The sequence below is a fragment of the Physcomitrium patens genome, chromosome 25 (genome assembly GCF_059467195.1).
Source record: "Physcomitrium patens ecotype Gransden chromosome 25, ASM5946719v1, whole genome shotgun sequence".
Classification (NCBI taxonomy): domain Eukaryota; kingdom Viridiplantae; phylum Streptophyta; class Bryopsida; order Funariales; family Funariaceae; genus Physcomitrium; species Physcomitrium patens.
In genome coordinates, this window is record NC_143434.1 from 14,181,091 (window position 1) to 14,253,179 (window position 72,089).

General features: G+C 34.0%; 2 protein-coding genes and 1 long non-coding RNA gene across 7 annotated transcripts; 2 read left to right on the plus strand and 1 right to left on the minus strand.

Moving 5' to 3' along the window:
- Positions 1–11,458: 11,458 nt before the first annotated feature.
- Positions 11,459–14,079, plus strand: LOC112277348 (uncharacterized). Of its 2 annotated transcripts, none has more exons than XM_024509541.3 (2): positions 11,459–12,159; positions 12,913–14,079. In XM_024509541.3, exon 2 carries the CDS (start codon positions 13,161–13,163, stop codon positions 13,668–13,670), a length of 510 nt encoding a protein of 169 aa, XP_024365309.1. In that variant the 5' UTR covers positions 11,459–12,159; positions 12,913–13,160; the 3' UTR covers positions 13,671–14,079. The 2 variants fall into 2 exon arrangements, with proteins under 2 accessions (XP_024365309.1, XP_090103439.1); XM_090247313.1 differs by having other exon boundaries at positions 11,473–12,159; positions 12,781–14,079.
- Positions 14,080–15,352: 1,273 nt separating this feature from the next.
- On the minus strand, positions 15,353–18,044 carry LOC112277349 (auxin-responsive protein SAUR29). Its single transcript, XM_024509543.3, has 2 exons — positions 17,899–18,044; positions 15,353–17,672 (listed from the first exon to the last, which is right to left on the minus strand). The coding sequence occupies exon 2, from the start codon at positions 16,724–16,726 to the stop codon at positions 16,259–16,261; it is 468 nt and encodes a 155-aa protein (XP_024365311.1). The 5' UTR covers positions 16,727–17,672; positions 17,899–18,044; the 3' UTR covers positions 15,353–16,258.
- A 19,919-nt stretch (positions 18,045–37,963) lies between these two features.
- On the plus strand, positions 37,964–40,709 carry LOC112277288 (uncharacterized). Of its 4 annotated transcripts, none has more exons than XR_016500973.1 (5): positions 37,964–38,212; positions 38,663–38,763; positions 39,080–39,159; positions 39,559–39,983; positions 40,339–40,709. It is a non-coding gene; the product is annotated as an uncharacterized LOC112277288 (long non-coding RNA). The 4 variants fall into 4 exon arrangements; XR_016500972.1 differs by lacking the exon at positions 37,964–38,212 and having other exon boundaries at positions 38,219–38,763; positions 39,559–39,756; positions 39,894–39,983; XR_012216728.1 differs by lacking the exon at positions 37,964–38,212 and having other exon boundaries at positions 38,219–38,763; positions 39,559–39,756; positions 39,921–39,983.
- The last annotated feature ends 31,380 nt before the right edge of the window (positions 40,710–72,089 follow it).

A 72,089-nucleotide genomic window follows, 5' to 3' on the forward strand; every position in this document is an offset into this window, starting at 1 on the left:
GCAACTATAAAATGAGGGATACGACGGTCAAAGAAGACAACATGTCGGAAAACGGATTCGTCCAGCTACAATAGGGACCGTGCAGCTGGAACCTTGTACAATTCCTAATGAAGGTCCTATCCTCTCCTCAGAACCCTCTCCTTGTTTTATAATAGACTTATATTTAGGACCTAAGAATTACAAAGCCTCTACTTTATTAGATTCGGGAGCCTCAGCATGTTTTTTAGATGAACAATTTGTTAAAAGTCATAAAATACCCTTTGTACAGAAACCTAAACCAGTACATGTAGAAGTCATAGATGGTCGTCCCTTGTCTTCTGGAGATGTCACTCATGAAACTCATCCTATAAAAGTAACAATAGACGGTCATGATAGCTACATAGCTTTTAACATAATTAAATCCCCGTCTAATCCAGTTATTTTAGGTTTATCCTGGCTAGAAAAATATAACTCTCGAATAGATTGGAATTCGCGTAAACTTGACTTTTCCGAAAGCGTTATTAATAGTTCTACGAACCAAGTAAAAAATTATAAGTCTAGTACAGTAAAACCCGTACTGATTGGTGCAAAAGCATTTATACACGCAGCAAAAAAAGGATCAACTTTTGCTATTTATGCTGCACCTATTTCTGAAAACGTAAAGACTTCAAGTGGCATTCCAAGTCAATATCAGGAGTATCAAGACGTTTTTGAGAAAAAGAATGCAGATATTCTTCTTGAGCATCGCCCATATGATTGTTCAATCGACCTCAAGGAAGGAACTCAGCCACCATTTGGACCAATTTACAGTTTATCGCAAGATGAGATGGCTGAACTCAAGACATATATTGACGAGAATTTAGCGAAGAATTTCATACGCCATTCAAAATCTCCAGCAGGAGCTCCAATTCTATTTGTAAAGAAAAAAGATGGATCTTTACGAATGTGTGTTGATTATCGAGGACTCAACAAGATCACAATTAAGAACAGGTATCCATTACCTTTGATATCAGGACTCCTTGACCAGTTGAATCAAGCTAAGATCTATACAAAAATAGATCTAAGAGGAGCATATAATCTAGTACGGATCAAAGAAGGAGATGAATGGAAGACTGCGTTTCGAACCAGGTATGGACATTTCGAATATAATGTCATGCCCTTTGGACTCACGAATGCACCAGCTGCTTTTCAACATCTCATGAATGATGTATTTCGTGAATTCTTAGACAATTTTGTCGTCTGCTATCTAGACGATATCCTGATCTATTCCAAGAACGTCGAAGAACATGAAATACATGTTCGTCAAGTATTACAAAAACTTAGAGATGTAGGATTGTACGCCAAGATGGAAAAGTGTGTATTTCACACTACTCAAGTTGACTTTTTAGGATACATCATTTCAAATGATGGTCTCATGATGGATTCTAAGAAAGTCCAAACAATCGTGGATTGGAAGATTCCAAGGACGGTAAGAGATGTCCAATGTTTCTTGGGATTTGCTAATTACTATCGGATCTTCATCAAAGATTTCTCACAAGTTGCAGCTCCACTTACACGCTTGACTAGTAAAGATAAATTTCAATGGAATCAAGAAGCGGAAGCAGCATTTGAAGCCTTGAAGACATCGTTTGTCTCTGCACCAGTCTTATATCGTGTTGACTTTTCCAAGGCATTTTTTATGGAAACAGATGCATCAGATTTTGCCTTGGGTGCAATTTTATCACAAATGGGAACAGATGACAAACTCCATCCGATAGCTTTTCATTCAAGAAAATTCTCAGCAGCCGAGATCAATTATGAGATCCACGATAAAGAACTTCTTGCGATCGTGGATTCCTTTCAAGAATGGCGTCATTATCTAGAAGGCGCTTCTAGTCCAGTCACTGTGTATACAGATCACAAGAACCTCGAGTATTTCATGTCAGCACGCGTGTTGAATCGTCGTCAAGCTCGTTGGAGTATGTCTTTGTCAAGATTCGAGTTCATTATCACTTATCGGCCAGGAAAACAACAAGGTTTATCCGATGCCCTATCTAGACGTTCTTATTTTGCACCAAAAGAAGGAGATGCAGCTTTTGAGCAACAAAGAACGGTCCTCTTGAAACCGGAGCAATTTCATCTCCGAGCAATGAAATCAACATTGACTGTTGATTCAACTTTTCTCAAGCAAATCCAGTCCAGTATGTCCTCAGACCCTCTTGTTTATGATATCGAGAATAATTCTTCCAAGTCTCATGATCCTTCTAAGTTTGAGTTCAAGAATAATCTATTATATTTTGAAGGACGCCTATATGTTCCAGAAAGAGAAGCACGTTTACGTGTTCTTCAAGCACGTCATGACTTTCCAGCAGCAGGGCACTTTGGATATAATAAGACTTTGGAACTCATATCAAGAGATTTTTGGTGGCCACAAATGTGGAAGTCAGTCAAAGACTTTGTACAATCATGTGATATTTGTTCAAGATCAAAAATTCCTCGTCATCGACCTTACGGACTTCTTCAGCCATTACCTATACCAGAACAACCATGGTCTTCTGTTTCTATGGATTTCATCACAGATCTTCCAAGCTCAAGATCTTATGATTCTATATTTGTGATAGTAGATCGTTTCACCAAGATGGCACATTTTGTGCCATGTACAAAATCTATCACAGGTGAAGAAACAGCTAAGCTTTTCATTGATAATATCTATCGCTATCATGGATTACCTAAAGATATCATATCGGATAGGGGAACTCAATTTGTGTCAAGATTTTGGAGGACCCTTTTCAAGATTTTAAAAGTGGACATAAAACTATCTTCGGCTTTTCATCCTCAAACTGATGGACAAACAGAGCGCGTAAACCAAGTCTTGGAGCAATATTTAAGGTGTACTATCAACTACCAACAAGATGATTGGACAACCCTTCTGCCATTGGCAGAGTTTGCTTATAATAATACGGTACATTCTTCCACGCAACAAACACCTTTCTTTGCCAATTATGGCTATCATCCACGACTTGATACTTTTGATTTTTCAAAAGTTGATAATCCTGCAGCAGAGGATATGGCAAATCGGTTGTCAGAGTTACATGCAATAATGAAGACACAATTGAAGGAAGCTCAAGAACGACAAAAGATAAACGCAGATCTATATCGTAAGGAGCAACCACAAATCAACGTGGGTGATAAGGTATGGCTACTTCGTCGCAATATCAAGACTACTCGACCTTGTGACAAGTTGGACTATCGTAGGCTTGGCCCCTTTTCTGTTTCTGAACAGATCAACCCAGTTGCATATCGGTTACATCTACCAGAGTCAATGAAGATCCATCCTGTATTCCACGTATCTCTTCTTGAACCATATAAGACAGTGGATATACAAAGAAGAAGACAAATGCCACCGCCTCCTATAGAAGTAGATAATAATGAAGAATTTGAGGTGGAAGAGATATTAGACTCAAGGCGGCGCCGAAATAAGCTGGAATATCTTGTTCATTGGTGCGGATATGATATTAGTGAACGCACATGGGAGCCATCCAGGAATCTAGCAAATGCATCAACTAAAGTCAAAGTTTTTCATCAACGACATCCATCAAAACCAAGATGAAAATCTCTCTTATAAAAGAGATAAGATTGAGGCAAGATAACATTCAATTTCCTATCCTTGTTTGTAACTTCTTTGCATTTGTGACGCTAATTAGATGGAGAGCCAACAACCAGCAGATTCAACTCAAGAACCTTCGTTTGTTGACCTGCCGGACGAGACATTACGATTGTCACAACCTTCAAGACGACGCAATCGAGATGAAGATCTTCAAGAACGACATGTTCTTCCTTGAATAGATGGTGAGATACAACGCGTTTGGTATCACGATTTGGGAAGGGACTCCCGATGTTTGGTGATTTTGCTAGAGGTAGGAACAACTCCTGATGGTGTTCCGAATATTCTATTCGAAGGAAGTTATGAAGGCCTCAATAATGATCAAATAACTGGGTGGTCTTTCCGCCCTGGTATGGGACACTACCGATGGTTGAGAGGCCCTATCAATCATCTTCGAAGAGAACAGAGATCAGAGTATGTGGCAAATACAATTCGTCGCATCATAGATTTCCTCAACATATGATGACCGCTCCTCGTGGAACTCGTCTCTAGAAGGGGGGGTAATGTCACAGCCATAATCATGTAAGCTAATAATTACATATAGAAATAGGTAGAAGTAAGTAAAAGTAGATAAAAGTAAGTTAATTCTATAATATTTAATATAGAAGCTTCCTAGAAACTTCCTAGACGCTGCTTTGACTTCATAGGTGTCTTTAATTGACTTTTTGGATTAGAAACGTGGTCAACAAGTTGGCCATGTGCCACACATGTTGTTAGCTTGAAGATCAAGCTAACTATGTGGCCCGCACGTAGAAAAACTTGCCTTGTAAGTCAAGGCATGTGTCCTACAAAGTCAACACATATTAAAGGTCCTATAGAACGTCGCCACGTAGCCCCTAGTTAGATAGTATATATAGAGACAAGAGTGAAGGCTTCTTCACTCTTGTCAACTCCTTTCTTGCTTCTAGTCCAGGTTCAAGAGTCTTTAGTTTCTTGTCTTGTGGCAATAGCCATTCCAGTTTCCTTTTAATATACCTACTTGTTTATATTTTGACTTATTATATCGAGATAGCCTTTTGGTGTATATTTTTCCTCATCGAGTCTTTGTCCTTGACAAGGGCATGGTACCAATGCATTGATACATTCTTTGTGAGTGAAGGATTTGTAAGGAGTGAGGCTGATCATTCCTTATATGTGATGCAATCAAATGAATTCATATTGATTGTCATCCTCTATGTTGATGATTTGATCATCTTAACTAATACATTGAAGATGATGGATTGATTGAAGGCAAAGTTAGAAAAGGAGTATGAAATGAGTGATTTGGGAGAGCTTCACTATTGTTTAGGAATGGAGTTTGTAAGAGATCGTGGTAAGAAGACCATTACAATGAGCCAAAGGAAGTACATTGAAGAAATATTGAAACGATTCAACATAGAAGAGTGTAAGCCTATTGGAACACCATTGGAGGCAAACTTCAAGTTGATGAAGCTCACAGATGAAGAGTTTTCTGAAGTTGAAGATCAAATGCAAGGTGTTCCATACAAGGTAGCAGTGGGCTCACTTATATATGCAATGGTTGGCATAAGGATAGATCTTGCATATGCGATGAGTGTTGTGAGTCAACACATGTCAAGGGCTGGACCAATCCATTGGACAACCATAGAAAGGATCATGAGGCACTTAAAAAGGCACTTTGAACTTCAAATTATGCCTTGGAAGTGATAATATTAGTTTGCATGGTTATTGTGATGCGGATTGGGCTGGAAATGCAAATGATAGAAGGTCAGCAATGGGGTATGTATTCTTTGTTGGAATGGGAGCAATTTCATGGAATTACAAGAGACAACCAACAATTGCAAGGTCAACAATGGATGCGGAGTATATGGCAGTAAGCCATGGTACAATGGAGGCAATATGGTTAAGACAACTTTTGGAGGACATTGGAGATGTGCAAATGGAAGCAACTCCAATGGAGTGTGATAATCAAGGATGTCTTGCATTTGTAAAGAATCCAAAGCATCATTCAAGGACCAAGCACATTGACATTCAACATCACTTTATAAGAGAGAAGATTGAAATGGGAGTGATTAATATGAAGTATTGTGCAACGGAGGACATGCTTGCTGATTTGTTGACAAAGGCATTAGTAAAAGATAGACACCACATGTTGAAAAAGGCATTAGGCTTAAAAGACATTTGACCAATAGCAAAGTGGGAGTATTAAAATAAAAATAAAAAATGTTACTTTGTATAGGATATTACCTTAGATAAGTTCCTAATGGTCAAAGGTTTAAGTCTTGGTATATGGTAAGGACATCCAATGGATATATGACGAAATCATGGACCAAGAGTCAAAGTCAAAAGGATAAAGTATTAACAAGGGAATATCCAAAGACTAAATATGAGTCATTAGTATGTGTCATAGGATACCTTCGAAGTTCGTGAGATGCCAAAGGATCCTAAGAGCATGTGTGTAAGACGTAAGAGTAATTAGTATTAGACATTGGATACTCTTGAGACTTGTGAGATGCCAAAAGGATCCTAGGACCATGTGTGTAAAAGTCAAAGAGTGGACGTTGTCTTTTAGGGCAGCAACTACCACCTATAAGTAATGGGTGTTGTAAGTGAGAGATATCTTACTCCATATTCTCTTTGTATGCAACCTTGCTGATGTTAAGTGTTGTATCTTCTAAATACTTGTTTGTCTTAATAATACATGCATCAGCTGCAAGTACTTTGCCGAGACTACCTGCAATTGTAGATGTAACATAGATGAATTGCACAGGAAGTTTTTTCAGAGTTATCCAAGTAGATACTAGTATACCTTTGTGTATGGTGGGGTCGAAGGTGGCTATCCATTGCTAAAATATATAGAAGACACTACCTGATTAATACGGAGTCATTACAAGCAATTGGCGTGCGACGTCTAGGCTGGAAGCTTTTAAGCAAAAAAAATCCCTTGCTAGAATTATCGCTAGCCATGACTAAGCCTCCTCCCAAACTTATGTTTAGAGTAGAAAACCATTGTGCAAAGAGAGGCGGAGTGAACTTTCTACCTACGAAAGTGGCCACCACCATATGGTCATCAAGGTGTCGTGTTTCAGCAACGACAACTTCCTATAGTACATATACTCGTTTTTTTTGTCTATTTTAACAAAAACCCAGCATAATTTTACATAAATCCCTCAGGAAGACATTCTGCGGTTGTCGCTTTGGTAGAGTTCACTGACACCACTTTGCACTAATTACGAAGAGAGGCCACTAGATCCTTGCTCAATGTTGACCATGGGGGAGTTGTACCTAGGAGGCACAGAGTCATTCAAGTTGTTAGTACGAACAGCATTAATGGAAGAGAGAGCCATTTGCAAAAACCCTAATTACTAACCCTAAAAACCTGTCTAGAAAAAGTGCCCACAGACGTTAAATCTATGCAGTGGAAGAGGGGACTATACTCAAAAATTTCCTAGCACAGTTTGGAACAAGGAGGTGAGCTGCAGAATGCAAGTTAGAAGCAAAGCAAAACACTGCGAGCGAACAATTCCAGTGCTGAAATCAGTGTTAGTGCATCTCCAAAGCAAAACCCTAACCCCTGTAGTTTGCGGAGCGCCATCGTCGTGACCCATCCAACAAAAAACACGTGTTACATTTTATAAAACTATTTGGCGAAGTAAGTTCATGCAAGGTCACGACAGAAAACCGTGAAAGAACTTGAAGCTCAATGAGATAGATCTCAGAAAAAAGAAGTTTCTATAGAAACAACAACCCCTCACACGAATGTATTTGTACGCAGCCCAGAGAATCTCATATTATTCTCTCATCGGGGACTTCCACGTTAAATTCGAAGCCACATATAAGAACTATGCCTTTCCTGGGGGTTTTCCTCTGGTAATCTGCTGCATAATCTCTACGTGGATATTTTGTGCAGGAAATTGCGAAAATTCATGAGGCTTTAGATGGAGGAATCATCCACCAACTCCATCCTGGTGGCCCCGTCCAACGGTGCTGAAATCTATTTGAGTGACATTCCAAAGCAGCTACACAGTAACTGTCACTTTAAATGCGCCTGGGATGCGATCGAGAGGCTGCGTGGCTTTTGCAGCCCTACGATCAGTGGACTGCGGTAGAAGCTGTTTGAGTGGAACAGCTCGAGAATAGTGGGCGTTCACTCCGAGGAAGTTGACCTTTTGGCTAATCGATAAAAATAAAAGGATAAATTTATCGTATGTTTGAACAGCCACAAAGTCAGATTCCCTTTCTGCCCACATGGACAAGATCCACACAATTCTTCCGATTTTAGCCCCTGTCAATTTCGAGAATGACATGTGTCCGCATTGCTTTTCTCGTTTCATAATTGCGATATTTACAAATCACGATAGAGGACTCGGGCACAAAAGAGATTTTCAGCCATCGCTGACAAATCCATGACACACGTTGCAGTTCAGTCTCTCATACCCCAACTGTGCCGTCGACTATTGTAAATTCCGTTTTCCAAAGTCGAACTTCAGTGATTATTTTTTATATACTTTACGATACACAGCATTAGCTGAGAATATGCGTCAAACTTGGTCGACTTGCAATCTAAGTTACAAGTGTAAAGAATTTCTTTTGGATTCAAGTCGCAAGCGTTAACCTGCGTAAAGTGCATGAAACGCTCCACCCAATTGCGAAGGAATGGCTTGCATGAGTCCTGTGTAACCCCCGGCTCGCGTCCCGGGAAGATCCACAAGCCAGCGGGCTCTTAGCTTGGGGGATGGGACATTCCACAACCAGTGAATCAGGTTTAGTGATAGGACCTCAGCACCTTTGAGCCTATGCATGCACAACCACCACCAGGATTACTCGTCGCTAAGCGAATTGTTACTAATAATACCCTCCGCATAGACAGCTTCAGATTGGATGCCTTGCCCTCGCCGAAGACCCTCGAAAACATGAAAAATGAGCAGGCTCAAAAAGACATGAAACTAGGTGATAGAAAGCACACCGAACATGCGACCATCATATAGCATGCTCCGCTATGTTGACATCAGGGAGACAGCATGGCGGTGACGTCGCCTCATATCATCAGCTTCCCCCCAGAAGCTCATCGCTCCCACATGAGCAACATTCTATAATTGCAGTAAAGCGTGCTAACAGTGCCTCAGTCGGGCAGGCTAACTTCCAGGAGTTGCCACTTTTAACTATTAGTATTCCAGGGCGTTATGTTGCAATCGACGAGGAATTCTTTTTCTTTTTCTTTTTTTCTTTTTCTTTTTTTCTTTTTCTTTTTTATCAACCGGATAAGTTGACCTTGTCACTATTATCTGTATAAGTACAGTACTTGGATGCCTCTACTATAGCTCCCAGCTGGATGAAAAATTAGAATGTCGCGAATCTTTTGGAATTACTGCGGTCAACTTTCAGCTTTCGACATCGGAACCTGCGGCAAATGAAAGTGCTCGATATTGGAACTTAACAATCATGAATATTTGCAAGGAGTAACCATCCATTATTTTTAAGCTTCCCACACACATGATCCGTCTGAGTTGGTAATCCCTATCCACTTTCCGTCTGTTCTTCCCTTGTTTCAGGCAAGACTTGGAGCTTTCCTGCAGCGAGGAATCAATAACTTGCTAATTGAAGCTCCACATCGAACCATATTGTCGTGAGTGTCCTTTGGAATGTTGCTAAATAAACTTCTCTGCAGGACTTCTGGGTGCCACCCCTGGTGCCCAATATCCAATCGCTGGTTGAATCAGCAATAGAAGCTTCGCGCTTGGTGATGAAACCAAAGGGAAGGCATATGAAAACGGGGTTCACGAGGTCATTCAAAGTGAGCACTTTCAAGCTGGTTGGTATCTCACCGTCAAGCCATTCACTCCCAGCCATATTCATGTGAGGATTTCGGAGCTTGGAAATCTAGATCTAAAAGCTAACAGCCATCGGAAGATCCCCCGAACTAGGGATCGTCAGAAGCTGAGTTTGGATCAGTAATCTGATCGAGCTTTACTTTATCATAACTGGAAGACTGTCTAAAGTACAACGCTACGAATGATACTGATTCATCCACAAGCAAACATTCTACGGTTCTGTCCTGTAGGATGGGATCATAGCTCCCGCATCTATTTGATTTGTATTGGGTGAATGACCTACACGCAAGGTCAACCTTGCATTTCCCAAAAGCTCTATCAGATCTGGGATTCACCCAATCGCGGTTGCCGCAGTTAAACTCGGTGTCGTGACGGTGCAGCCAAAAATAGAGAAACATGTGAAACAACTTGAAGCTGCTCGAACTGCAATCAGAGTTGATATCCGACAAGTTCCATCAGTTTTTCCTCAATTGTGGGCATCAATCAAAGGAGATGTCATCTAATGAGTCTTTTGGAAAAATAAACTAATATCAAGAAGAAAATAGAAATCGAATGAATAATTGATGTCTTTTGTTTTGTTTTAAGATTCGTATTAGTGGTTACTAATTTTTAGGTTAGGACAATATTGATGTAGTTTTGAGTGCTTCTATCAATATTCCTTTAAATATACACTCCATTTATCTTCTTCTTTTTGGACAAATTGTGCAATCTAATGAATTTTGTAGTAATTTTATGTCAATTGTCTCTTATTATTATATAAGGTTTTTCATATGCATTTTTTTCCCTCTAAAAGTATCTACAATTGAATATATTTTGTAGAACATTAATGCATTTTTCCATGAATTTTGGTTACTTATAATTGTGAGCTTTAATAAATATATATATATATATATATATATATACACATATAAAATTAAAAAAATCTTCCAATTTATAAATTTTTAATTTTAAAACTTTTTTAAAGTAAAAAAGTCTTAATTAATCAAGAAGCAGTTAAAGTTTTTTTTGGATCTGAAAGCCCCCTTCACAATGAAACTGGGACTACCACACTAGATTATTATTTTTATTATTATTCTTTATGAAATATTTTTCAGAAAATCCCTCGAATCCCTGCATAAATATTAATCAATTGACACGTTCAACATGTGTTACTGTATGTCCAATTAAATATATTTTTAACAGAATCATCAGTCTGCCCAAAAAAACATGTCAATATTCATAGCAAGTCAAAATTGGAAATTAACAAAACTGTCATAAGAATATGTAAGATATAAACAGAACTCCAATTAAAATGTGCATACATGTTTTACACATTGAGTCTCAAGTACATTTCTTAATTGAAATTTTTAGCAAACAGGCATTAAGATTAGACACTCGAAGTGCTTATCATTCATGGTTCATGAAAAAATGAACATTGTAATTATTATTATGTTCCAGAGTAATGCACATGCATCATGTCAGACAATGCATCAACCAGAAACAGCAAACCATCACATCCAAAATAATTCATGTCAATGTCCATTGTTTTACACATCAACATCAACAAAGCCAATTGAGAACAACAAGAAACTCTGTGGCATCCCCCATAACACAAAAACTCTTTGTACCCAACACCACCATATGCATCAAGACCCCACACATTAAATCTCATTCACATGTATACACACAAAATGAATAATTTACAAGGGTGAGTTTGCGTGCCACAAGGAAGAGATAAACCAACTTACTACTGGGGTTTGGAGGCGTGGGCGAAACGAGTCCTATTGCCCACACTAATTTCCAGCTCCCAGTACATAGTAGCGTTGCGGGCGTGGCGCTACCCGTAGCCCCAGTCGCGACACGCCCGCTCGCGGGCAGCCGCGGCCGTGACGCAAGCGTCGTGGCGTCGAGGCCCGCAAGGCCTGCGACCGCGATGCAGGCGTAGAGGAAGATGCAGTGCGGGGGAGTGAGTGGTCGGTAGCATAGACCGCGATGTGGGCGTGCATGCATGCGGCGCCATCGCTCGAGCATTCCCCAGCGTCTGTTACTTCATACGCATGGGGGCCGTCATGGCACTCCACCACTAACCCCCCCCCCCCCCACCCTGATCCTTTCACGCGCGCTGTCTGCCCTCCACCCGTCTCTCTCGCCGTCGTGAAAGACACTCGCTACTCTGCCGGTGTGCCGCACCAGTGGCTTCCGTGTGTTTCTGCTCAGGTCTTCGGTCGGAGGAGGGGCAATTTACTGCGCCGCAGGGGGTGGCATAGATAAATTTTCTTGTGTGGGTCTGCATCGTAGAGCGAAAAGTCTCAGGCAGCTGCGCGTTGGTTCCCGCCCTCCCCCGCCGTCGTGTATTTGTTGCTTGAGATGGAAGGCCGCGGGTAGCTCAGGGTGCTTCGTTGTTTCGTCTCGGTTTTTGCTGCCTTGGTTGTTGGTATTTCACGCTCGAGTTCGTTGCGTTATCTTGCCTGCAGTGAAGAGCTCTGCTTTCGTGCACTTTTGCGGGAATGTCCTGACGCGGCTTCGAGGAGACGGATTGTTATTTGCGAAGAGAAGTGTTTGGGTTGCTGGGATTTTTTCGATAATTGGCCTATTTGGCACGAAGGGTGTGGGTTTTGAGAATTGAGAATGCTATTGTTGACTTCCATTTTGAACGGTTCTGGGAGTTTGGACGTCGGAATTAACAGTCGAGGCGCCGGGCATATATCCAACGTTGCGGGAGAGTTCATTTAGTGTGTTCCTGGCAGACAGTATTCGCAGAGCTTTCAGGTGCGTTGATGACCTTCGACAAGGGTCTTTCCTAATTTTTCAAAGATATGTCTGCTGGAGTCTAGTTTTTGTCCTGAGTAGTGCCTTTTACGTTGAAATTGAACTGTTGAAGATTAGAGTGGCTTTGCTTCGAGAATATTTCTGTGGACGGTGCTCAAATTTCGCGAACCATTACATTATTGATCACCTTTTGATAGTGTTGTTAATTGACGCAGTTTGTTGTTGAAAGATGCTATGTCGTTGACTCAGAGTGTCTACAAATATTGGAGAGGGTCCCTGTGCCTGAGAGACTAGTGTGCATCGGAAGATTTTTAGATGATCATGTTCCACCCGCTCCTACTTGTTAGTGTGTGGGAAATCCTTTTTCTTGTTTCTTGCAAAGATGGGTTGACATTGAAGTTGGTTCTTCAAATAGGATATACGCGTCAGACGCTTTTACTTGAAGAAACTATTTCCTATTGTTTAAACTTAGCAGTTAAATTCTCGAAAAGACAACCTCTTCTGTTTAAGAGAAGGCTTTTAGAACATTAAACACTGCTTTCCAAATCTGCGATCGTATATGCAGCTGACAGGCGCCTTGTGACGCTCCATCGCATTCTGTTTGTTTTTCATTTCATCCAGTATCAAGTGGCGCTTGGCTCCAGCGGTATTTGACGTAATGGGGCAGGGTCTTGAGCTGACAGTCCGAACTGTTCCAATCCAGATCATCGGTTTGTACAAGAGTTCTGAAGTTTTCCTTCGGTTTTGTTACAGATCCATTAATGATCACTTAACTGGACATATTTCAAGTCATCCTTGTCCGTATTCCTTCATGAAGGCCCAGCATCAACAGCACGTTTTCATCCGCAACGTTGGGTTCCACGAACGTTGGCTATCACGTGAGCTATGCAAGCAATAGTTTTGGTCATCCCCACCCCCCTCTTTTACTGTAGTATTGTCTCTACTCAACACTGTGCGAATTTCTAGTGGCCCGGGGCCTTAGAGCTCAGCACAGCAACACCATGCCGAGCAGAGGAGTTTCTGGTAAGATGCAGAAGGCTCTTCATAAGCTGCAGAAGAGCATTTCAAGCTCGAACCTGAATCACCAAGCCATGCACCATCACAGCGATGCGAAATCCCCTTCGAGGACGGGAGGCACCCTCAGAAATGGGTGCGCGTTCGGAAGATCTGGTCGGTTTGCAGTTAGTGATCTCAACGATTCTGATTCTGATAGCAACGACTCTGCCCCTATAGATGTGCCTGAAGGAAACCTAGTGGTATACGTGGGTGAGGAGCGGTGCCGATTTGTTGTTCAAGCCAAGCATTTGAGCCACCCTGTATTCAAGGCCTTGCTCAACAAGTCAGCAGAGGAGTTCGGATACGAGCACAAGGGAGGGTTAGAGATTGCATGTGAAGTGGATTTCTTTAAGCACATGTTGTGTCTCATCGAGACCAACGATTCTTCATTCTCTTCCATAGAGATCGACGAGCTTGTGGGCATCTACGCCTACCCTCAGTGCGTAGATGCCTAGTATTCCTCTCTCTTCATTTATTGCGGCTTTCAAAGTTAAGTGGTAAGCTTTGGAAAGCAATGGCAGGAATCCTCAAAGATGTTCATCAATGATAATGACGATATTGGACAGTGTTTAACACAGACCCTCTTTAGGACTAGTAAACTAAATCTACTTGATTTCGGGAATGCTTTGCATATGGCCTGATGGTCTCAATAGAGGGAGGAGGTTCCCTTTTTACTCTCTTTTCTGTACCTAAGAGCATGTTACACATACATGCATGGCTTAATAGCGTCAGTAGCACATCCTACCACACGGTGGAACTAACTCAGCAAGAATTCTCCACTTCCTCGTTTCTTTGTTCAACGCTTGTTGATTGTCCAGAAGGGCTGGCATGAGCACCGCAACTTTAAACTGGTTTTTTTCTTTACTTTCCCGAGTGTTTTTTTCTACAATAGAAAGCACTAACTCAATGTCTCAACATCTGGATCACCACTTCAGAGTATATACCGAGGTGGACGAGGTATTAAGGAACGCATCAGTACCACAATTGTAGACATTGATATTCTAAGACAAAGTAGACAAAGGGGGTCTATCTTTTAAGAAGACACTCAAGTGGGATCAGTATCTTGCGCCTTATCTGCATTCTACAACAAAACCAATATGGCTTTGTCTGCACACGTCATCAACTTGTTTTTTCTCCTTGCAGATTTTGTTTACTGCAGTTGGCCCCGAAAATTTTTAAACAAATTTGGGATTAAATTTCCTGGATCTCTTATCATGGTTTGTGCTGGTTGCTTTCACATCATTCAACTTGTCCTTATTCATGCGACATGTATAATGTTCCACCTCAACCACTACCACTAAGAGTAACAATTTCATCACATGCATGTGAGCTGTAAAATATTGGGATGTGCATGACTTCATTCACGGAGCCCGATCATTTCCCCTGCTCAAGTACTCAATGCTACTAAGCAGTCAGAATCTTGGCATAGGAGTTGAGCAGTGTCACAAATTGCTGGTTGTTGTGGAGGACACCTAAAGGGCCTGTTGAACGAACACTAAACCTCCAGCAACAGTGGCTTTGTAAAGGCTACCTTGACAATTGAACAAAGAAAACCAGATCGATGACTAGAAAATTAACTTGATAGAAAATGAATGTAAACAATTTCATTAGCAATTACTTTTTTGGCCCTTTTTTTGCTCACAACATTCTCATAACCCATGCTGTCCTCCAAATAATGCTCCTACAGATTGGCTTTGACTGCTCAGGTATGTGACCCGCACAATGACGAGGTAAAAATACTTTCTCAGTGTGGATCAATCTTTGTGCTTCTCCAAGAGTAAGTGGTGAAACCAAATCCCCATCGCACTGTCACTATGGGCACCCCTTGCGCTCAGCATATGCCTCCAAAAACAGAAGCTTTAGCAATAGGGCCAGTGTTTGGAGTACCCAAGTGATAAGCCTAAGGTGCAGGAAAAGCATGGGTCTGGAAGAAATCAGTCAAAACTGCTGAGAGACTGGAAGTATTCACACACAGGTTGGCGACCACTGACTTGGCTTCGGAAACATGAGGAATATGCGAAGAATCAAGCCACACAAAGAAAGAGAGAGCAAGAGAAAGAGAACGATTTGGTGGCATTATCACCAGAATGTAACGACTGATACTCTGCAATTATATGCAACAAGGCATGCCCCTTGATTGAGAATCCATCATGCGGTGACTTTATAAAAATTTGCAACCCCAAAGAAGGGATTCCTCTGTACAGTAAAGATAGGATAGAATCCTCATGGCAGCTAGCTAGCTACGTATCTTAATCGTAAACCCAAGTATCCCATTAACCCTCAAAACTATGAAGCACGGCAATGAAAGACTCACAACCATGTCCATCAAATTTAACACTCTTGGAACTAGTGTTACATCCTGTTTAGCTACGAAGCAGTCACTTCTTTGTAGAAAAACATACTCTTAGAAAAAATAAAAGGCGCGTCTCTGCAAGGTTTGGCAGCTCCAATAACCCCTGTTTGAAGACAAAATTAAATCAAGGCACCGATGTGCTTGCTACTCGGCAGAAATCCATCGGTACTACTTCAAACTCAGATGCAGGATTTCTGAATTCGTTGTAGTGTACAACAGGTGTAGCCTAAGTCCACGCTCGAAGGAGCACAAAAAAAAACACGGTCTGAACGAGGATTGGTAAAATTCCTCCCTAGTGCTAAAAGTTCCATTGTCGTGGACTGCGGCTTTAGATTGAAGGCCTGAAACGCGGGCTTCAACTGGTTGCTAGAAGTAAAGTTGCTGAGTAATCAGCAAACCCTCTGGAAGAAACACGCCTTCAAAACTTTCATACTACGATGTCCGATTTTCCTTGTAATTTCTGATTGTGGTGCACATACGCCATGTAAGAGGAGCCCTTTTGCTTTGTTTTTTTGTTTCTCCCGTGCTGAGTCCCTGGGAGAAGACATCCTAAAGATCTCTTCACAGTGCATACAAAAAAGGCAGGAGACGCTTCAACTCCACTAAAGATACCGATCGGCGTGTAGCACTCCGCAGCATGCTGCTGGGAAGAAAGTCTCGTAACCCAATGATATGTAGACCGAACTGCATCTATCTAGAGCGATCCTGCCCCATGATGTTAGTTTCTTCCACAAACTCTGCAGTAGCACCCTCCAGAAACCACAGCAAGTGTTCGAAAACGTCAGGAGTGCAAGCGATGCGCAATCCTCCTTCGCAACAGAACCCGAACTCTTCTTCAGACCTCGCCAGCAGCGCTCGAAAGACGCTATTCGAGAGATACGATGTTGGGATAACAAACCTCCTCCGCTCCTTTCCAACGTATACAGCAAGGCAACCAGCGGGTACGTCAGGTGGAGGATTTGAGAATTCCACATCGCTGTCATAGCTGTGGATATCTGCCATGCTGCCCCATGAGCGCCCTGAGTTGATACCGAGAGAAGAAGAATCAAATGTGTTTGAGGTAGCACTGGAGTGCCGGGACATGGATTGCTTGTGAATCTGTGGGGAGATGTGAAGCACCTTTTTCAGGAACTTGGCAAGCTTCTTGGATGGAGCCATAGTCGCACTAGAGAATTGCTGCTTAAGTGAACAACCTTCAGCAAATGCCGTATAACGGAATTTTTTTTGCAGGCACAATTGTTCTTTCAGTTCTACTTCTTTTAGTTCACAGCAAGAATCGGACGGTAAAATAGAGTCTACTCCAAAGAGGCGGAACCAAAAAGATGGCACCAGTGTGCCTACCCAACAACTTACGCACCAGCTCGTCTTTGATGGCAACTGTGATTGGAGCACAGACAACAGCAAACGAAAGATTCCAAGAAGTTAGACAACGCTCTGCTAGAGAAGAGAGACAAAGATCTCATGTGTTCATTCAGATCTGTTGTGGGTGACTGAAAATACATATGCTCAAGTTTCTGTCTGTAATGCATCCGGTTTCCTTGAACTGGGTCACAACCAAACAATCGTCTCGACACAGGGCGACGACACAACAACAAGATGGTATTCGGATCTCTCTCTCTCTCTCTCTCTCTCTCTCTCTCTCACACACACACACAAGGGGAAACGGAGATTGGGAAAGCAGTAAGCGAGCACATTCACTCACGACTGAGCAAGAGTTATAGCAGCTAATGGTGGCTTCTAAGTCGCCCCAAGGCCATATAAGCGTCCTCCTGAGAAAACTACCTACCAAAGCAGAATAGGGGCCACAGAGGAAAAGGAACTAGCGCACCTCGGGCCCTTCCTCTTGTACAAGTGTCACATAAAATTGGCTTTTCCAGTTTGTACTGCATGAAATTTACCGGAACTGCTCATTTTCACACAACCCACCACAGAGCGGACGACTCTTCCACCTTACCACACCTGACGCAACCGCCCTACCGGCACCACTCGTGGGAGCAGGGAGCGCGCGCTACGAGCACGATTGCAAAATGGGCTATGGCCCGATTCGATACCTCCATCGTCCCCACTCGATTCTACTCCCTTCTCCTGCCTGCACTCTTCACTTCTGCTAACCAAATTTCTTACATCTCAAAATAAGATACGTGATTCCGGATTCCTCAAAACAAATAAAATAACGCGGACCCTTGAGCTTATCTTTTGACCTCGATGCAACTCCAATCCTCGCTGAACAAAACACTTTTTTCTGTAGCCCTTTGGGTCTCTCTCCACAAAGCATGACCAAATGATAATAGGAATTTTACCCTCGGACATCACCCCCCGATGTAGCTCACCTCGATGGAAAATTCTCCGCGCTCTGCGACCCAAAAACTCAATCCTGATCAGACTTGGCTCGGATTCAAACTCTGTCGGCCGCGAATGTAGGACACAAAGGCAATGTTAGGCTGCGCTGGTAAAAAGAAAACCACGCGGATGACGGAGAACCCAAAAGCACCCGGCGACGATGGAAAAACAAAAAAGTATAAAAATTACAAAAAAAAAAATTATAAAAAATTCTCGGAGTCTCTGCAATTCACCGATGAATGAGTCCGTGCAGACAACCCACCCAGAACTTTATAATATATACCACGACAAAGGCTCTGAAACATGTACACGTGCAGTACATGTCCTATCATGTTCAAATCTCGTAGTTATGGTGTTAGATTCAACAGGATGAGCTTATTGAGAGCGGGCTGCTGCGTACTTTCAATAACCGTGCGATGGCCAGCTTCTAAAGGCTCACTTTGTTACGGTGAAGGACAACCTTCCCCTTAGGGGGTGGATGTAGGCTTATCACGTGTCATTGCTTTAATCTCACTACGGAAGAAGAAGAAGAAGCAGAAAGATGAATAAATTAATTAATAAATTAAATAAACTTGTTCGACTCTCCAAAACTCATCAAAAAAACATCATTCCTTGTGCACCCGAATGTGCCTCCCAATGGAAGAATTTTTTTATTTCTTTCATTTAACTTATTGGTAATAGAAAAATAAATGGCGGATGCTAGGGCAGGGCTTTGAAGATGTGATAAGATTCATTTATTATCATTCACTTCATGTGAGTGACAACATAGTCTTCTCCTCCTCCTCCTCCACTTCAATGGAAGTAAACAAAAACTATAAAATGCAGTGGTTGTGGGAGTTTCATCCGTTCATCCGCTCATCGTTCATCCGCTCATCCATTTCTTGCACTACTTTGATTCAATCATGGGTGAAGGTTTTATGGACAATGGAAGCGAGAATGAGGATGGAAAGTCAGGATTGGCATACTGAGTAGGTGTGAGGGGAGCCTCAAAGCCCCTTGAGGATTAGTGCCATGGGCTCAGGCCATGATGATTGGCAAAGAGAGGGGAGTCAGTAAGGAAAGCATGAGTGAGTTCTGAGGAGTCCCCTTTGGAAAGAGGGAGGACACCCTTGTGTCCTGGCCAGTACAACCCCACCCATACTATTTGTACTTACCACTCCATTCAACTCATTCAGTCAGCCAGTCAGTCACTCAGTCAGCCTCTCTGAGGAATAGAGCCCCACTTCCCCAATTCACCCCACCTCCAGTTTTGTATGATTCAGGGCCTCACAGACCCTCTTCACACTTGCAACGCTGTGCACCCTGTGGCTGGTGGAAACTCTTCATCAAGTCTTGCCTGGATGGCCAACACAGCATTATATTGTGTGTGTGTGTGTGTGTGAATGTGTGAGAAATCTGACCACCCTCTCCACAAAATGACTTCAATGGGTGTGTATAGCAGTAGTACAGCAGTTATGTAGCATAAAGGAGGTTGAAGGCCTGCTTGGAGAGAATGTAATGTGGGTGGACATCCACAATTTGGCCACTGTTGAAAACTAGGATGGCAAGAGCTGAGAAGGAGAGGTGATAGCAAAAATGTTTCATACTTTTGTGTACTGATGTCATTCCATTCTACAGACAAACGTGTGCATGTGCGTTTGTGTGTTCTTATAGAGGCATGTGGGCTATATTTCTTTCATATTTGTGTAGTGATGTCACTCCATTTTACCGACTTGTGCGTGCATGTATGTTTTTTTGGAGGCGTGAAGGCTATTGTTGTGGCTCAAGTAATAAGACTAGAAGAAAAACAAAAAAAAATAACAAAACAAACTTTTATAGCTTTTTGTGCACATTGGTATGTGAATGTACTATCCAAGGTCATAAAAACTGTTTTTTTCAATACAGAAAAGAGGGTGATCTCTTTTGACCGCCTTGAGCAATGGAACTGTAGCTTTGGGGATCTCTGTCATAAAAAGCTCCAGGTATGCCTAGTTGGACTCCCTGGCACAACCAGGATTTTTTAGCTGGGACCATCATTCATCTACTCACTACTTCTTCAAACAAAGGTTTGAAAAACAAAACAAAACAAAACAAACAGAAAAAAAAAACAAAACAAAACAAACAAACAAACAAACAAACAAACAAAAAAAACAAAACAAAACAAAACAAAAACAAAAACAGAAGAATTTTAAATGAACCCAAATTCCTTGTGATGTGGCAATGCTGGGCAACACACTTGCTTATAGAAAAGTACCCAAGCAAAGGAAGGGGCCACCAAAAGCCAGAACCCTAATTTGAGTTATGGTGTGGAGAACTCTAGCACGACTGGTTAGGAACCCCTCTGGTCCTACTTGGCGCCTTCTGTCTAAATTTAGGGCACACTCCAAATTGCAAAGGAAAACTGAAGAGCCAATGGATATTTCCATACAATTTTGGGTTGGGGAGGTATTAGTAGAGATATGCCCCACTTGGAGGATGAGGCAATGTTATGGAGGAGACAGCATATTACAAAAAATAAACTCCCCTGTTGGCACCAGACAGTAAGATTCAATAGCACCTCAATAGTAGCAAAAGCAAGCGCTAAGAAGGGAAGAATACAGGGAAGAAGCAAAAAGAAAGAGGAAGTAAAAGGAGATGTTAAATGTGATCCCTTACCTCCACTTGCTTAGCTGGCATATTCATGACAGGTGGCAATTTTATTGCTTGGGCAGGAAAGTGTCTATGAATAAATATAACCCACAAATAATAATAGTAATAATAATATATGCAACATAGTGCTCATGCAGCATATCACCAAAGTTGTTTAAATTGGCAAGTTTTTTCCCACGAAAATATCATGGTCGTCTGCAGGGTAGTTATTATTAACAATAAAAATGGTGGAGGAATGGAGTTTCTCGAGAAGATATTCTGATATTTAACGTGAGTAGTCATCAGAAAACATGTAACAATGAAGTCAAAAAAATTATGAATATGTGTGTATACTGTAAGTTACATGACAATTCTCGAAAAAAGAACATGAAAAAAATTTAATTCAAAAAATAAAAATAAAAATGAAGAGTACTTTCATGTCAATGGAATGGTTGGCGTTATAATTGACCCCCTTTTAGGATCATTCAATGGAAAATTCAGCTGCCAGAGAAATATATGTATAATTTTTTTTTATCTGTTTTCAAGATCTGTGTACATCAAGTATTTATATGTCTTACAATATCCTTTGCTTTTATATATACATACATATAAATACAGACACACACACCTACACAACAAGTATTTATAAACATACTGTTTCCCTTTCAATACAGACCACAATACTACATTTGATTTTACTTTAACATGGAAGAGAATAAGTACCAGCATCTAAAACTGACTTAGCAAACTTGAAGTGATGTAAGGTAAGGGTAGGGCAACAAATCACAAACCCTAGACCATGGAAAAAGCCAACCTATCTCCTGTTGATTCCATTGTGGATTGGCATGAGAGCCCCCAAAAGAATTCCTTACCCCCTTTAAAAAATCCCCAATGCCTACATTCTCATTCACTCACAGCCAGCCTAGGCTACAAACAAGAGTGCAAATGAACAGTATCCATGCCCTTGCAAAAACAACAACAACAAACAAAAAAAAAAAAAAAAAAAAAAACATCGCATATAAACTCCTTCTTGAGCCTGAAGTGGGGCCATCCTCTCATGATTGAGCAGACAAAGCAATCAAGCATAATTATTTTATATGTATATATAATATTATTTAGTCTATTTAAAAACAATTGACACAAAACAGAAAGCAAGTATGATTCTATAGTGGAATGAGCTGGGTGGGTGCCTTGCATGTTAAGGCCTTGAGCTCTGAGCCTTAACATTAGACCCCATCTCAGGAAGGAAATATTCTCTTCTGATACCTGAAAGTTCCAGTGTGGGAATTGATACCCGGGCTTCATGGGTTGGCTCCATTCCCAACCCCATCCCTGGTTAAACTGGATCTGTAGTTATCCCCAACTGCATCTCACCCATGGGGAAGAATCCAGAAGAATCTGGTAGGAAGCTGAGTAGGAAAGAAGGCAAGAAAAAATTGGGTAGAGCCTTTTATGGGCTCACAGGCATATGTACACTGTGGGATGCATGAGGAGGAGGAGAATGTGGGTTGCTGTTTTTCAGCATATTTACTCTAAAATACAACCCACATTAACTCCCCCCTCTCATACATCTGTATTTATGAATCACTCAGGGCCAGATTGGGTTGTGTTTTTCTGTTTGCCCTTTAGCGGCGCTGAATAGGCTGGATGAAGAACATGGATGAAGCAATTGGGTGAGTGAATGGATGAATGAATTATGGGGTGTATGTTCATCCTTATCATTCCTTTTTCTTGAGAGTAATCATTAAAAAAAGTCCTCAAAATGGGCTTTTGTGGGATATTTTTTTAATTTTTAATTTTTTTAATTTTTTTTTAATTGAATGGAAACCATGTTTGTCCAATTAGTTAAATCATACAGTAGAAGTCAAACATGGTTTCTATTCTCCTTTTTTTTCTTTAAATTCAAATTCTATTCCTTACAAGAATTTATGGTGAATTCATGTGTTAAAAAATAGTTTTCATATTTCACCAATGCTTGAAATTTATATATATATATATATATATATATATACATGAAATGAGTTTCCCATTCCTCTGAATCTGAAGACATTTTGGAGACGCTTTTTTAATTTAGACGGTCTATCAAAACACTAAAATACAATTATCTAAGATTTAATTTTATCTTTTCCTGCTTTTCCTAGTATCTCATCTAATTTGTACTTTTTGAATTGTTCGATTCTTAACTTAATTATGCAGGTATATAAATATAGAGGGCGGCTGTGCACCGTCTTTCATTTCAATGAATCATTTCTTTGTTTATGGAACATAAGATAGAATCTCACTTTTGTACCATATGAGGTAGATTATGAGGCTTAAAAGTCCATACCAATTGTAGAAAATTTTAATTGAAGGATATCCTTTTCCACATAGAAATACTACCTTTATTGCCAGTATTTAAATATAAATAAATAAATGAATAAATAAAACGTATGGGAGAATAACATGGCAACAGGAAGCTAGTCTTGTACGTTTCAACTTGAATATTTATAAGTTTTCTTTACTTGCATAGCTAATGAAGGCCTTTGCATAATGGTGAAATCAAAACTCTTGTAACCTCATTTCAAAGCTGCAAAAATAAGTAAATTATGTGCAGTCTCCTAATCTTGTTAATATCCGATGAACTTTGGTGTGCACTTTGAATAAATCTACTTGTAAATCGAGCTAAGAAGATTCACTTAAATTACAATCAGTTTAATCATTCGATTTCAATAATAAAACATTATACAATAATAAAAAAAATCATGGTTATATTTTATGTATAAATCGTATATTTATTTGATATTTGGAAAGCTATTTCAAAAAAAATGAAAAATTTATGTATAATAAAACCTAAAAGAAATCGTGGATTTTTTTTTAATTTTTTATATAAAGAAAAAATTTACAGATTATAAACCTTCAATTCTTTGGTTTGTATCTTCTTCTTAAAAAACAGCAAAACTTAGAATGTCACAATGTTTAACAATTACAAGATTAAGTACCAGATGTATGATTTATTGAAATATATAATTTTTTCCTTGAGAAACCTCCACTCACAAATGAAAAATACACTGAGGCATTTTAGTAATTTTCAATTCTAAGATAAAGTCTACATGTTACATGAAAAATCAACTTTAAAATAAAATAAAAAAATACCCATTAATGGTATAAAAGTTTATATATATATATATATATATATATATATGTGACACTTCAACTATGAAAAGATAGTTCTAAGTAAAAAGATAAAAAAATTGCAACAAGAAGTAATTAACTTAACTCATACTAAAATAATTGATTGACAAGCAATGAGGTACAAGAAGCCTTAGTTGCCACAAGAAATGTATCACCAAAACAATGAAGTAATAATATTGAAAATGGTTTTGATCTGATTTATATTTATATTATTTTCAAGATTAAGCTTATAATATTATGTTTCCAAGTCATTAGGAGTTACTTTTTAGATAAGGTTAATAATTTTTTTGTTAACTAGGCAATTAATGTAGTTCTTGAAGAAGCTTTATAATATGACTTGCTAACCAATCCACTAAAAAAAAAGTGTCTAAAAAACTTTCATTTCAATAGATACTTCTTAAGCTTTTTATTAAAAGTCATTAATAAAATATTGATATACTATAGAAATTTTTGAAAAGATTTAGAAACCATTACCTTTAATATTATCTCTGAATTTCTCGACATATCTTAAAAAAAATAGATGAGTATTAAAAGACTTGGAGGAAACTGCATAAATATTACAAAATAACTACTGTAATAAATTATCTTATGATTATATTAAAAATAATGCATAGATCCTTAAAATTCTAAAATAATAGTTAGTAATAAAAGTTAATGATGATAATTATTTTATTACTAATATAAGTATTATAATTTTAAAAATATACAAATTACAATTTTAGTTATCACAACTTATATAATAATTGTTAAAGATGCAAATTAATTAAATAATTCGTACATACTTCATAATCAAAGATATTATTAAATTGTTTATTTATATATAATTCTTTTGTAATATATATTCAGATTTTTTAGGATAAAAATAAAATTTTATATAAAATTTTATATTTAATAAATAATACTATAATTAAATTATATAATTCATATTATTTTTTATTTTATTTAATTAATAAATTTAATACTTCATAAAATTATATAATAATATAAAAAACATGTAAGTCTCATATATATTGAGTTTTTAAAATTGCAAATACTCATCACTTCTATAGTTTGCTTAAGATCATTGCTACCTATTTTATAATAAGAAAAATGAATAAAAATAAGAAGAAATTGAAAACTACATTGTTAAAAGTTGGTATAGTTTCTAAGATCATTGTAGAAACCTTCTACTTTGTTAGTTGCTTAACAATGTAATGATATATTTTCAACTAAAAAAACATATTAGAAACGTTTTTTTTTATAAGCAACTAATTGTCACAAATATAGATATTTACATAAAAAATGAGTGCTAGGTAGAAGATAAATATAGGTAGATTTGATGATATTTTGTAGCAAAGCTTTGAAAATATTCATAGATGCATATTTAACTTTGGATGTATTTATAGTTGATTGATATATTAGAAACTTGGCCAATAACTTAGCCACATGTTGCATGTATTAGTAGCTAGTAGAACAAACTAATAAGATAGTACACATATATGAAACTTGTTTTGTAAGTTAGAAATTTGTCTTGTAAGTTGGATATGTGTTGAAGGACCTATAGAATGTCACTACATAGCTCTTAATTAAATAGTATATATGAAGGCAAGAGTGAAGCCTTCATATACACTCTTGTCAACTCTTTTCTTGTTTTTAGTCTAGTTTCAAGAATCTACATTCTTATTATCTTTGGCAATAGCCATTCTATTCTTAACATAATAATATTTTTGAAGTGAATATTTATTCTTCTTGAGTTACACAAGAGCATTTTAAGATTATTCTTGTTTTAATTCATATGCTTGACAATTTGAAAAAAAATGAAGAACTCATTGTTCTTGTTTTGTATTTTATAAATGAGTGGATGATCTCACTTTTATTTTTGTATTCAAAGATTACAAATTATCCATCTTTAAATTAATATTCTTTATTTTTTTAATCTTAATTTTTTCTTTAAAGAAAGTGAATCATCCTTCTTTGTAGAATTATTTATTTATTTGACATTAAAGGTTATAAATTTCTTTCTTCTAATTTGACTTATGGATTTATTAAGTTATTTGAAATTGAAAAAAAAGAAAATCATAGGTGCTATACTTGATAGAAGTAAAAATAGATTTATAACTATTATAGATCTTCATTTGTTTATCAATACTCTTAGGATGGAAATTTCATGCATCACCAATGCCAACTACAAAACACTATTCTTATGCCTATGGAAGAAATCTAGAGTCTATGTCAAGAAGTTGTCCAATTGAAGGAAGCAAGTAGATCAGTCTCACAACCAAATCCAAGAAGTTTTGCTTTTACAAGCATGAAAAAGACAAGGATTAATATACTTGAGAAGTTTGATGGAACAAGATCAAAATTTCAAAGATTTCTGCAAAAAGTCAAGCTCTATCTTAGATTGCATTCATTCCAATGCTTTGATGGATTTACTCAAGTTATATTTATAAGTACACTTTTATCTAGAAATGTTCTCTTTTAATTGCATCTTTAATAAAAAAGGATTTGTAACTCTTTTGTGATTTGAATTCATTCCTAAAAGTATTTATGGCCATATTTGGAGAAAGTAATTGAGAAAGAGTAATAAATCAAGCTCTTATCTTTATGACAACAATCAAAGTTAGCCACCATGTATGTTGCTAAATTCAAAAATCTCACTTGCAATGTAGATTGGAATCACAAAGTTCTTATCACATGTCATTCAAGCTATACCATTTCATATAATAATTGATAATTTGAAAGGCATCAAAAATATAGATTTGTTTGAAGATGAATAAGTCAAGTAATGTTGGTGTCATGTAGTAATACGACTATGTGGTGAAAAATAAAAATATGGATGTTATTATAAAAGAATTTAATAGAAAGATTTAATAAAAATATAAAGATAAATAATAAGAATGTAATAAAGTTTTTAGTGTTAATTCTTCTTTTTATAGAAAATATTTCTATTTACTTCATAAGAGTATAAATACTTCAAATTAAAGTAAATAAAATAATTAAATAATAAAGATATATTTAAAAAAATTAATAATAGGTTTAAGCAAAGATTACCTTAAATTATCAAAAATTGATATTTAGAGAGGATGAATTGTGAATTTGGATCAAAATTAGACCCCAAGGCATAAAACTATATATCTATGGTAACTCAAGGATTTTTTTTTTAATCAAAGAGTATGTTTTGAGAAAAAATTTGAATAAAAATTCAAAAAATTAGTTTCATGTCATTTTTATTAATATTAAGGTTTCAAAGAATTTTTAAAGTTAGTAATATAATTGAGAGGTTTAGATTTTGAGAAATATAAATAAGTTTATAAATTTCATAATTTTTTGAATTTGATGGCATATTTACATGTAAAACTTTAATAATTTGTCATTGTGCTTATTATAAATGTGTTTGAAAAAATTGAGGTCAATTGAATAGTTATATTAAAAAGTATGAGAGTTTTTATAGATTATAGGCTTGGATAATTGAAATTTAGGATAAGTGAAGGATTTTTCAATCTAGCAATATTTTCCTATTTAATTGAAGCAAAAATTTGTAAAAGCAATTAAGACTTAAATATGTAAAAAAACCCTTGTATTTGGAGCAATTCAATGGTTTAGTAAGGAGAACTCTTTCTAGAATGATCAACATTCAAGTTGGAGAAGGAAGGTGTCTAATAATTGAGAGGCTTTGGAAGCTTTTTTTGTAATTGACAAGTCCAATTCTTTTCAAATTTTGTGTGCTTGTTAATTTCTTGATGATCAAAGACTAAGTAAAAAAAATAATTAAGATCTATAGTTCAATTAATATTTATCAAGGTTTCAAAGAGCTATAATAATTAATTGAGATTTATTTAGGATTCTAAGAGTTGCTCCAGGATTTAAGATTTAATTAAGATTTAGATTTCAATTAGATTTTAATTAAGGATCAATCTAAAATTTGATTAAGGTTTATTAAAATTTAAATTAAAATAAAATTAGGATTTATTTATAATTTATTTAAGATTTATTTTAGATTTTTATTTTTAATATTTTAAAATACTATTTATTATTTCTTTAATTTTTTATTTTTAGTATTTTTAAAATATTTCTTTTTATTTATTTAGTATTTTTAAATTTTTTTTGAAATTAATATATGATTTCATTGTATATTTTATTTTTTATTTTTTTAAAATTTATTATTGAATTAATAATAGCTTGATTAAAATTATTAAAGATTATTTAAAGTTTATTTTAGAATCTATTTGATTTAGTAGGATTATTATTACATTTCTACTTATCTTCCTAAGCTAGATACCTAGTGCATTTCCAAGCAAGAATACACATAATAGATCATCAATAGCTTTTAAAGTCTTGAGAAATTTATTTATGAAGGCCAAAACCAATGTTAATTCATATTGTATGTATTAAATGTCTCAATGAACAAAAAGATGATTACATTTTAAAAAAGATTTGTACCTATATTATAGAAAAACTAGCCACATTAATCAATATTATTCAAAAAAGTAATGTAATCAAAAAATAAAGAGTATGGTTATTAGAAAAGATAATGTATTAAAAAATAAGTTTTTCCAACTACAATAAGAACTATGCAGGTGGAATCATAAGCAATATCTAGTAAAGATCTTATTTTCTCTTCAAATCTCTTACTTTATTTTATAATAGATGTGTGTTTAGGACCTAAAAATCACAAAGTTTTTGCCTAATTAGATTGAAGAGCCTCAATTTGTCTATAGATGAAGACTTTGTCAAATAATAAGAAATATCTTTGGTCAAAAAAACTAAATTCATACATATAGAAGTCATAGATGGTCATTTGTTGTCTTTTGGAGATGTTATCTATGAGATTGTTCCTTTAGATATAGCAATTAAAGATCATAATAGAATAGTAATATTTAATATAATAAGATCTATTATTATAGACATTCAATAAGAAGATTTTAAGAATATTATTAAAATATTTTAAAATATTTAAGATGGTTTTTATAATATTTAAAAAAATTAAAAAAAATTCTAAAAGCATTAAAGAATTTATTTGAGAAGCTTTTTAAGGTTGCTTCATCTTCAAAAAATATGAGAGCTTTTCAAGAAGCTTCTTAATGTTGCTTCATCTTCAAGCAACATGAGAATTTCTCGAGAAGCTTCCTAAAGTTGCTCCATTTTCAAGTAATATGAAAACTTCTCAAGAAGCTTATTAAGGTTGTTTCATCTTTAAGCAATATGAAAACTTATCAAGAAGCTTTCTAAGGTTGTTTCATCTTTAAACAATATGAAAACTTCTCAAGAAGCTTCTCAAAATTATTTCATCTTTAAGAAATATGGAAACTTCTCAAGAAGCTTTTTAATTCCTAGTATATATTGGAGTGAAGGTTGAGAGGATCCTTAGTCTTGACAACACATGTCTTGGACCTCTAGCTCACCTCTCTTAATATTTATATTATACTCATCTTATTTAAGCAAGTTCTTATTAGCTTTTTTGTTGAAATTCTTTTGTTCAAATTCTTTTTTGGTTTCTTTTATAGTGTATCCATGAAATTTATTTCTAACTTAATTACTTTAAGATTATTATACTAAAAAAAATATAATCTTCATATAAATCAATTTTTTTGTGATCTTGACTTTTCTTATAGTTTAATCTAAAATTTTATTAGTCAAATAGAAATACATAAGTCTAGTACATTCAAATCTTTACTAATAGATGTGAAAGCTTTTATACATGTGATAATAGGAAGGTTATCTTTTGCTATATATGCCATGCCTATTTTTGATGGTAGAAAGATATCAAGTGGTATTACTAGTCAAAATCAAGTTTTTTAAGATGTTTTTGAAAAAAAATGCAGATATTCTTTTAGAGCATCAATCCTAAGTTTTTTCAATTGATCTTTAAAAAAAAAATCAACTACCATTTAGACCAATATATAGCTAAATATAAAATAATTTGGTTGCATTTAAGAAATATATTAATAAGAACTTTGCTAAGAACTTCATATGTCATTTAAAAACTCTCGTAAGAATTTTTATCTTATTTGTAAAGAAAAAAATAGATCTTTGTAGATATGCATAGACTATCAAGGATTTAATAAGATCACCATCAAGAAAAGGTATATCTTATTTTTGATTTTAGAACTTTTTGATCAACCAAATCAAACAAAGATGTACACAAAAATAGATCTATAAGGAGTATATAACTTGATTCACATCAAAGAAAGAGATGAATCAAAGATGGCTTTTGGAACTAGGTATGGACACTTCAAATATACTATCATGCCTTTTGAATTCACAAGTGCATTAGCTTCTTTTCAATATCTTATGAATGACATTTTTAATGATTTTTTTTGATGATTTTTTATTTTTTTATTTTTTATTTAGCATTCTAATCTATTCTATAAATACAAAAATATAAGAACTTCATATTCATCATGTATTACAAAAATTTAGAGATGTAGGATTATATGTTAAGATAAAAAAGTTTGTATTTTATATTATTCAAGTTGACTTTTTAGGATACATCATTTCTAATGAAGGTCTTATTATGGTTCTGAAGAAGGTCCTAATTATTATAGATTGGAAGATTTCAAAAATAGTAAGAGATGTAGAATACCTTTTGAGCTTTATTAATTAATATTAGATCTTTATTAAGAACTTTTTTCAAATAACAACTTTATTCACATGTTTGATTTATAAATACAAACTTGAGTGGAGTAAAGAAATTAAAGCATTATTTGATGCTCGGAAGAAATAATTTATTTTTGCATCAATCTTGAATCACATCAACTTTTTAAAGATATTTTTCATGAAAAAAAATGCATCAAATTTTGCCTTGAGTACAATATTGTCATAAATAGGAGCAATTAATAAATTCCATCTAGTAGCTTTCTATTCTAAGAAATTTTCAACAACAAAGATCAACCACAAAATCCTTAATGATAAGCTTTTTGCAATTATAGATTCTTTTTAGGAATGATGTTATAATCTGAAAAATGCTTTCAATTCAATCATTGTATATATGAATCACAAGAATCTTGAGTACTTCATGTCAGTATGTATGTTGAATTATTGCTAAGCTTGTTTGAACATGTCATTATCAAGATTTGATTTTAAGATCACATATTTATATGAAAAATAATAAAGTTTGTCAAATGTACTTTTTAGATGTTTTTATCTTATACCAAAAGAAAGAAATGTAATTTTTGGTCTATAAAGAATAGACATCTTGAAGCTTGAGCAATTTTATCTTTGAATAATAAAAACAACATTGATTTTAAATTCAATCTTTGTAAAGAAAATTCAATCAAGTATGTCCTTTAATTCTTTTTTTTGTGATATTAAAAATATTTCTTTTAAGTTTCATGATACTTCCAAGTTTAACTTAAAAAACAATCTATTTTATTTTGAAGGTTGATTATATATTCCAAAAGAAGAAGCACATTTATTTATTCTTCAAGCTCATCATAATTTTTCAAAAACATGATATTTTGGATATAATAAGATTTAAGAGCTAATATTTAGAAATTTTTTATGATTACAAATGTAGAAGGATGTGAATGACTTTGTACATTCATGTGACATTTTTTCAAGGTCAAAAATTCCTTGTCATTGATCGTATAGACTTCTCTAACTATTGCCTATATCAAAACAACCATAGCCTTCTATTTCTATGGATTTTATTATTGATCTTTCAAGTTCAAGTTCATATGTCTCTATATTTGTGATTGTAGATTGTTTCACAAAAATAGCATATTTTGTACCATGTACAAAATATATTTCAAATAAAGGAACAACTAAGCTTTTCTTTAACAATATCTATTGCAATTATAAATTACCAAAGGATATTATATCAAATAGAGAGATACAATTTGTATTAAGATTTTGGTTAAGTTCTTTTAAAGATATTAAGGATGGATATAAAATTATCTTTAGCCTTTTATTTTTAAAATAATGGACAAAGAAAATAGCTAAATCAAGATTTGGAGCAATATTTAAGGTATACCATCAACTATCATCAAGATCATTGGACAATTCTTTTGTTATTGATATAATTTGCATATAATAATTTTATACAATCTTTTACTTAATATATATATATATAATTTTACTAATTATGGTTATCATCTATGACTTGATACTTTTGACTTTTCAAAAGTTGCTAATCTTATGAAGGAAGATTTGACAAATTATTTATTATAATTATATGGAGCAATAAAGACAAAATTAAAAGAAACTCAAGAACAACAAAAGATTAATACAAATGCATATTCTAAAGAACAACTACAATTCAACGTAGGTGATAAGGTATGGTTATTTTATTGCAATATCAAGATTATTTGTCCTTATGTCAAGTGAGATTATTATAGACTTTGATCTTTTCTTATTTGTGAATAAAGCAATCATATTGATTATTAATTATATCTATTATAATCAATGAAAATCCATCCCATATTTTATGTATTTTTTTTAAAACATATAAGACAATGAATACTTCAAATAGAAAACACATGTGACCTCTTCCTATAGAAGTAGATAATAATAAAAAATTTAATATTGAAAAAATCTTAGACTTAAGGTAGCACTAAAATAGATTAAAATATCTTATATATTCGTATGGATATGATATTAATGAATGTACATAGAAGTTAGTTAAGAATTTTGTAAATGTAGAAAAAAAAGTTGATTCTTTATTAATAACATCCATCAAAATCAAGATAAAAAAATAAAACAATTTTATACTATAAAAATAATAAGAATTAGTAAGGATTGTATTTTATCTTCTATCTTAGTTTTGTAGTTTTTGCATATTTTTGATATTGAAGATGAAAAATCAACAACCAAAAAATTCCATTTAAGAGCTATTATTTGCTAATTTATTGAATGAGACATTGCAATTGTCACAACTTCTTAGACAACAAAATAAAGACAAAGATCCTCAAGAAGAATATATTCTTCTTTAAATAGATGGTAAGATACAATGTATTTGGTATTATAACCTTAAAAAAGATATAAGATATTTGGTGATATTATTAGAGATTGAAAACACTCTTAATGGTATTTCAAATATTTTATTTAAAAGAAGTTATAAAAGCCTCAATAATAATCAAATATCATAGTAGTCTTTTTGTCAAGAGATAAGACATTATCAATGGTTGAGATGGCCTATCAACTATCTTTGAAGGAAATAAAGATTGAAGTATATGGAAAATGTAATTTGTTGCATCTTAGATTTTTTCAACATGTGATTATTGCTCGTTGTGGAACTTGTCCTAGAAAGAGAATTATGTCATGCATATGGATATTTGTATAGATAATAAGTATTAAGTAGAAGATAAATATAGATAGCTTTGATGATATTTTGTGATAAAACTTTGTAGAAGCTTCATAAATGCATATTTGACTTTAAACATGTTTGTAGTTGATTGGTAGGTTAGACACTTGGCCAACAAATTAGCCATGTATTACACATATTAATAACGTGCAAAACAAGCTAACATGATAATGTAGGTATAAAAAACTTATCTTGTAAGGTAGACAAGTGTCTTGCAAGTTGGATATGTGTTAGAGGACCTATAGAATATTGCCATGTAGTTTTTTATTAGATAGTATATATGGAAGCAAGAGTGAAGTCTTCTTTAATTTTATCAAAATCTTTCTTGTTCTTAGTCTAATGTCAAGAATCTATATTCTTATTGTCTTTGGCAATAGCTATTCTAGTCTTAATACAATAATACTTTTGGAATGAATATTTATTCTTCTTGAGTTACACAAGAGAGTTTCAAGATTCTTCTTGTTTTGATTCATGTCCTTGATACTAATTAAAGTTCAATTAGATATTATTATTGAAAAAAATATAAAATAAATTATAATAATAATAAAAAATCAAGCTTATACAACTTTTTTTATACAAAAAATTCTTGAGGAGTTTGTCAAAGAGCACTTATAATACTTTGTCAATTCTTTAAATTGCATATATAAGACAAATAAGTAATATTTCAATAAATTATATTATGCTTATTATTTTATGTATCTTTTTATTTATTTTTAATGATTAATATATTAGATAAGTATTAAATATTATTACTACATAGGATTAAATTTTTTTCTACCAATCCATATTTCTTATTATTTTTTATTTTAAAAGTGGTGAAAAATAATTATAATATAGATATGCTATAAATCAAATAAAGAAGTATTTTCAATATTTCTTTATAAAGACCAATTAATTAAAAAAAAAATTACAATCTGCTTTAATGATTGTCATTTTGAATGTGTTTCTAAATGCCAAAGTATTGTTTTGTATTTGGCATAAATAATAGAATGTCATTACAAAATTAAGTTCAAAATCACAATAATTGATTATTTTGATAATTTTAAGAAGATGTGGCAGATACTTTCCTATAATATGATGGAGAAAAAAAATCATTTGAATTGATATTAAAGCATTAGTGATACAAGTTATATGAAGAAACTTAAAAAATAAGTGACTAATTCACAAAGAAAAAATTGTGGAAGCATAGAATGGGGACTTTCTTTGTTTAAAATGCTTTGTAACATCTTATTTTAAAAAAAAACATCCAATAATCAATTAATAGTTAAAATTCTTAATAGAAGTACTTCTTGTTGTAAATGAAAAATTTAAACTTATAAATTGTCAACCAAAATGTAATATTATCTAAAACTTATTGATAAAAATCAAACCTCTTAAGCAAGAAAAAAATATAATCTACTTTAAAACAATATAATATTGGGAGTTTCTTATTTTGAATTAAAATTAGATATGATTGCAACTTCTTCTTTGTTATACATTTTCAATCAAATTGCAACAATTTAACTATTTGAATTCCTCAACAGGCACTTAAATAATATCATAAATTCTAGTTTGTTAATAATATGGATTATTGCACAAATAAATTATAAATAACCAATAAGTATCAATAAAAACTATTAAGTAATATAATAATTAAAAATAAATAATTCAGAGGTATTTTATTAAAAATAATAATAGAAAAATTACTTTAGAGATGATATATAAAAAATAGGGATGTAATAGAAAATTTGGTTCTAATATTATTTTTTACTAAAAAGACTTCTATTTACTTTGTAAGATCATTAATGAAGTAAGATAAGATAGAATAGACATAAAACTACCATGTACTTGTTTAGATGAAAGAAAATGATATTTTTTAATAAAAATTATAAAAAAAAGTTTAAATTGATGCTTTGGAAGGATTATTTATTAATTGGATCTAATATCAAATCTTGAGTCATAAAACCATGGGCCCATAACTTAAGCAAAGTTTATTTTGATAATTAGAAAAGCACATTAGAAAAAAAATTAGAGAGGAATTCTAAATGCATTAGTTTTGAGCAATTTAATTTGTGATGACTTTTTAAGAGCTATGTAAAATTAGAATTGATATAATAAGAATTTTATTTTTAAAAAATAAAATAAGATTTATATTTAAAAAAACCTTGCGAGTGTTGTAATACATCTATAATTAATAAAATTATAAATATATAAACATATTTGTCATAGATGTGTGTTTTAAATTTTGGTTATAATTTACTTGAATTTAAGTAGAATTTAAGTTAAAAATTATAATTTTGAGAAAAAAATAAGAGAGTCTAATATTTATAATAATTTTCTACTTAAATTAATGTAAAAGTTGGCCAACTTAAGGTTGATGTAAATATCAATATCTATAAATATTTGCAAGGAAATTAAAATTTCAAGAGAAAGATCTTGAAATTGAGAGCTTAGTATCAACATTAGAAAAAGGTGCAACCTCACATTTAAGCAAATTTTTTATTTATTTTTTAGTTAGTAAGTATAATACTTCTTCATATTCTTATACTTATTATCAATTAGAAATTTGATAATATTACAAAATTTCAAATAAGATTAGAAATTAATTAAAAAATTATAATAATATTAATTTATATCTATTTAAGATTAATTAAAATTTATTAAAATTTTATTTGGATATAAATAGAATTTTTAAAAGATTAATCAAGATGTGATTAGGATTTATTTAGATTTTTTTAAAGATTTGGTTAAGATTTGGTTATAATTCCTTAAAAATTGATAAAGATTTGGATAGAATTTAGTTAGGATTTGAATAGAATTATTTTAAGTTTAAGAGGTTAATTTTAAAAACTCATGAGAATTTTTTAGAATTTCTTAAGACTTTCTTAAAGATTATTTGAGATTTGATTAGGATTATTGATAGGATAGTTTTGAACCAATAAGTAAATATCATGTTAGAACTTAAAGTGCATTTAATATGAGTCTAAATTTATGATGTCAAAGAAACTTCAATTAAGGATCAAGTAGATTGGCATTAAAAATATAAAGTACAAATCATTTTAGTGAATTAAGAATTGTTAAAGATTCTTATGGATTTGAATTAGTAGATGGAGACAACAACTTAAAGTTCAAAAAGTATAGAAATAATAACTAGCTTAGTATCTGTAATGATTGCACATGCCATGTTCATAGGACGTCTCTTACAAGAGTTCAAAATTTTACAAATGACAATGATATTAGCAATAAGAGTGGCAATTAAAGCAACAATTAGAGTAGCAATTAACATTGCATAAATAAAAATGATTTTATTTAGTAAATATTATTTTTATTTTTTTTAAAAAAATTATACACTTTTATATATTAATATTATCAATAATAAAATATAATATTTTTTTAAAATATTCTTTATTTAAATTTATTTTTATTTTTATTTTTATTTTTATTTTTTAAAAATTTTATATTTATTGAGTTTAAATAACTTTAGCTACCCTCTAAGACATTTTTAAAATTTTTATCTTTTGAATTTAAACAAAAAAATTTAAACACTAAAAAGGATTAAAACTTTAAATATTTGATTTTTTGATATATATTTTTTATATTAAAAAATTCTTAAATTTTACTAAAAAAGCTTAAGTAGTATTTATTGACCAATAACATACTATCATAAAAGTTAAAACATAAGTTTTAAAGAAAAGAAAATAATTCAAGTTTAACAATTAAATTTAAAATTTAAAATTTAAGATTATATCCTATTTGAAATTTGGCTTTAATTTACATGTATTTATATCTTTAATATATATTTTTTATTATATATATTTATTTTTAGATATATATATATATATATATATATATATATATATATATATAGTTGCACACATATATAAACAATTTTTTTTTTAATTAAAGGTTGAGTTTAGATTATTTTCATTTATTTATACTTGCACTAAAAATCAAATTAAGTTTTACTACAATCTTAAAAGAATCATGTTTTTAAATTATTTTCCATAGAGATAAAATTTTAAAGATATTAAAATTATTAAACACCTTCGAGCCAACAAAAGTTTTAAAACCTTACCACTAACTTAGCTTAGTCATCATATAAATTCTAATATTATTAAATATAGTCTACTTTAATCAATGTAACAAAGATATCACCTCTTATTGCTCTTAATTTGTTCCTTTCAAATTTTATTAAGAATAAAGACAAGATTATAGAAAAATAATTATGAAACGATTTACTTTAATTATAATGTAGCCAGCAACTCTCATTTAAAAAAAGTAGGTTTTTTTAAATAATAACTTATACTTTATTGGATTTTTTGTTTCTATTAAGATTCTTGTTGTTTACAATATCTCCTATTTTATACATTAGATGCTTTTCAAGTAACTAAAATTGTGGTTGTCATTTATAGTTTTCATAAAAATTAAGATTTATTTATTTATTTATTTATTTATATTATTAAATGTTCCAAATATTATGACAATAAATAATTAAGTTTTTAAAAAGTTAGAAAAATAATTTTAAGAATAATTAAATTTAAATAATTTATGTGATTTAAAAATTAATTCTAATATATATATATATATATATATCTATATTTTATTGTATCAATTTCTAATATTATAAAATATTTTGTATTTAATTTTTTTTGTTCTAATATACTTATCAAATACAACAAAGTATGTCTATTTAAATCATTTTTAAATGACTTGTTAATTTCTTCACAAAAATAAAATAAAATAAAAACTTTTAAATATTTTCTAAAATATTTCTTAAAAAAATATCATTGAAGATTTCATTAAAAAAATAATTAATTAATTTAACAATTAATGAATCACTTTTTCTTATTTTCTTTCTCTTTTTCCTTTCTAAGTTTCAAAAGTAAAATTCAAACTCAAACCTTTAAAAAGAAGCTCATGGTCATACCTACTAAAGATTAGAAATTGAAATAATTCTTTTTGTTTAATTTTTTACATATACCTTAAAAATACTTATATTATTGTCATATGTCTTTTTTTTTATGATATATATATATATATCTATATTTGTTAAATTTTTAAAAAATTAGGTGCTTTTTTTTAATCTTCTTTTAAATGTTTAGATTAACACACACACAGACTTTTTGGAAGCAGATTCATGGTTGGGTACTCCGCGGGAGAGAGCACGGAAACGCTGTTTTGTAAGGAGAATGGGGAGTACAAGAGGCTGCGCATCAAGTGAACAACAAGTGAAAATGAATCAGTGCGAAAGTGGGTGATAAGGAAAGGTAGCAAAGTTGGAGTTTTGTTGTTGCGTGTGACAAACGCGGAGGGAGGGAGTGAATGAGTGCAAATTCACAGACCCAAGCACACACCCACACACATCAATCAATGTTCTCTCCAATGACTAAAAGGATTAGACACGCACCTCAAAACTCCCACAGATCTTGTCTACAGAAGTGGAGCCATGACCCAGCTTCGTGTTTTTTGCAATTTGTCTGACGTTGTTTAGAGGAAGTGATTGATTTTGTGGTGTGGGTTTGCTTGCGGTGAGTCGTGCCCCATCTCGCTGCAAGCAAATGATGCAGCACGGGTGATGGCCGAGGAGAGAAAGAGAGAGAGTGAGAGAGAGGGAGACAGAGAGTACACACACTCACTAAACACCCACCTCATCTCATGCTGTTGACATCGCACGCGAGCATGGGCTGCTGAGTATCGGGAATGGTGTGTTGCTGCAGGACGTCAATTCAGCGTCACGCTTGAGTTGTTCGCACGTTTCTCTTTGCTCTGGAATGAGAGCGCGTCAATGGATGTTCTGTCTGGAGTGGTGATGGGCCTGGTTAGGGTTCGGTAACCCTATCTGGCTGGGTCATCCGACCCCTAACTTTGTTTCTTATCTTGGCCGAGAATTTGTCATTGTTACTTATCAGAAGACTGGTGCATTTATTCGTCGTAGCTAAGAAGAAGGGCAGCTTTCAGCATAATCTCTTGGCGTAGCGTTGTTCAAAATGACTTCCACACACACACACAACTTCGTTTTAAACACGTGCTGTCGTTCCGATCAGTTCTGTTGATTGTTCAGCATTGTGAAGTATTGTGTAATGTAGGGCCTGGCGGAAAACCTTGAATTGACTTCTCTTCAAATGCATTTGCAGCTACCTTTTAGGGTTTCGAAACTCTTGGAACAGAAGAACTAGATCTGTATCACTGGTGTATTGATTGACACTGATCAGTGGTAACCGCTCACTCGCTCAATCATTCTGTGATCTAATTTTCAACCTGCTTACGTTTTGTTGAAGGGGAATAATTACCATCACCTTGTGCTTTCTTTGTTAAAAAAGCACTCAATCAGTATTACAGCATACTTTTTCTTTAGTTTCTAGAAAGACAGGACAGCTAATAACCCCAACTATTTAAACAATAAGGATAACTTCACAACCCCATGTCTTTAGTATTCCATTGCTTCTGTCTAAGGCAACTTGAAAGCCATCATGTAGATTCTTCATAATTACCAGTCCATCAATTTTGTTTTTATGTATTGTTATTGCTATTGTTGTTATAAACCAATCACTCATGGCACTTATAATAACCTGCTGTCTTACTCCAACTTCAAGTGTTTCGTGCATTGCTGCAGCAACAACAATCCAAGCATCACCGTTCTTCTTCCTCTTCTGAAGCTTCGTTGAAAGCTTTGCATGGAACCATCCCAGCAAGACAACTTCGGGGCTTTGTCATCCCAAAGCCATGAAGACAAGCTGGTTTTGTGGATCCATTGATGTTTGCTTAGAAATGGATATTCCTTCCAGACTTAGCGTGATTACAGATCAACCAGGTATGACGAGTCTGACTTGAAGTAATCATGGAAATCCTTGAAACCTCCACCATTTAACGTGTCAGTGTGTGTATATATATAAAAATATAAATAGTTGTATCGCAATTAAAGAATGTTGGTTGATGAGGACAAAGCAGCTAACCCGCTGGCTTCCTTGAGGCCAGCGAGAATGGTGGAGGGATAACAGCTCAACTAGTACCTACATTGACTTGTAAAACATGTTGCAGGTTTGGTTCAAGACTATTTGTTAAAATAACATATAAAATGATCAATCAATTTGGATAAATGTGCATGAATATTATATGAGATTACACTGTTGTGATGGTTTTGTTTCCAAGAGTTAAAAACATTTGAATTGCTTCATGTATGCACATCATTGCATTCAGTTCTACAAATGAGATCCAGAAAAAAATATCTCCAGACTATTATCTACATTGGCTTCATTATTTCAATGTAATGTGCAATGCACATAGTTTCACACTTATCTTTATCTTGGCTTGGTGCTAAATTGACTTTGAAGCTTCTGAAATCATATTTTTACATTTTGCTTAACTTAATATTTAGTTTTATAATCTGATTTAGGTGCACATGGTGAAACATAATTATGGCTTAATGCATTGAAGAACACAAGGTATTAACATTTTTACAAATGTATGTATGACCTAATAATATAATTGCTACTTTATCTATGAATCATCAGAATAGATAATAAAAAACTAGAAAATAACAAACAAGCATTTATAGTAATTGAAATACCCATCATGCTGAAATTCCATTTTCATTTTTTGGATGAATAATGTTGTGTATATAATGTCTATCAAACTCAATGCTCTTTTTTAATGTATATACTATTTTTGTACCAATTTCATTAAAAAATAATGGTTTTGTTCTGTGAATCCACAAGTTGTTTGAATGAATTTATCAATTAATCGCAACCAAATACATTCTCAAGATACTTCATGTAAGGCAATAATTTCTACATGGTTGGATGAAGTTGCAGTTATTATTTGTTTCACTAATTTCTATGATATTGTAGCTCCATGTCTTAAAAATACATATCCTGTTTGAGATTTAGCTGTTGCAATATCAGATTTATATCTTGCATCACAATATCCAATCAATTTTGGATCTACGAATTTTGTGTAGTATAATCTTAAGTCTTCTGTACCTTTTAAATAATGTAATAAATATTTGATGCCATTCCAATGTCGTAGTGTTGGACATGTACTATGTCTTGCAAGAACACTAATTGTAAATGCAATATCTGGTCTTATAGATGTAGCTAAATACAAAAGTGCTCCAACCGTTGCGAGGTATGGATATTGGTCTTCCAATATTTCCTCCTCCTCCTCCTCGCATGGATGGTATGGATCATGACCATCACAACCACGTCCAATCATTGGTGTGGACAATGGATAAGCATCAATCATATTAAATCTTTGCAAGATTCGTCTAATATACATTAGTTGGTAGAAAAAAATGTTACCATCTGTTAGATGCATAATTTGAAGACCAATGCAGAAAGTTATTTTTCCTAGCATTCTCATCTCAAATTCACATATAAGTAGGTTAGTAGCTATAACACATGTAGATGTAGTGCCCACTAGATTAAGATCATCAACATATATAACGATGATCACAAAACCAGTTTTATTTTGTTTGATAAACAAACAAGGGATTAGTAGATCACTTATAAAATTATTTGTAATTAAATAATCTCGAAGACGTTGATACCACATTCATCTAGATTGTTTTAAACCATACAAGGCCTTACATAATTTAATACCACAATATTTTCTTGGATCGGGTTGATTTGAAGTTTCTGTTTCTAAGCTAGGTGGAACTTTCATATAAATATTTGCATCAAGAGAACCATATAGATATGCAGTTATTACATCCATCAGATGCATCTCAAGGGTGGCATGAACTGTCATTCCAATAATATATCGAAATATAATTGAATCTATGATTGGAAAATATATGGATTCATAAACAATACCAAATTGTTGAGTAAATCCTTGAGCAACAAGACAAGCTTTATAGCGGGTTATTTCGCCTTAAGCATCTCGCTTGCATATTAATACCATTTTATATCCCACAGGGCAAGATATAAGAGTGTCTACTATTGGACCAAAGACTTTCCTCTTACGCAAAGAGGCATACTCCTCCTCAATAGTAATTTTCTATTTTGACCAATCTGAGCGACGTATCGCCTCTTCGATGGTTTGAGGTTCAAGATCGTCTTCCTCACAAGAAAAGGCTTCTATAATCATATATGCAAATGATTCATCTATCGTAATAGATGGTCTATCCCAAATATCATTTGTAGCACAATATAAAATAGATAATTCTTTACTCAACTTGTTCTTATTCCTTCTAATTCCAAGATTATTTTTCATAGGAATTGAAAGTACATTATACGTGGATATATCATCATGAATTGATAGTCCTACAAGATGAATGGCAATTTCTTGAGAAATAATATCAAGATTAGTTAATTTTATAGCTTTCTTCTTACGTGGTTGCTTATTTGGTCCACGAGTTCTTTTAGTTGTTGTTGTTATAACTTGAGGTATTATAGTCAATGGCACTGCAATCTGAGCACATGCATTCTGAGCCTCATTAATAAGAACTCTTGTAATTCTAGGTGCATCATTGCAGCCATCAGGTGTTTCATCTGTGATCCGTTTTAAATGTAAAATCTTAGCAACTTCAATTTCTGCCAAAGATGTCCTAGGATCGGGATTCATTGTAAACATTTCTGGTGCTTCAAATATGAGTACTTTATTTCTTTCTTGATTGAATATTCCTCCTTGAAGAGATGGAAATACAATTTCTTCAAAACGGCAATTTTGCAAACGTACATGTAATAATGTGCTAGTTGATGGATCAACAATACGAATAATACTTGGTGAATCAAAACCAACATATATACCTTCTTGTCGATGAGCTCCAATGGTACGCCATTGAAGTTTTGGTACTGGAATCCAAGCACGGCAACCAAATACTCGTGAGATACATTTGGAACACAATCCGAAATGAACTCATGTGGTGAAATAATTTCAAGAGAAGAAGGGCGGAAGCATATTAATGCTGCAACATGTAAAACTGCATGGCCCCACATAGATGCAGGTAGACTTGCGTGAAGGAGGAGTGGCCGGGTAATAAGTTGTATACACTTTATAAATGACCCTGCAAGTCTATTTTGAGCATGTTCATATGGAACACAATATGTCAACTCGATTCTTGTTGCAGTACAATAGTCTTCAAAAGACTTTGATGCAAATTCTTTTGTATTATCCATACGCAAATTTTTTATAGGATAATCAAGAAAATGTGCTCGAAAGTGAATAAGCATAGATATAAGATTGACAAGCACTATGTTTCAAGTTGATAATAATGAAACATGTGATTGTTTACTTGATGCATCAACAAGGACCAAAAAATAACGAAATGGTCCTGATATTGGATTAATAGGACCACAAATATCACCATGCAATCTTTCAAGCATTGGTGGTAATTCTTGTGAGAGTTTCCAAATTGAAAACTGAGTAATCATTTTACCTTGCATGCATGCACGACATAATTCCATAGAATCTATATCTACAGGCTTTAAATTATGCCCAGTTATACATGGAATAATCTTCCTAAATAATGTGGATCTTAGATGTTCCAATTATCCATGCCAAAGAGAAACATGACTCTTTGAGATAGATGATGCAAAATTAATATATTGGAAGGTCGAATCTCAATTTGGTATAAACCATTTTCTATAGCAAAAGCTTTTTCAATAACTTTATTGTTCTTTGTAAGAACCAAAACCTCTTTTCTATTTAAAGAGACGTTTGAGAGGTGATAACCATTAATACGCACATCTCAGTAGCTGATTAGAGTCCGAAGTGCTGAAGGTGTAAAAATCACATGTTAACATTTTATGATGAAAGCCACAGGTAATTTTACCATCGCTGTGCCCTCTTGGAAACAAAACGTATTTGTTCTAGCCATAGTCATCATATTTTTAGTTTTCCAAGTTGAAGATTTTTCAATAAAAAATTGTCTATCTCGTAAGATGGTATGTATTATTGCAGAATCAATGAGCGCATCATTTGATTCATCATTAGAGGTTCTATCATTTATATAAGCCTCTAAGTCATCAACGCCAATTGAATCTATGGACGCATCAATGGTATGAACTTTACAAGCTTCAACTCGTAATTTCTTATTTTTTTGGAATATTTTAATAAAATATTTTGAAGTATGACACGTATGTGCTAAATATTCAATCATTCTACACTTATGGCAAGAATGCATCTCTGATTTTTATTTTCTACTATAATTAATAGTAGAATTTTTATTCTTTCTATATGGATAGAAATGTTCTTGACTATGACTACCCTGATACTTATGAACACGTTTCCCATATTTATGTAATTTCTTTTTAGACTTTAAAATATTAAGTGCATGAGATTTTGGAATTGTAGTTTCAATAGGACGAGCTTCTGCATTGCGCAAGAGTAGCTCATTTTGCTTCTCCACAAGAAGTAGATAGGACATGAGATCAGAATGACTCTAAAATTTCATGTTCTTGTATTGTTATGCAAGCACAGCAGATACAGGAGGAAATATAGAGAGAGTTTTTTCAATCATTTCTTCTTTAGAAATGCTTTGTCCATATAATCGTAATTGTGAGACAATACTATACATTTCACTATTGAAAGCATTTAAATTTAAAAAATCCAAGACATGTAAATGTATTCAATTATGACATGCACATAGAAGAAAAATGATCTTTTGATGATCAAACCTAGATTTAAAATTCTTCCAAAGTTCTGCAAGATCTTTTATTTCCAAATATTGATGTTGTAATGTAGGTACAAGATGATGATGAAGGAGAAGAAGTGCTTTCCAACAAATAGCAAGAGATATAGAAATACTTGTTGTAGGAGATTCTTCAAATATAATGGCATCCAAGAGTTGTTCTGTAAATAAATTTACTTTTGCCATTTTTGGCCATAATAGATAATTGTTTCCATCCACAATGAATGATTGAAATAAAAGAGCTTGAAAATATTGGGATGCACTGGTAATAATTGGAACCATATTAAAAGCAGTTGAAGATGTTGAAGCACTCATTATAAATAAATCTGTAAAGAAAATACAAGATCAAGTAAAAAAGTTGAATAAAACGTACCTTAAAATATAAAGTCAAATAAAATAATAAACTTGAACTTGAAAAAATAAAAATACATATATATATATATATATATATATATATATATATATATATTTTAAGGAGATTATAGATTAAGGCAACAAAATAGTAATAAGATGGCGTAGCAAGCAGTGATAGGGCGACAACAATGGGATGGCAGGGTGGCCGCGGCGGGCAGCAGTGGACAGCAATGGCGGGCGACGGCGAGCAACGATGGGCGGCAATGGGCGGCAACATCAATGGCGATAGGATAGCAGCGACGGCAATGGTGGATTTGGTGACTGCTCGATGATAGTTCGACGGTTATTTGGCAAAAGTAGGGGCGGGGCGTAGCAAGGAGTAGGGAGCAAACTGGGGTGGAGTTGGACTGGATTAAGTATTCTAAGCAAGTAGGGCAGAGAATGGAAAAAGTGGTCTAAGTAAGCTAATGTCTGAGGGACTAGTAAGAAGAACAAGATCATGAAGTAGACATTGAGCAAGGATAGCAACAGGTTTGAAGAGTCAAAGACTAGAGCAAAAAATTGTGATAGTATGTAAAAGAGAGTTATGCTGATAACGTGTTGAGAATGTTTAGAAAGACACAAGAGTAATAGTAAGTCATACACACATACAAGAGTAGTAGTAAGTCATACACAGAAGAAGATTTCTAAGGAGAGAGAGCTTCAGACACACAAATCTATTGATCTAGTTGTGTCTCGCATAGAAATAGAGAAAAGAAAAGAGGATAAATAGTACTTTTTTACTAGATTCTAAATACTATAGCTATGATAATTACTATAGTCTACAGTAAATATTATGGAGAGTGTTGGCTACATTTAATGATCTCAACAAATATAGAGCGCCTTTGCGACAGACAAACTATGCTTTCCAGTGATGTGGAATCACCTGTAGCCATACCCACTCACTTATTCAATATTGTAGACTAGATTAGACTGCATGGAACTATAACAAAGTAGCATGTGGTAGATTCGGTACTTGAATTCATCTCATATTCATGTTTTCCAGTAGAAGTTCGAGCAAACAATGCATTCTGAAAAAAAAAATCATGGCATAGTTTCACAACAATCCGGCAATGAAGCCTATGCAAGTGACTTCTCATCGTAGGAAACCGCCGTTGTCAGCTCTGAGTTTTCCTGCAAAACTAGTGGTCTTGCTTTAAAGTTATGACTAGATCATTAATAGCTTCGTGCTCAATAAGTGTATGTGGACCAAACGAACCAATGAATTGACTAGTTCCTCACAGTTTGCCGCACATGTAACATTATTGATAGTGTCGGTTTGTGTTTTAATATATATTATAAGAATACCAAGCTACAGATGATTTTTTCATAACATTTGTTGTGCATGATCCACCTCAACGTAAGAGTGTGACTTTTGCACGGAGATCCATTGTGGTCAAATTCTTTGATCTATATGCTCCCTCTATTGAAATTAAGATTAGAAATAACCAACTCATTTATAATGGTCAAAATAGAGTGAAATGTAGTACCCTGTCAGAGAGGCGTAACATTTTCAATCGCTCTTTCTTTGATAGGATAAAAAATGTACATATAATATTATTATGAATTATTTTACTTGATTTTTGTAACTCTCAAATTCATCTAGTTCTAATATGGAATTAGAACAAAGCTTTGAAAGAGTTTTTATGATACAAAATTCAAAGACACAATAAACAAGACAAGAAAAAAAGACTCTTTATAGAAGGTGTTATAGATAGAAAGTTGAAGCACTAGCAAATCTTCTAATTTTTTTCAAAGAAACGTGGCTTCAAGCAGCCTTGCCATGAAAAAATGGCCCAAGTTTGATGGCTCATGATATTCCATCTAGAAGAAAAAGATTCAAATAAAGTTTGAAATAGAAAATATATAGAATGTAATTTCAAGAAAAAAAAATATAACCAACATCAATTCAAGAAGTTGATGAATCAATAAATTAATGAAAGCTAAAAAATTAATAACTCAATATATACATAACTTCAAGAATTTTCTTCAATAATGTCATTCTATAGGAATTAGCATATCCTCTCAAATGAAAATCGTCACTCTCACAAGGTGTCACGGCCATAATCATGTAAGCTAATAATTACATATAGAAATAGGTAGAAGTAAGTAAAAGTAGATAAAAGTAAGTTAATTGTATAATATTTAATATAGAAGCTTCCTAAAAACTTCCTAGACGCTGCTTTTACTTCATAGGTGCTTTTAATTGATTTTTTGGATTAGAAATGTGCTCAACAAGTTGGCCATGTGCCACACATGTTGTTAGCTTGAAGATCAAGCTAACTATGTGGCCCACACGTAGAAAAACTTGCCTTGTAAGTCAAGGCATGTATCCTACAAAGTCAACACATATTGGAGGTCCTATAGAACGTCGCCACGTAGCCCCTAGTTAGATAGTATATATAGAGACAAGAGTGAAGGCTTCTTCACTCTTGTCAACTCTTTTCTTGCTTCTAATCCAGGTTCAAGAGTCTTTAGTTTCTTGTCTTGTGGCAATAGCCATTCCAGTTTCCTTTTAATATACCTACTTGTTTATATTTTGACTTATTATATCGAGATAGCCTTTTTGTGTATATTTTCCCTCATCGAGTCTTTATCCTTCACAGATTGACAAGAGTGCACTTACAATATCAGAGCTTTGTTTTTCTTGAGTAAGAGTGGATTACCCCTTTCTCTTGACAAGACATAAGCATATTAGAAGTTTGCGGATTACCCACTTCTAAACTGATATTGTTCTTAGTATCTTCTTTGTTATCAAGTCTTTCTTTTCTTTTGTCTTGAGCAATATCAAACAAATTTTTCTTCTTAGTGTCATTATGACAGAGCTTGTTGAAATGAAGAGTGCAATGGCACAAATGCAAGAGCAAATGAGGGAGTTAATGCTTGCGATGCATCAACTCAATTCACCAACACAGGAAAGAACAAGAACAGCAGAAAGTGGAGATATAGAGATGATCGGAGCTGCTTCAGCATCTATAACAAATCACGTTCCTTCTCCAATTGTACAACATCCTGTAAGCACTAGAGAACCAAGAATTGCCTTACCCGAGAAATTTGATGGTACGAGATCTAAGTTTCGAGGGTTCATCAATCAAGTACAATTGGCAATTGAACTTCAACCGCAAAGCTATCCAACTCCAGGATCACAAGTCAGGTTTATTGGCACTCTACTTTCTGATTCTGCATTATCGTGGTTTTCGTCTTTTTTTGAACAATGAAATCCAATATTGGACAATTTGGAAGCTTTTTTGGTGGAGTTTCAATCTATGTATGGTGAACACGATGCAACTCGTGTTGCAACAAATAAGATCCGAATTCTACGACAAAGAAATCGCTCAGTAACACTGTATGCTTCACAATTTTGACAACTTGCAATTGACATCAAGTGGGATGATGCTGCACTCATTAGTCAATTTCTTTATGGATTGCAATACGAAGTAAAGAAATTGATGCTCAACTTACCTGATCCTCAAACTTTGAGTCAAGCAATCGATTTTGCGGTAAAATGTGATAATCGACTTTTTGAATTTTGATCTGAGAATCATTCACGGGAACCTCAACATTATTACTCAATGGCAACATCAATATCTAGACGTTACAGAGAACCCCGAACAACCCAAACTGTTAATCTTCAATACCGCTTTGTACTTACGATCTTGTATCCACTGACTGTCTTGTTAGATTAACCCAATAAATTTCATTCACTCCGCATACTCAATCCTATTGACACCCTTTTAATCCTTCAATCACAGACGTGACTCGATTTCACAAAACAGTCAAGAGTATTCAAACCCACTTCATTAAAAATCCCGATTCACCATTATAATACTGACTTCAGCAACGATTGACTCAGTCTTCTCAAAACTCTACGAAGAAGAAAAACCCAAATTCTACGTCTTTCCTTCACTGACCCGAAGCATGAAGCTCCCCTCTCTAATCCCCTTGATCTTCAAAAACCTCCAATGAAAACCGAACTAGTAACCTTGTAAAAGCTTGAAACTAGCTCCCCCCGATTCCCAGAGAAAAAAAAAAAACCCTCTTTCAAAACTATATCCCCCCTAACCTTATCCTCTGAATTTCTTCAATCTTCCGTCTTAGATCCGGAATTGGGTCCCACCATCAAGCTTGGATCCAAAATTGGCTCTCGCCGTCAAGCTTGGATCCGAAATTGGCTCTCGTTGTCAGAGCTTTCTCCTCCGTTTTTACCTTTAAGAAATCCATTTACCGAAAACAACGTTCCCTGAAACGACACAGAAAACAAGACAGCCTGAAACAGAATCGAACTCCGTAATCGGGACCACATTGAGTCGTCCGACCAATTCAAGTCCCATATTGGGAAAGATGCCCGTAGTAACCTGGATGTTCCCGTAATTGGGTCAAATTGGTCCTCGCGTCAGATTGGCTAAGACCCGTAGTAAGACCTGGATTTCTCGTAATTAGACTGCATTGGGTTGACCGGCCAATTCAGGTCTCATATTGGATAAGAAGACCCGGATTGGATTCTCGAAATTGGATCCAATTGGCTCTTCGAACTCGTCGTGTAAATTGGCCCTTCTCTTCCTGCTGACTCCCGTTATTGGAATCGAACGGAGCATTTCAGTATGCCCCGGCTGACTGTAACGGAGCGACTGAACCTCACCACTCAGTATTTGCACTGGAGTTGGTCGATGTTCTGAATATTCGAGGTAACTGAATATTAATAAAATTCCCCTTTCTTTTTATTTTCACTATATACTCGTGTTACAACACGACAACGTGTTCTTCAAGCATGTCATGACTTTCTGTCACGGCCATAATTATGTAAGCTAATAATTACATATAGAAATAGGTAGAAGTAAGTAAAAGTAGATAAAAGTAAGTTAATTGTATAATATTTAATATAGAAGCTTCCTAAAAACTTCCTAGACGCTGCTTTGACTTCATAGGTGTCTTTAATTGACTTTTTGGATTAGAAACGTGGTCAACAAGTTGGCCATGTGCCACACATGTTGTTAGCTTGAAGATCAAGCTAACTATGTGGCCCACACGTAGAAAAACTTGCCTTGTAAGTCAAGGCATGTATCCTACAAAGTCAACACATATTGGAGGTCCTATAGAACGTCGCCACGTAGCCCCTAGTTAGATAGTATATATAGAGACAAGAGTGAAGGCTTCTTCACTCTTGTCAACTCCTTTCTTGCTTCTAATCCAGGTTCAAGAGTCTTTAGTTTCTTATCTTGTGGCAATAGCCATTCCAGTTTCCTTTTAATATACCTACTTGTTTATATTTTGACTTATTATATCGAGATAGCCTTTTAGTGTATATTTTCCCTCATCGAGTCTTTATCCTTCACAGATTGACAAGAGTGCACTTACAATATCAGAGCTTTGTTTTTCTTGAGTAAGAGTGGATTACCCCTTTCTCTTGACAAGACATAAGCATATTAGAAGTTTGCGGATTACCCACTTCTAAACTGATATTGTTCTTAGTATCTTCTTTGTTATCAAGTCTTTCTTTTCTTTTGTCTTGAGCAATATCAAACAAATTTTTCTTCTTAGTGTCATTATGACAGAGCTTGTTGAAATGAAGAGTGCAATGGCACAAATGCAAGAGCAAATGAGGGAGTTAATGCTTGCGATGCATCAACTCAATTCACCAACACAGGAAAGAACAAGAACAGCAGAAAGTGGAGATATAGAGATGATCGGAGCTGCTTCAGCATCTATAACAAATCACGTTCCTTCTCCAATTGTACAACACCCTATAAGCACTAGAGAACGAAGAATTGCCTTACCTGAGAAATTTGATGGTACGAGATCAAAGTTTCGAGGATTCATCAATCAAGTACAATTGGCAATTGAACTTCAACCACAAAGCTATCCAACTCCAGGATCACAAGTCAGGTTTATTGGCACTCTACTTTCTGGTTCTGTATTATCGTGGTTTTTGTCTTTTCTTGAACAACGAAATCCAATATTGGACACTTTGGAAGATTTTTTGGTGGAGTTTCGATCTATGTATGGTGAACACGATGCAACTCGTGTTGCAACAAATAAGATCCGAATTCGGCGACAAGGAAATCGCTCAGTAACAGTATATGCTTCACAATTTCGACAACTTGCAATTGACATCAAGTGGGATGATGCTGCACTCATCAGTCAATTTCTTTATGGATTGCAATACGAAGTAAAGAAATTGATGCTCAACTTACCTGATCCTCAAACTTTGAGTCAAGCAATCGATTTTGCGGTAAAATGTGATAATCGACTTTTTGAATTTCGATCTGAGAATCATTCACGGGAACCTCAACGTTATTACTCAATGGCAACATCAACATCTTTGCCAAACGTACATTTGGAAGTAGAAGACATGCAAATTGACGCGGTACGTTTTAAACCTCTAACTGAGCAAGAAAAGATTCGTCGTCGTCAAGAAGGATTATGTTTATATTGCGGAGAACCTAAGCACACTGCTCAACATTGTCCAAAGAAACGACGCAACTATAAAATGAGGGGTACGACGGTCAAAGAAGACAACATGTCCGAAAACGGATTCGTCCAGCTACAATAGGGACCGTGCAACTGGAACCTTGTACAATTCCTAATGAAGGTCCTTTCCTCTCCTCAGAACCTTCTCCTTGTTTTATAATAGACTTATATTTAGGACCTAAGAATTACAAAGCCTCTGCTTTATTAGATTCGGAAGCCTCAGCATGTTTTTTAGATGAACAATTTGTTAAAAGTCGTAAAATACCCTTTATACAGAAACCTAAACCAGTACATGTAGAAGTCATAGATGGTCGTCCCTTATCTTCTGGAGATGTCACTCATGAAACTCATCCTATAAAAGTAACAATAGACAGTCATGATAGCTACATAGCTTTTAACATAATTAAATCCCCGTCCAATCCAGTTATTTTAGGTTTATCCTGGCTAGAAAAATATAACCCTCGAATAGATTGGAATTCGCGTAAACTTGACTTTTCCAAAAGCGTTATTAATAGTTCTACGAACCAAGTAAAAAATTATAAGTCTAGTACAGTAAAACCCGTACTGATAGGTGCAAAAGCATTTATACACGCAGCAAAAGAAGGATCAACTTTTGCTATTTATGCTGCACCTATTTATGAAAACGTAAAGACTTCAAGTGGCATTCCAAGTCAATATCAGGAGTATCAAGACGTTTTTGAGAAAAAGAATGCAGATATTCTTCCTGAGCATCGTCCATATGATTGTTCAATCGACCTCAAGGAAGGAACTCAGCCACCATTTGGACCAATTTACAGTTTATCGCAAGATGAGATGGCTGAACTCAAGACATATATTGACGAGAATTTAGCAAAGAATTTCATACGCCATTCAAAATCTCCAGCAGGAGCTCCAATTCTATTCGTAAAGAAAAAAGATGGATCTTTACGAATGTGTGTTGATTATCGAGGACTCAACAAGATCACAATCAAGAACAGGTATCCATTACCTTTGATATCAGGACTCCTTGACTAGTTGAATCAAGCTAAGATCTATACAAAAATAAATCTAAGAGGAGCATATAATCTAGTACGGATCAAAGAAGGAGATGAATGGAAGACTGCGTTTCGAACCAGGTATGGACATTTCGAATATAATGTCATGCCCTTTGGACTGACGAATGCACCAGCTGCTTTTCAACATCTCATGAATGAGGTATTTCATGAATTCTTAGACAATTTTGTCGTCTCCTATCTAGACGATATCCTGATCTATTCTAAGAATGTCGAAGAACATGAAATACATGTTTGTCAAGTATTACAAAAACTTAGAGATGCAGGATTGTACGCCAAGATGGAAAAGTGTGTATTTCACACTACTCAAGTTGACTTTTTAGGATACATCATTTCAAATGATGGTCTCATGATGGATTCTAAGAAAGTCCAAACAATCGTGGATTGGAAGATTCCAAGGACGGTAAGAGATGTCCACTGTGTCTTGGGATTTGCCAATTACTATCGGATCTTCATCAAAGATTTCTCACAAGTTGCAGCTCCACTTACACGCTTGACTAGTAAAGATAAATTTCAATGGAATCAAGAAGCGGAAGCAGCATTTGAAGCCTTGAAGACATCGTTTGTCTCTGCACCAGTCTTATATCGTGTTGACTTTTCCAAGGCATTTTTTATGGAAACAGATGCATCGGATTTTGCCTAGGATGCAGTTTTATCACAAATGGGAACAGATGACAAACTCCATCCGATAGCTTTTCATTCAAGAAAATTCTCAACAGCCGAGATCAATTATGGGATCCACGATAAAGAACTTCTTGCGATCGTGGATTCCTTTCAAGAATGGCGTCATTATCTAGAAGGCGCTTCTAGTCCAGTCACTGTGTATACAGATCACAAGAACCTCGAGTATTTCATGTCAGCACGTGTGTTGAATCGTCGTCAAGCTTGTTGGAGTATGTCTTTGTCAAGATTCGAGTTCATTATCACTTATCGGCTAGGAAAACAACAAGGTTTATCCGATGCCCTATCTAGACGTTCTTATTTTGCACCAAAAGAAGGAGATGCAGCTTTTGAGCAACAAAGAACGGTCCTCTTGAAACCGGAGCAATTTCATCTCCGAGCAATGAAATCAACATTGACTGTTGATTCAACTTTTCTCAAGCAAATCCAGTCCAGTATGTCCTCAGACCCTCTTGTTTATGATATCGAGAATAATTCTTCCAAGTCTCATGATCCTTCTAAGTTTGAGTTCAAGAATAATCTATTATATTTTGAAGGACGCCTATATGTTCCAGAAAGAGAAGCACGTTTACGTGTTCTTCAAGCACGTCATGACTTTCCAGCAGCAGGGCACTTTGGATATAATAAGACTTTGGAACTCATATCAAGAGATTTTTGGTGGCCACAAATGTGGAAGTCAATCAAAGACTTTGTACAATCATGTGATATTTGTTCAAGATCAAAAATTCCTCGTCATCGACCTTACGGACTTCTTCAGCCATTACCTATACCAGAACAACCATGGTCTTCTGTTTCTATGGATTTCATCACAGATCTTCCAAGCTCAAGATCTTATGATTCTATATTTGTGATAGTAGATCGTTTCACCAAGATGGCACATTTTGTGCCATGTATAAAATCTATCACAAGTGAAGAAACAGCTAAGCTTTTCATTGATAATATCTATCGCTATCATGGATTACCTAAAGATATCATATCGGATAGGGGAACTCAATTTGTGTCAAGATTTTGGAGGACCCTTTTCAAGATTTTAAAAGTGGACATAAAGCTATCTTCGGCTTTCCGTCCTCAAACTGATGGACAAACAGAGCGCGTAAACCAAGTCTTGGAGCAATATTTAAGGTGTACTATCAACTACCAACAAGATGATTGGACAACCCTTCTGCCATTGGCAGAGTTTGCTTATAATAATACGATACATTCTTCCATGCAACAAACACCTTTCTTTGCCAATTATGGCTATCATCCACGACTTGATACTTTTGATTTTTCAAAAGTTGATAATCCTGCAGCAGAGGATATGGCAAATCGGTTGTCAGAGTTACATGCAATAATGAAGACACAATTGAAGGAAGCTCAAGAACGACAAAAGATAAACGCAGATCTATATCGTAAGGAGCAACCACAGATCAACGTCGGTGATAAGGTATGGCTACTTCGTCGCAATATCAAGACTACTCGACCTTGTGACAAGTTGGACTATCGTAGGCTTGGCCCTTTTTCTGTTTCTGAACAGATCAACCCAGTTGCATATCGGTTACATCTACTGGAGTCAATGAAGATCCATCCTATATTCCACGTATCTCTTCTTGAACCATATAAGACAGTGGATATACAAGGAAGAAGACAATTGCCACCGCCCCCTATAGAAGTAGATAATAATGAAGAATTTGAGGTGGAAGAGATATTAGACTCAAGGCGGCGCCAAAATAAGCTGGAATATCTTGTTCATTGGCGCGGATATGATATTAGTGAACGCACATGGGAGCCATCCAGTAATCTAGCAAATGCATCAGCTAAAGTCAAAGTTTTTCATCAACGACATCCATCAAAACCAAGATAAAAATCTCTCTTATAAAAGAGACAAGATTGAGGCAAGATAACATTCAATTTCCTATCCTTGTTTGTAACTTCTTTACATTTGTGACGCTAATTAGATGGAGAGCCAACAACCAGCGGATTCAACTCAAGAACCTTCGTTTGCTGACCTACCGGACGAGACATTACGATTGTCACAACCTTCAAGACGACGCAATCGAGATGAAGATCTTCAAGAACGACATGTTCTTCCTTGAATAGATGGTGAGATACAACGCGTTTGGTATCACGATTTGGGAAGGGACTCCCGATGTTTGGTGATTTTGCTAGAGGTAGGAACAACTCCTGATGGTGTTCCGAATATTCTATTCGAAGGAAGTTATGAAGGCCTCAATAATGATCAAATAACTGGATGGTCTTCCCGTCCTGGTATGGGACAATACCGATGGTTGAGAGGCCCTATCAATCATCTTCGAAGAGAACAGAGATCAGAGTATGTGGCGAATACAATTCGTCGCATCATAGATTTCCTCAACATATGATGACCGCTCCTCGTGGAACTCGTCTCTAGAAAGGGGGGTAATGTCACGGCCATAATCATGTAAGCTAATAATTATATATAGAAATAGGTAGAAGTAAGTAAAAGTAGATAAAAGTAAGTTAATTGTATAATATTTAATATAGAAGCTTCCTAAAAACTTCCTAGACGCTGCTTTGACTTCATAGGTGTCTTTAATTGACTTTTTGGATTAGAAACGTGGTCAACAAGTTGGCCATGTGCCACACATGTTGTTAGCTTGAAGATCAAGCTAACTATGTGGCCCACACGTAGAAAAACTTGCCTTGTAAGTCAAGGCATGTATCCTACAAAGTCAACACATATTGGAGGTCCTATAGAACGTCGCCACGTAGCCCCTAGTTAGATAGTATATATAGAGACAAGAGTGAAGGCTTCTTCACTCTTGTCAACTCTTTTCTTGCTTCTAATCCAGGTTCAAGAGTCTTTAGTTTCTTGTCTTGTGGCAATAGCCATTCCAGTTTCCTTTTAATATACCTACTTGTTTATATTTTGACTTATTATATCGAGATAGCCTTTTGGTGTATATTTTTTGTCATCGAGTCTTTGTCCTTGACACTTTCCAGCAACAGGGCACTTTGGATATAATAAGACTTTGGAACTCATATCAAGAGATTTTTGGTGGCCACAAATGTGGAAGTCAGTCAAAGACTTTGTACAATCATATGATATTTGTTCAAGATCAAAAATTCCTCGTCATCGACCTTACGGACTTCTTTAGCCATTACCTATACCAGAGCAACCATGGTCTTCTGTTTCTATGGATTTCATCACAGATCTTCCAAGCTCAAGATCTTATGATTCTATATTTGTGATAGTAAATCGTTTCACCAAGATGGCACATTTTGTGCCATGTATAAAATCTATCACAAGTGAAGAAACAGCTAAGCTTTTCATTGATAATATCTATCGCTATCATGGATTACCTAAAGATATCATATCGGATAGGGGAACTCAATTTGTGTCAAGATTTTGGAGGACCCTTTTCAAGATTTTAAAAGTGGACATAAAGCTATCTTTGGCTTTCCATCCTCAAACTGATGGACAAACAGAGCACGTAAATCAAGTCTTGGAGTAATATTTAAGGTGTACTATCAACTACCAACAAGATGATTGGACAACCCTTCTGCCATTGGCAGAGTTTGCTTATAATAATACGGTACATTCTTCCACGCAACAAACACCTTTCTTTGCCAATTATGGCTATCATCCATAACTTGATACTTTTGATTTTTCAAAAGTTGATAATCCTGCAGCAGAAGATATGACAAATCGGTTGTCAGAGTTATATGCAATAATGAAGACGCAATTGAAGGAAGCTCAAGAACGACAAGAGACAAACGCAGATCTATATCGTAAGGAGCAACCACAACTCAACGTGGGTGATAAGGTATGGCTACTTCGTCGCAATATCAAGACTACTCGACCTTGTGACAAGTTGGACTATCGTAGGCTTGGCCCCATTTCTGTTTCTGAACAGATCAATCCAGTTGCATATCGGTTACATCTACCGGAGTCAATGAAGATCCATCCTGTATTCCACGTGTCTCTTCTTGAACCATATAAGACAGTGGATATACAAGGAAGAAAACAAATGCCATCGCCTCCTATAGAAGAAGATAATAATGAAGAATTTGAGGTGTAAGAAATATTAGACTCAAGGCGGCGCTGAAATAAGCTGAAATATCTTGTTTATTGGCGCGGATATGATATTAGTGAACACACATGGGAGCCATCCAGTAATCTAGCAAATGCATCAGCTAAAGTCAGAGGCCCTATCAATCATCTTCGAAGAGAATAAAGATCAGAGTATGTGGCGAATACAATTCGTCGCATCATAGATTTCCTCAACATATGATGACCGCTCCTCGTGGAACTCGTCTCTAGAAGGGGGGGTAATGTCACGGCCATAATCATGTAAGCTAATAATTACATATAGAAATAGGTAGAAGTAAGTAAAAGTAGATAAAAATAAGTTAATTCTATAATATTTAATATAGAAGCTTACTAGAAACTTCCTAGATGCTGCTTTGACTTCATAGGTGTCTTTAAATGATTTTTTGGATTAGAAACGTGGTCAACAAGTTGGCCATGTGCCACACATGTTGTTAGCTTGAAGATCAAGCTAACTATGTGGCCCACACGTAGAAAAACTTGCCTTGTAAGTCAAGGCATGTGTCCTACAAAGTCAACACATATTGGAGGTCCTATAGAACGTCGCCACGTAGCCCCTAGTTAGATAGTATATATAGAGACAAGAGTGAAGGCTTCTTCACTCTTGTCAACTCTTTTCTTGCTTCTAATCCAAGTTCAAGAGTCTTTAGTTTCTTGTCTTGTGGCAATAGCCATTCCAGTTTCCTTTTAATATACCTACTTGTTTATATTTTGACTTATTATATCGAGATAGCCTTTTTGTGTATATTTTCCCTTATCGAGTCTTTGTCCTTGACAGAAAGAGTGAAGGCTTCTTCTCTCTTGTCAACTCCTTTCTTGTTTCTAGTCCAAGTTCAAGAGTCTTTAGTTTCTTGTCTTGTGGCAATAGTCATTCCAGTTTCGTTTTAATATACCTACTTGTTTATATTTTGACTTATTATATCGAGATAGCCTTTTTGTGAATATTTTTCCTCATCGAGTCTTTGTCCTTGACAGTCGCCTCCCAATATGACCACTATCCTTCCAATAATACAACCACATTATATTAGCCATTACTAATGTTGTTCTCTACTTTTCATGGACATACATATTTACTTCAATATTTATCTATAGATTAAATAAAAATAGATAAAAATAGATTTATTACATAATATCTTCTAAAAAACTTTTTAGAAGCTTTATAGATATTGCTTTGATTTTACATGTATTTGTAATTGATTGATAGATTAGAAACTTTATCAACAAGTTAACTACATGTCACACATGTTGATAGCTTACAAAACAAGTTAACTATGTAGTGTACATATAGAAACCTTGCCTTGTAAGTTAAGATATGTGCCTTGTAAAGTTAACATGATTTGGAAGTCTTATAGAACATTGCTATGTAGCTCTTAGTTAGAAAGTATATATGGATGCGAGAGTGAAGCCTCCTTCACTCTTGTCAATGCCTTTCTAATTTTTAGTCTTATTTCAAGACATTCTAGTCTTCTTGTGTTTGACAATAGTCATTCTAGTTTAATATATTATTATTTTTGAATAATTTTTTAATCTTTTTAAGTGATACAAGAGTATATTGAGTTTTCTTTTTTGAGATTCATATCATTGATACTTTGAAAAAAATGTTAACTCATTGTTCTTGTCTTTTTTTAGAAGTGAATGGATTATTATACTTCTATTCTTGTATTTTGAAGGTTATAGGCTACCTACCTTTTAACAAATAATTTAATTAACTTACATGATTTTTTCCTTAAAGAGAGCAAAATATTCTTCTTTGTAGAAATTTTCAATTTATATTAGAGGTTAAAGATTGTCTTCTTCTAATTTGACTTATAGTCTTGTTAAGTTATTTGAAATAGAAGAAAAAATCACAAATATTATACTTGGTGGAAGTGAGAAATTATTTGTAACTATTCCAAATCTTCACAAGCTTCTCGACACTTTTAGGATAGAAATTTCAAGCATCACCAACATCAACCACTAAAACACTAATCTTATGGCTATAAAGAAAAAATTAGATTCTACATTAAGAAGTTGTGTAGTTGAAGGAAGCAAATAGATCGACATCACAATCAAATCTAAAAAAAATTACTTCTACAAATATGATAAAAATAAAGATTGGTATGACCAAGAAGTTTGATAGAATAAGATCAAAATTTTAAGGATTTTTGCAACAAGTCAAATTCTATCTAAGATTGCATTTCTTTTAATATCTTGATGGATTTACTCAAGTTGGATATATGAGTGCACTTCTATTTAGAAATACTCTCTCTTGATTTGTACTTTTGATAGAAAAGGATTCATGATTCTTATATCATTTTAATTTATTCTTATAAGTATTTATGACCATATTCAAAGGAAGTGATTGTGAAAGAATAGCAAAGATCAAGCTCTTATCTTTATCATAAGGATCATGGTTAGCCACCATACATACTACAAAATTCTAAAACCTTGCTTAAGACATGGACTTGAATAACAAAGCCCTTTTCAATCAATTTTGATATGAATTAAAGAATAATATTAAAGATTTGTTATTGACAATATCAAAAATAAAAATTTTAAAATAATTTATTGTTTAAGCTATTGCATATAATAATTAATTATTTAAAAGGTATCAAGAATAAAGATTTAATTGGAGAAGAAAAAATCAAAGTAATGATGATAACTTTTAATTTTTCAAAAACTTATTCATCAAGGCCACAATCAATGCAAATTGATAAGGTACATTTTAAATCCTTCACAGAATAAGAAATGATTCAATGTTATCAAAATAATTTATGCTTATATTATAGAAAAGCTAAGCACACTATCCAATATTATTTGAAGAAGCAACGTAATTACAAAAGAAGGAGCACAATTGCCAAAGAAGACAATGTATCAAAAAACAAGTTTTTCTAGCTGTAATAAGGATTGTGCGATTGGATTCATATACAACATCTAGTAAAGGTCCTATTCTTTCTTCAAATTCTTTACCTTATTTAATAATAGATATATATTTTGGATCTAAAAATCACAAAATCTTTATATTATTAGATTCAAGATCTTTAGCCTATTTTATAAATAAAGACTTTATTAAGAAAATAAGGATTTTTTTTAGTGAAAAAAACTAAACTTGTATATATAGAAGTCATAAATGGTTTTTTGTTGTAGTTTAGAGATATTAGTCATGAAAATATTTCTTTAGGTATAGTAATTAAAGATTATAATAGCATAATATTATTTAATATGATAAGATCTTCTTTTAATTTGATTATTTTAAGATTATTGTCATTAAAAAAATATAATCTTTAGATAGATTGAATTTCTTATAATCTTAATTTTTTTAGTAGTTTAATCTAAAATCTTGTTAGTCAAGTAGAAGTAAGTCTAATACATCTAAATCTTTACTAATAGATGCAAGAACTTTCATGCATACTACAAAAGAAAGGTCATCTTTTGCTATATATGCCATATACATTTCTGAAGATGGAAAGACTTCAAATAGTATTCCTAGCTATTATGAAGATTTCTATGATTTTTTTTGAAAAAATAATGTACATATTCTTCTAAAGCATTGACCTTATGATTGTTCAATTGATTTACAAGAAGAAGCTCAACTATTGTTCAGACCAATCTATATCTTATTGCAGAATGAATTAGTTGCACTAAAGAAATATATTAATGAGAATTTGGCTAAAAACTTCATATGCCATTTAAAATCTCTAATAAAAGCTCCTATCTTATTTGTAAAGAAAAATGATGGATTTCTATGGATATGGATAGTCTATGAAGGATTTAATAAGATTACCATTAAGAATAGATATCTCCTACCACTGATTTTAAGACTTCTTGATCAACTCAATGAAGCAAAGATTTACACAAAATTAGATCTATGAGGAACATACAATTTGGTCCGCATCAAAGAAAGAAATGAATAGAAGACTGCTTTTTGAATTAGGTATAGATATTTGGAATATAAGGTCATGCCTTTTAGACTCAAAATATACTAGTCACTTTTTAATATTTTATAAATAATATTTTTTGTGAGTTTCTTAATGATTTTATTGCTTGTTATTTAGATGATATTTTAATTCAATACAATAAAATATAAACTTCATCTTTGTCATATATTACAAAAACTTAAAGATATAAGATTATATGCTAAGAAGAAAAATAAATATTCTATACTATTTAAGTTGGCTTCCTTAGATATATTATTTTCAACAAAAGACTAATAATAAATCCAAAGAAAATTCAAACTATCATAGATTAGAAGATTTTAAGAACAATAAGAAATATATAATATTTTTAAAATTTTTCCAATTACTACCAAATGTCACGGATACAAAAATACAGACTCGAGATCTATTAAAAAGTTCAAGAAGAATTGACAAGAACTAGATTAATCAGATGAATACAAAAATAACACCAGAGAGGTGAGCTAGAGCTCCAAGAGATGTGTTGTCGAGATTGAAGAACTCTTCAGCCTTGATTCCAATATATACTCCTATTTAGGAAGCTTCTCAAGCAACTTCTATCAACTAGGAAGCTTCTAGAAGGTTCCAGAGACTTGCCTCTAGAAGGTTCTAGAAACTTATCTCTGGAAGGTTCTAAGGACTATGTCCCTAACATCTTCTACCAACTAAGAAGCTTCTAAAAGGTTCCAAAGACTTGCTTCTAGAAGGTTATAGAAACTTGTCTCTAGAAGGTTCTAAGAACTATGTCCCTAACATCACCTCCCTCCTTTAGCTTCGAGGTTTCTAAGAAGCAATGTTGTTGTTAATTAGTACCAATGTAAGAAAATGAAGATCTATCACATAACGTCTGCTATGAACTCCAACTGTTGTTCACGAGGCAAGTGGTTCATTGGCCCTTGAAGCCAACAGTAGTGGCCTATTCCTTCAATTACTGACCAAGCATGAACTTCCGTGTCCTCATTGTGAAATTGTCCTGCAAACATGCCTTCTGGCTGACCATCGTAAGCAAGTTCGAACTCAAATACAATCACCAGTGATCGGTTACTCGGTATCCTCCATCGTCGTCATAGTGTAGGCGGTTCTTCATTTTGAGGTCACCTTCGTGAGTTAATTAGTTGAGATAATCTGACTGGCATAGTATCTATCTCTTGGCTATCCATATCAAAAGACCAAATTATGGCTACTGAAAAAATTCTACTTTATCTTAGAGAAAATAACTACATCAATTGCGAATTTTGGTGGTACTCTCCCTCTTTCTTATATTCTTGGCTGAGCAAGCTTTAGAAAGAAGCTATCGTCGAACCGGCTTAGGTTTATGAGGATGTTATTGATGAAACTCCTATATCTTTTGTGGCGCATTGGCAAGATTTTCAGTTGGCTCCCATATTTGCTCATTAAAGTCGTAGCCGCACCAATGAACAAGATACTCCAACTTGTCCCACCTTTGCCGTGAATCCAACACCTTTTCAACCTCGTATTCTTCATGGTTCTTGATTTCAATACTAGGTGGTAGACATTGCACTCTTCCAAAAAAAGATGACTCTCGATAAGGTTCCAATAGAGAAACATGAAAGACTGGATGTAACTTCATAGAAGCCAGTAATTCCAGATGGTACGCCAGTGGATTGATTTGCTTCTGAATGATAAATGGTCCCAATCTTCGATAGTCCAACTTATCACATGGTCGCTTGGTCTTGATATTCCATCGAAGAAGCCATGCTCTATCTCCAATTTTGAAAGTAGGTACTTGATTCCAAAATCTATTTGCAGACGCCTTGTAGGATTCTTGAGCGGATTGTAATTGAAGCTTCAATGTATTTTGAAGCTTTAATAGTTGTTTTGCAAATCCTTCAGCTGCTGGATTGTTATTTGTTGATGGACTCAATAAATCAAGCTTCGGATGATACCCATAGTTAAAAAAGAATGGTGTGTATTGAATCGACGCATGGAGGGTGTTGTTATATGCAAACTCGGCTAGCGACAGATATGTGGTCCAATTGTCTTACTGATAGTTGATGCTGCATCATAAGTATTGTTCCAAGACTTAGTTCACCCATTCCGTTTGGCCGTCAGTTTGAGGATGAAAAGTCGAAGAAAGCTTGATATCTACCTTTAGTATCTCAAAGAGAGATCTCCAAAACTTTGATACGAACTGGGTTCCTCGATCTGATACGATATCATCTGATAGTCCATGATATTGATACACATTATCGAGAAAGAGCCTTGTTGTGACTTCATTGAACGATTTCTTCTTACAAGGGACAAAGTATGCCATCTTTGTAAGCCGATCTACCACAACAAAGATGCTGTCAAATGAGTTCGATGATGGCAGGTCTGTGATGAAGTCCATGGAAACTGAAGACCATGGTCAACATAGAATCGGTAATGGCTGTTGGAGTCCATAAGGGCAATGTCGAGGATTCTTGGATCTTAAACAAATGTCGCAAGAGAGGACAAAATCTTTCACATCATTCCACATTTGGGGCCACCAAAAATTTCGAGAAATAAGCTCGAAGGTCTTGTTGAATCCAAAATATCCAACAACTCAAAAATTGTAGTGAGATTGAAGAACTCGGAGTCGTGCTAATCCTTTTGGGATATACAACCGCTCTTCAAAGTATAAAAGATCTCCCTCTACCTTAAACTTGTGGTCATTGGCACGCTACTTGATATCAATGGCTACTGAATCTTCAATGGTTACGGCACGTACATGATTCAGGAAGTCAACATCAATTGGCACAATAGTAGCACAAAGCCGAAATTACTCTGGCTTCAACAACGTCGTACATTGTTGATCAAACGCTACTTCTTTAGCCTTTGGTATAAGATACGATCTCCTCAATAAGGTATCAAATTGTCCTTGCTGCTTTTCAGGTCGATAAATGATAACAAAATCGAACCTAGATAGCGACATACTCTACCGAGCTTGACATCGATTTAGAACTCAAGCCGACATGAAATACTCCAAATTCTTGTGATCTGTGTATACGATCATTGGGTGTGCAGTTCTTTCAAGAAAATGACGCCATTCTTGAAAAGAATCTACTACAGCAAGAAGTTCCTTAGCGTGGATCTCATAATTGATTTCAGCAGCAGAGAACTTTCGAGAATAGAATGCAACCAGATGGAGCTTTTTATCTTCTCTCATTTGTGAAAGTACAGCTCCCAAAGCAAAATCTGAAGCATGAGTTTTTAAATAAAAGGCCTTTGTAAAGTCTAGATGTACCAAGATTGAAGCCATAGTAAATGTGGTCTTCAGGTCTTGAAATGCCTTCTCGACTAGAGGTCTCCATTCTAGCTTATCTTTGCATGTCAACCGAGTGAGAGGAGCAGCAACTTGAGAGTAATTCTTGATGAAGATCTGATAGAAGTTGGCAAAACAAAGAAAGCATTGTACGTCTCTAACCGTCTTCGAAACCTCCTAGGACACGATTGCTTCCACCTTCTTGGGATCCATCTTCAAGCCTTCTGTAGTCGCAACGAACCCCAAAAACTCCATCTCTATTTGGTGAGATAAACACTTCTACAACTTGACATATAGTTATCAAGGACAAGAACTCGATGAAAAAATAATTCAGATAAGTGAGCCTTCATTCAAAGAGAGGTAACAAAATATATATAAACAAGTATATATATTGAAAGAGAAACTGGAATGGCTATTGCCAAAAGACAAGAAAACTAGAGACCCTTGAAACTAGACTAGAAGCAAGAAAGGAGTTGAAAGAGTAAAGAAGCCTTCACTCTTGTCTCTATATATACTATCTAACTAGGGGCTATGTGGCAACGTTCTATAGGACCTCCAATATGTGTTGACTTTGTAGGATACATGCTTTGACTTACAAGGCAAGTTTTTCTATGTATGGGCGACATAGTTAGCTTGATCTTTAAGCTAACAACATGTGTGGCACATGGCCAACTTGTTGACCACGTTTCTAATCCTAAAAGTCAATTAAAGACACCTATGAAGTCAAAGTAATATCTATGAAGCTTCTAGGAAGCTTTCATATTAAATACTATAGAATTAATTTACTTTTACCTATTTTTACTTACTTTTACCTATTTGTATATATAATTACTAGCTTACATGATTATGTCCGTGACAATAGTCCTCGCTCGCGTAGTTTCTTCAAGACCGAATGAACGTGCTTTTCATATTCTTTCTCATTTTTGGAGAATATCAGAATATCATCTAAATAGATGACAACAAAATCGTCAAGGTGCTCTTGAAAAATATCATTGACATTATATTCAAAATGGCCATACCTTGTACAAGACCACTGGAGTATTGGTAAGTCCAAAGGGCATGACATTATACTCAAAATGGCCATACCTTGTACGGAACGCTGTCTTCTATTCATCTCCTTCCTTGATTCGTACAAGGTTGTAAGCTCCCCTTAGATCAATTTTTGTAAAGATCCGTATACGTCCAAGTTGTTCTAAGAGACCAGCAATCAAGGGTAATAGGTAACGATTCTTATTTGTTACCTTGTTGAGGCCTTGATAGTCCACAGTCATCCGCTATGAGCTATGTTTTTTCTTTACAAATAAGATGGGTACTCTAGCTGATGATTTTGAATGATGGATGAAGTTCTTGGCTAGATTCTCGTCGATGTACTTCTGCAACTCCGCCAACTCCGTCTGCGATAGATTGTAGATTGGGTAAAAAGACGGTTGTGCTCCTTCTTGCAAGTCTATAGCACAATCATATGGTCTGTGTTCCCGTAGCATGTCCACATTTTTCTTTTGAAACACATCTTTGAAATCCTTATATTACTCCGATATACTTGCTGTCGAGATCTTCTCCCAAGTAGTTGGAGCAACATAAATGATAAACGGTGTGCCTTCCTTGCATGATCTTATAAACGCTCTTGGTCCAATGAATAGAGATTTCTCTATTCGAGGTTTTCTACTAGGCTTACTCTTGGGTGGTTTTGTGGAAAATTTTATCTTCCGTAACTTCCAATTTATCGATGGATTATGCTTTTCCAACTAGGAAAGATCAAGAATAATAGGATTTGATGGGGTTCTAATAATATTAAAAATAATATAACTACTATGGTCCTTAAATGTCACTTCTATAGGTTCTGATTCATGGGTGACACTACCAGACAATAAAGGTCGTCCATCTATGACCTCAACGTGAACAGGTTTGGATTTTTGTACTAAAAGGATCTTATGATGCTTTGCAAATTCTTTGTCTAAGAAACAAGCAGATGCTCTTGAATCTAATAATGCTAAGGTTCTCAATTTTTGAGGGCCAATAAGCAAAGGGATTGTAAAGCAAAGGTCAGGTTGAGCGGAAAGAAAGGAAACTGGTTGTTGTTGTGATATTTCACTGTCCAGCCGCACGGTTCCTATTGTGGCTGGGCATCCTCATTTTTCTGAACAAATGCACCCCTAGTCCTGACAATATGTCAATTTTGCTTCTTAGGGCAGTTTACAACTTTGTGGCCTTCTTCACTGCAATACAAGCATAGACCTTCCTCTATACGCTGTTTTTTTTGTTCTAGAGTAAGTGATTTGACACGTATCGCATCAATTTACATGTCTTCTACCTCTGAATGTGAATTCACGTTGCTTGTTGATATAGTTGAGGCGTGGCAAATCATATGTTGTCTTGAACGTTGGTCTTGGCGGCATTGGAATAGTCGGTTATCACACTTTACAGCTTGGCTAATAGCTTCGTTGAGCGTTTGCGGATCAGGAAGAGTTAACAGCAAATCCTTCACATCGTCTCTTAAACCCTAATAGAATTGACTCATCAATGCTTCTTTGTTCCAATTGATGACGCATGCTAATTGCCTGAAATACGATGCATATATTGATGTAGAGCGCATCCCTTGTCATAGTGACCGGATCTTTGTTGTAGTCCATCGAACCTTGTCGTGTTCACCAAATGCTTTCGCAAACGCCTCCAAAAAGGTTTCAAAGTTGTTTAGTATGGACGTTCGTTTCTCAAACAAAGGAGCAAACCATGATAGAGCTTGCCCTGTAAATAAGGTACCAACAAGCTCAACAGGTGATTCCTCCGTTGGATAGCGTTCGGGCTGTAAAAGTATTATCAACCTGATTTGGTTGACGAATCCTTGAAACTTGGAATGCGTACCATTGAACTTGTCCGGTAGGCTAACTTGAGGCTCGTTATGTTGTAGAAGTAGCGGTGCTTGTCGAACTTGAGGCAAAGTTGCTTCTCGAAGTGTAGAAGTTTGAGGCTGGTGCAACCTAGATTGTGCCATCCGAGATGCTCCATTATTATGAAGCCTTGCCACGACTCCTTCAATCTCTGCAGTTCTTTGCGATAACGTAGCAAGGGCATTCATGATAGCATCCAACTTGGACTTCAAACTTTCTGTCATACTAATGTCTTGGCCACCGGCCATTCTAAGAGAAGGATAGAAATGACTACAAGAAGACAATATTGGTTTAGAGGAAGGTACTCCGCAACCTCTAAAATGCCTTAAGAGCTTCAAGAAAAGACATAATCCACTCTCTCCAAGAAGAATAAGACTCCAATATTGTAACAAAAGAAGTATCAGTTTAGAGGAGGGTAATCCGCAGCCTCTAAATTGCTAGTACACTTCTAAGCAGATGGATAATCCATACTCTAACGAGGAAGAAACTAGCTCTGATATCTGAGGTGAGTGAAGTCTCGACAAACTGTCATGGACACAAAAATACAGACTCGAGATCTAACAAGAAGTTCAAGAAGAACTAACAAGAACTAGATTAATCAAATAAATACAAGAACAACACAAGAGAGGTGAGTTAGAGCTCCAAGAGATGTGTTGTCGAGACTGAAGAACTCTTTAGTCTCGATTCCAATATATACTCCTATTTAGGAAGCTTCTCAAGCAACTTCTACCAACTAAGAAGCTTCTAGAAGGTTCTAGAGACTTGCTTCTAGAAGGTTCTAGAGACTTGTTTCTAGAAGGTTCTAGAAACTTATCTCTAGAAGGTTCTAGAAACTTATCTCTAGAAGGTTCTAAAGACTATGTTTCTAACATCTTCTACTAACTAAGAAGCTTCTAGAAGGTTCCAAAGACTTGCTTCTAGAAGGTTCTAGAAACTTGTCTCTAGAAGGTTCTAAGGACTATGTCCCTAACATCAAATGTTCATCAAGAACTTCTCTCAAGTTACATCCCTACTTACATGTTTGATTTGTAAAGACAAACTTGAGTGGAGTAAAGAAGCCAAAGCATCATTTGATGTTTTAAAGAATAAATTTTATTTTACACCAATCTTATATTGTGTTGATTTCTCTAAGGTATTTGTTACAAAAATAGACTTTGTTATGGATGTTATTTTGTCACAAATAAAATAAGATAACAAGTTCCATCCATTCATTTTTTAATTTAGGAAATTATTACCAACTAAGATTAACTGAAAGATCCACAATAAAGAGCTTTTTATAATTATGGATTCATTTCAAAAATAGTATCATTCTCTAGAAGGCACTTTTAGTCTAATCACAGTATTTATAGATTACAAGAAACTTGACTACTTCATGTTAGCATATGTTTTGAATTATTGCCAAGCTTGTTGGAACATGTTTTCATCAAGATTAGATTTCAAGTTCGCTTATTGATCCAAAAAACAAAAAAATGATTAGATGCCTTTCTTAGATATTCTTATCTTGCATAAAAAAAAATATGAAGCTTTTGATAAATAAAGAATAATTTTCTTGAAGTCGAAGTATTTTTATCTTTGATCAATAAAATCAATATTGACTATTAATTCAACTTTTTTCAAGTAAGTTCAATCAAGTATTTTCTTTGACTTTCTAGCAATTAGATATTTTGAATACAATAAGACTTTTGAGCAAATATCTAGAGATTTTTGGTGGCTTCAAATATGAAATGCAATCAAAGACTTTGTACAATCATATGATATTTGTTTAAGATCCAAAACTCCTTATCATCGACCTTATGGACTTTTTTAGTTATTACTTATTTTGAAACAATCATAGTCTTATATTTCTATGAATTTCATCAAAGAAATTTTAGTTTCAAGTTTATATGATTTTATATTTTTGATAGTATATTGCTTTATCTAGATTGCATATTTTGTACCACATATAAAACCTATCATAAGTGAAGAAATAGCTAAGTTTTTTTTTGACAACATCTATTATTATTATAGATTGTTCAAAGATATTATATTGGATTGGAAGACTCAATATATATCAAGATTTTAAAAAATTCTTTTCAACATTTTAAAGATGGATATAAAGTTCTTTGCTTTTCATCTTCAAACTGATGGGTAAACAAAATAAGTGAATCAAGTTTTGAACTAGTATTTGAGGTACTTTATCAACTATTATCAAGATGATTGAATAATTCTTTTGCTATTGATAGAATTTATATATAATAACTTGATAATTCTTCAATTGAACAAACATCATTCTTTGCCAATTATGATTATCATTCATGACTTGATATCTTTAATTTTTTTAAAAGTTGATAATCTTGCGACAAAAGATTAAGCAAATTGTTAATGAAAGCTACTTACAACAATAAAGGTATAGTTAAAAAAAATTGAAGAATGATGAAAGATGAATGTGGATGTTTATTGCAAAAAATAAACTTAATTCAACATAGGTGAAAAAATATGATTACTTTATCACAATTTTAAAAATACTTATTATTATTCTAAATTGGATTATTATAGATTTAGGCCTTTTTTGTTATTTATAAATAAGTCAATCTTGTTGCTTATTAATTACATCTATCGAAATCTATGAAGATCCATCTTTTATTCAAAGTACCTCTTTTTGAGGCATATAAGACAATGAATATCTTGGAAAAAAGGAAAATGCTACCTCTTTATATAGAAGTGAATAATAATCAAGAATTTAAGGTAGAAGAAGTCTTAGATTTCAAGTGGCACCAAAATAGGTTAGAATATCTTATTCATTGGTACAGATATAATATTAGTAATGTACATAGAAGCCAATAAAGAATCTTGTAAATACAATAAAAAAAAATTGATGCTTTTTATTGACAACATCCATCAAAATTAAGATAAAAAATAAAAAAATATTTCTTATAAAAAAACAAGATCTTGAAAAGATAGCATTCTACTTTTTACTCTTGTTTTTAACTTCTATATATTTGTGATATTGAAGAGATGAAAAATCAACAACTAGTAGATTCAATTCAAGAACCATCACTTGTTGACTTACAAAATAAGATATTGAAATTATCTTTAAAATGACAAAATTGAGATGAAGTTCTTCAAGAATAACATGTTCTTCTTTAAATATATAGCAAGATACAATATTTTTGTATTGTGGTTTGGCTACTATGTAAAAATAATGCATATAAATATTTGTTATATAATTTATTATACAATGAAGTAAAAGTAACATTATTAGATTTTAATTAATCACAAAATATGATTAGATTATTATTTTGAAGTGATTAATTTTAAAAAGCTATTATTAAAATTAATTTTATATTGATAATAGTTTTATATATTTAGAACCACCTTTATTAGATATTAGTGATTCTTAAAATCTTATTTTGTTTCTTTTATTTGGTATTTAAGGCTTATATTATATAAATCTTATAAGAAAAAGGATTAGAAAGGAATTTTGATAAAGAATAGATAAGGCATTGAAATGGATAAATAGAGATAGATGATGAAAATCTTCATTGCTATTGGCCAAAAGGTATACCCTACGGCCTTCAAGGAGGCTACTTGAGGCCATTTTAGGAATTAGGGTTACTCCTTTAAGGTGATTTGAACTTAAGAGGCTAAGATTAAAAATTTTAGGTTTTTGGCTATAATTTTGGTACAAATTTCGGGGGATTTGAAGCTTTTATGAAAGATATATAGGTGTTCAAAGTTAAGGTGTTGATTTTTTACCTACTATCACTCTTTTAGACATATTATATGCGTACAAAAAGCAATCAAGGATCAACAATTGAAGTTATAAAGAAAATTTTTTTGGCTAAATTTTTCATATATTACTAAGTAAAGATGAAGGAATTATAGGAAGTTGAAATTAGCAATTACAAACTAATGCCAATAAGTGACCTGATTTAATAATGGTTGTATTTTGAGCTATATCTTGAGCAATTTGATAAGATCTTGGTTGAATATTTTCAAAAATATGTGTTATCATATTATTAAATTTTATACATAAATTTTATGACATTTAAAATTTGGATTTTTGTAATATAGAAAAAAGAGTATTTGGGCGCTTGTAAATTAGGATTTAGAGCACCTACTAGGATTTCTAAGATGCTAAATAACTTATAGTAGATTTAAAGTTTTTTTTGTGATAAATATTTAGAATAAATTCTATATTATGTAGAAATTTGGAAAGAATTAAATAATTAGATTAAGAGATATGAATTTCTAAAGTTCAAAGAAAAAAATCCTTTGCGGAAGAAAAATATTTTGAAAAGATTTTACTATAATTTGGACATTTTATTCAAAGTAAAGAGATTTTTGGGAGCTATATTTTATATATATGTTAAAGATGGAGATATAGAGTTATGGCAAAATTATGATATAAAGATGGATTTTTATAAGAAGATTATGGATTTTCTTTGAGCTTATTAAAAATTAAACTTATTAACAAATGATTTAGTTATAATTTGATATAGCAAAGGATGTTAGGACATTTCTAGATGCTTTAGAAAGCTTGATGTATAAAATTTCTTAAATTTAAAAGGATTTTATTAATAAAATATCTTTTGATATTATTATATTTATTTGGCTTTTATAATAAGAATACATCATTTATTAAAACTTATCCAATAAATTAAAGCATAATTCTCTATAGCTAAGTACTTAATGTATTCTCAAATAAAAAATCATATTATATAACAACATATTTGGTAATACAATCTTGAAAGAGATTCTTGATGTTTGGTGATTTTATTAGAGGTAGTAACGACTCTTAATGATCAA

What these genes read in the sequence shown, in the direction of transcription:
- LOC112277348 (XM_024509541.3), top strand. Translation starts at nt 13,161, where the DNA reads ATGCCGAGCAGAGGAGTTTCTGGTAAGATGCAGAAGGCTCTTCATAAG.
- LOC112277349 (XM_024509543.3), bottom strand. Translation starts at nt 16,726, where the DNA reads ATGGCTCCATCCAAGAAGCTTGCCAAGTTCCTGAAAAAGGTGCTTCAC.